The 72,089-nt window shown below is 34.5% G+C and overlaps 1 protein-coding gene across 3 annotated transcripts; it reads left to right on the top strand.

Moving 5' to 3' along the window:
- The first annotated feature begins 25,283 nt into the window (after positions 1-25,283).
- LOC110106454 (protein EMSY-LIKE 3) lies at positions 25,284-52,182 on the top strand. 3 transcript variants are annotated; one of them, XM_028697416.1, is made up of 11 exons: positions 25,284-25,646; positions 44,213-44,243; positions 44,340-44,542; positions 44,645-44,754; positions 44,835-45,081; positions 45,190-45,393; positions 45,472-45,540; positions 50,419-50,655; positions 50,745-50,813; positions 50,887-50,950; positions 51,389-52,182. In XM_028697416.1, the coding sequence occupies exons 1-11, from the start codon at positions 25,626-25,628 to the stop codon at positions 51,547-51,549; spliced, it is 1,416 nt and encodes a 471-aa protein (XP_028553249.1). In that variant the 5' UTR covers positions 25,284-25,625; the 3' UTR covers positions 51,550-52,182. The 3 variants fall into 3 exon arrangements, with proteins under 3 accessions (XP_028553249.1, XP_028553248.1, XP_020692032.1); XM_028697415.1 differs by having other exon boundaries at positions 25,285-25,646; positions 51,386-51,955; XM_020836373.2 differs by lacking the exon at positions 44,213-44,243 and having other exon boundaries at positions 25,286-25,646; positions 51,386-51,955.
- Positions 52,183-72,089: the final 19,907 nt, after the last annotated feature.

The following is a 72,089-nucleotide window of genomic DNA, read 5'->3' as shown; positions in this document are numbered from 1 at the left end:
TTGGAGGAAGAAGCATGCAGAATATCAATTGATCCTTTCGGATGACATTTATCTTTACTAATTCTCATGTATCATTTTCTTATATGAATAAAATGAACATTAATTTACTTTTTGTGTTATCTACTTATGGCTAAATCTCTAAGTTTTGGGCTAATGATGTAAACATATAACAAGTACTAATTTTGACTCTTATACCTTAAATTACTTCATAGTTATTTTCAATATCTTCCATTCTTAATTTAATATATACAATGATCATATATGTAGTTAATATCTAGTGTGATGTATTGCCTCGATGACAAAATATTGAAATAAATATGAGTATTGAAATAAAATTTTGGCATACATAGAAATAGAATGTTAAACCTTCTAGGTTCTTTGGAGAAGTATAATTGTAGAAAGGTCATAAACCTCCCTTTTTACCCCAATAAGCTCGATAGAGCTCTAGGGATGTATATATTTTGATTCACATCTTATATTAAGAGTCTTATTAGGAAACTATATTATCTTGCATTCATTAGTCCAAAATATTTTTTTATTAGTATCCAATTTTCTTGCGAATCTCCATTAAGTGAAAAAAAAAACTAAAAAACAATCATTTTACTTTTAGTAGGATAAATCATGTATATTTATTAAACAATAGTAGTTTAATTACATTTAAGCATAATGCTTTCTTGTGGAATTGACACTCCTCTCTATCACTTTATTACTTGTTCAACACATATACTTAAATATTTAGTGGGCTTTCATTATTTTGATATCAAAGGAAATTTAAACATATTTATATTACACTTGTGCTTTGTGTGTAGGTCACTCCATTGACCGTATAGTCAGTCCAGTAAAGACCCATTCAAGTTTTTGGCACCGTTGACAGGAAAGTAACGTGTACATTATAATTTTAAACTATATTATTGAAACAAGTGCATATTTAGACCTACTTGTACCATGTGCCATTTTTTATTGTTTTTGTTAAAATTTGTAAAAAAGATTAAAAAAAGTATTTTGTTGATTGTTTAGTTTGTGATATTTACTTTATTTTCTTGCATCATTATTGCATGCTTAATAGATTTCAAAAGTAATCCTTGTTATTTGATTCTGAGATAGAAATAACCCTTATAAAAATTTGAAAAAAAAAAGATTTTAGAGATGTCTGAACCAGTACAACAGTAGGACCATTTTAGATCTCTTAGAGAATATATTAACCATATAGTAGATGAAATCCATCAGAGTATAAATAGACCTCTTATCAAGGTTAATAACTTTGAACTAAAATTTATCATGGTTTAGATGGTTCAAAATTTTCAGTTTGGGGGTAATACTGTTGAGGTCCCAACCTACACTTAACTTTCATCTTAGAAATTTGTATAATATTTAGGTATAATGGTGTCACTGATAATGTTATTAGACTTAGATTACTCATATTTTCTCTAAGAGATAAAGCTAAGATGTGATTGAATTCCATGCCTTAAGGCTCGATAACCACTTGAAATTAGTTGACACATATTCCTAGCTAAGTATTTTTTACCTTAAAAAACTACCAAACTTAGAAATAATATCACATCTTTTGCCCAGTTTGTGAGAGATTCAATTAATGAAAGTTGGGATGGATTTAAGAAAATGCTTAGGAAATGGCATCATCATGTTTTACCTGGTTAGTTGGTTATTCAAAAATTTTATAATGGATTGGTAGAATTCCTTAGGTGGATCATAGATGCAGCAATTGGAGGATCTTTAAAGTCTAATACATTTGAGGAAGCTTATGAATTAATTGAGGAAATGGCTAATAATAACTTCCAATGGCTTTCTGATTGGGTGAATCCTAAGAGAATAGTTGATGTGTATGAATCAAATGCATTATCTATTTTGAATGTACATGTAGCTACATTTTCTAAAAATTTAGATACTATTGGAGTTAGTTAAGTGTCAAGATTATGATTATCTATGTAATTGGAAGAGCATGATTTAATTTTTATTAAGTATAGTAATGCATAAGGGATTAAGAATGTGAATTTGATTGAAGATAAAATAATCTCTATTTCAGTACATATAATCAAAGTTGGAGGAACCACCCTAATTTTAGTTGTCCAAATAATAATACTGGTGGTAACAATCAGTGGAATGCAAGTCAATCTAATGAAGGAGGAAATCATAATAATATTGAGCAATATGTAGTAAATCCTAGACCTTCGTATCCCCTAGGTTTTAACCTAAAAAATTAATTAAGAGAGTGGAAATCACTTTGGAAGTTGTTGTGATTCAGTTAGGAACTTAGTTGCAAAGTCAGACTTCTTCAATTAAAAACTTAGAAAATCAATTAGGATAACTTGCAATCTCTTTTAATAATAGACCACTTAGTACTTTGTCAAGTAATGCTGAAATTAATCCAAAGGTGAAAGAAAAAGAGCATAGTGGAGACCCCTTGAGAAGTGCTGGTGATTCATTACAATCAAAGTGACATATCTAGGAAAGTCTGGATGAAGACTATAAATTTAGCACTGTGTTGGGAGGAAACCCAATTTTATTTGATGTTTATATATTTTTCTTGTTTTATAATTTATGTTATTAGGTTATGTTTTGTAATTTTTATTATATGTGTATGTTGTATTATTTGTAGAAGCTATGAAAAGATTCCTTAGAAAATTTTTAATTGAACTAAAATTAAACAATCGCCATAACATTCAAAAATAATATTACAATGTTGAAGTCTTAAGAAAAATTTTTGGATTGCACCATCGTAGTGTTGTATTATTAAACGTCGTAGTGCTATTTTGCCTTACCGAGCTCCTCGATATTACTATCTCAAGCACTACAGTGTTAGTTTGTTATCTCTGAAGTACTCATGGCAGTGTAGTCAATATGTCATACTTTCATAACTTTATATTGTGATACTCTATTAAGCATTGCAGTGCTATTGTCATTGCCTTATCATGAGGTAAAAATTATTATTATGATAGTTAAAACACCATAGTGGTAGTATTTGTAAACACCACGATGCTAGTGTGAGTCAAACACCATTGTTTTTCCCCAGTAAAAAAGCTAGAGCTTTATTTTTCTATCACTTATATTGCAGTGTCACTTGTCCTGTACTGCAGCATCTGTCAGTTTGACTATTTATCATTTGTAATACTTTAAGCGTCGTAGTGCAACTCTCTTGAGTGCAACAGCTCTTATAATGTTTATATATAGGGTGCTTATATAAAAAAAATTATTGCATTCTTTCTTTCATTCTCTCCAAGTTTTCTACATTTTCTTTATTTGATCTTTATAAGAAATGGCCCCAAAAGTGATTGGCAAAAATTGATCTTTATCATCTTATGATAAGGGTAAATTCATTTATGTTGAGGCCGAACAAAGGTATGGGATGGTAATGGTATCCAAGAAGTTGATCCATGAGAGAGCTTCTAAAACCAAGGAGAGAAACTAATGCAAATGATTGTAAACTTGAGTTGGGAGCAGTTTTGTGAGCAACCCTATGCAATATTTGTCAATATAATGATGGAGTTTTTTTCCAATTGAAAAGAGGCTATGGATAATTGGTGTTATGTGCGAGGTAAGTGGGTACCATTCGATCTTATAACCATCAACCATCTTTATAAGCTTCTAAAATTTGAGTTTGATGAGTATACCCCTTTTTCTTATCCCTTTGATTCTAAGGAAATTTTGAGTGTGTTATGTGAGCTTAATAGTGGGGTAGTGTAGAAAAAAAGGGAGAACAAAATTATTAATTTTCTTGTATCTTATTTAACCCAACTAACTAAGGCTTGACATTGCTTTATTTCTACTTGACTTTTGTCTAACAAAAATATTAGTGAGGTAATCAAGGATCGTCTTATTCTTAATTATGCTATTCAGGTTAGGTATGCCATTAATGTGGGAAAGCTTATTTATTCTTCATTGACTTACATGATGAGAAAAATGACTTTTGGTGGCTTGGGGCTTCCTTCTCTTATTTATATTTTATGTGTAAATGGTGGTGTGAGGGGAGATCCAAGTGAAGAGAAATTTTTTTCTATTTCAACCCTCACTAAAAGAAAAATTGAGAGATTTAAGAGATTAGGTGTAGATGAGGGTGGTCCTAGCAAGCCTCGTTTGACTAGTAGGCCCAAAACCAATAATAGTAGGACATCTAAGACTCCTAAATTTTTAGTTGAGCAAGTGGTTAAATTAAGGGAGCAGATATAGTGGGTGATTGAATTCTATGAGGATAGTAGGGAATTGGCAAGCACAATACATGGGTATGCAACAAAAACATTACCACTATACAGCTAAATTCAATGAGGCTTTAGTAAAGATATTCCGGAGGAGTCCCTCTATTGAGAATCCAGACTCACTGCATTCCCTTACTGCTCCAGAATACTAGTTGTTTGTTTAGTGAAAGGTCAAAAAGGTTGTTAAACCAATTAAATTTGTCTCAAGGCTAACAAAGAGGGGAGGGGTGAATTGGTAAATTAAAAGTTCTCTTGGAAATTTTATAAAATAGTTTTAATATTTTAAGCACAATGAAAATATTTTTCAATTTAAATTCTTCAACCAAAAAACTAAAAGTGAAGAAAAATACAAATGTAGTAAAAATAAAAAAGAAGAACACAAAATTTTATAGTGGTTTGGTCCAACTAGACCTACGTTCACTCCTTAAAAACTCACTCTTCAAGTATTGCACTATACTAAAGTGATTCTTCTTTTTCTCCCACAGCAAGGCGGAGAAGCCCTTACAATTATCCTCTCTACCACCAAACCCTAGTGCAGCAGAGTATCGTCATTCTTGCACACCCTCCTGGTGTCGGCAGAGTACCTTCATCCTTTCACACTCTCAAGGTGTCGATAAAGTACAATCATCCTTTCACACCCTCTTGGTGTCGACAGAGTACTGTCATCATTTCGCACCCTTGGTGTCAGCAGAATACTAACGTCCTTTCACACCCTCCTAGTATTGGTAGAGTATCGACATCCTTTCACACCCTCCTAATATTGACAGAGTACCGTTGCTCCTTTGAAAATCATCTTTCAAGAGTTTTCAAGAAAGTAGGGAAGAACTTTGAAGAACAAGCAAGAGATTGTCACTGTTGGGAAACCTTGTTAATCCCCTCTTAAGAGATCTCTAACTTTCCAATCACAAGACACTCTCCCAAACACTCTCCAAGTGTACTCTCAAAAGAAATTTGGAGTAGTAATTCTTAGGAGTTCATGTTAATCATTTTTTAGGACTCTTAAATATGAAAGACAGGAAAAATTATCCAAAAAACTAAAAATTTCAATTTGACCGTCTTGGATTGTAAAGTACGATCTCACTTCGTACGTACGAACAGTTCAAAAATCCTTGTATGATTATATACGAACCTATTTTCGTACTATATGTATGTGCCGACATCGTATTGTACAAACAATTCAAAATTGAACAGGTTTGCCCGGTACGATTATGTACGAACCCTTTTCATGCACATGTAGACGTACTATACGAACTTAATTTCATATAGTACGATCAATTTAACCAAATCATGCTTCATTTTGTACGAACGTGGATAACACCATTTCGTACTCTATGAGTCATCTGTATGAAATCCATTTCGTATAGTATGATATATTCAAAAATTTACCTGTTCATGTGGGATGAACTAATATGCACCCATTTCATACTGGATGTCATATGTAAGAAACTCATTTCGTACAGTACGATTAATACAAAAAATGATGAATTTGTTCAAGACAAACTAGGATTTATCCATTTCGTACTCTAGATGTTGTCTGTATGAATCCAACTTCGAGCAGTACAAACAATAAAAAGAGAAATTCTAAGGCATGATTCGAGTAACTCCGTTATGGAGGATCCTATATGTCAAATCGTACAGTACGATTATAGAATCATACATTACAATTAGTTTTAAAAATACAAGTTTTGACTCACTCCCCCAATGTGTATGTGTACGGTTACGCAATTATAATCATACTCTCTCAAACTCAAGAAAAATAAAAAGTACATACTTCAATTATAATAAACTCTGATCTAATCTGTCTTGAAATCTTCAACATTATGGATTTTGATTTTCCTAAAACATTAGTACACACAAACAAGATTTTTCAAATATATGTTAAGAGAAATAATAATCAATATAATAATATTTTGGTATCATAAAAAACTCACATGAAATAAAAACATAAATTTTAGTACTAAGTCGCAATAATCTCCCCCTTCTTTATGATGGCAAAATAATTATTGTTTGAGTTAACACTTAAGCTAAATTTTCTCCTAAGCTCCCCCTAACTAAATGACCAATTTAAAATAAGGGATTCTCATAAAAATCAAAACACAAACCATGAAAGTTCGTTAGGGATGTTAGGCCCTATGAAGTGGCCCAAGGCCCCTCCACACTCCCTTGAGTCCCCCCTCACAGGATCTTCTCCCTCTCTCAAACTCCACCCTTTCCTCACTCCCTTTCAAGCTCTCTCTTCAAGTTTTTCCCAAAAGAATGAAGCTACAATGCCTACCAAAGACACTTACAAAGTGCCTTGCTAAAGCTTAAATAGAAGATCTCAAAACGAGCTCATTAATGCAAGTTGCTGACTTTATCGTCCAGGATGAATATCATCCTGTACGATTAGTACAACTTAAGCCCAATCAGCCAGGACGATTTGAGACGATCAGAAGAAGTTTGTTCATATCGTCCTGGACGATCAGAACAAATCGTGGAATATCATCCTGAACATCACCCTAAAAAATAGCTGTTTGATGTCCAATCGTCCAGCGTATCGCCTGGACGATTTTGCGATCCTCCAGGACGATTTGATCGTGCAATCAAGTCATAATTGATTTCTTTAAATTCCAGAGAAATTTTAAAAAAATTGTCCTGGATCGTCCTGGACGATATTTTATAGTCCTGGACGATCCACCTTAACGATGTCCAAAAATAAGTAATTCCTAAATAGATCTAGCGACAGATTCTTTCTATTTTGAGCCTATCGTTGTGGCCGATACAAAATCATCCAGGATGATGTGTTTTGCATAATGACGGCTGCTTTAATGAGGATGCCCTAATTATTGTTTCTTCTTTTGAACTGATCATCCAGGACGATATAAAATCGTCCCGGATGATGTTACCAAAAACAGTAAACTCTAGGGAACAATCAGAAATCTTTCAAGTTACAAAGCATCAAGAGCCACACCAAATACAATAGACCCAAGAAAGGAAAAAGGTGTACAAGCTGACTCAGACCTAGTCTACCCAATCTTGAATTGATTCCAAATTGCAATCCGATCGTGTGAACCTAAAATGTCAGTAGATAAGGCAGCTGTAGAGAAAAAAGAATGTTTGCTATCATCAAAATAAAAAGCCATAGATCCACAACAAACCACACAAACTCTAAATAAAAATATACTAAAATAAAAATAATACAAATAAAACATAAACACAATAATTAATAACTCACCCTTTTGACAATAACAAAAAAGGAAAGCACATCTTAAAATGAAAAATTTTTATGGATAAATCAAAAGAGTTGAAGAAGAAGAAGATTTTAAACTAATTGAAAATACAATATTAACTTCCTAATGCTAAAAAGAAAAATTCAAATTTTAAATCAAAGAATAACTATGATAAGAAAAATCAACCAGCTTCATTGTTAATTCTAGACAAATTAAATAAAAATAATATTGCAAAAAAGATAAAATAAACTTTAATTAATTTATAATTCAATACTGAAGATTATTGTTGATTATATGGATTTATATAAGAGATAAAAGATAAAGGAAAGAATAATATCTTTTCAATTGGCAACATTGCGCATCTTTTCAATCTTTTTTGTACATTTTGTGCATCTTTTCTATTTGGGCTAATTTTATGTCTCTTTTCACTTTAAAGAATCTTGTGCATCTTTTCAAACTTGGCACGCTTTATGTTTTTTAATTATTTTTTTTGTTACTTTTTTTATCTTTCTAATATCAATAAATATTAACTCAAATTTTATTATTAAAAAAAAAACATATTGAAGAAGAAATAAAACTAAAAATAAGACATCAATTTTACAAGAATTATAGCTAAGTAATACTTGTCTATATGATCATGAAATTGATCATTTAGGCTTCGTTTATGACGGCTTTTTTATTGCTTTCTAAAACGGAGTTTTAGTACAAAATTTTTTAATTTTGTACTAAAACTCCGTTTTAGAAAGCAATAAAAAAGAATCCCAAATGAAGCCTCAATCTACATCCAATCACAATGTAACTTAAAATTTTGAGAGATTAAATTTTTGTAAGGAAATTAATTTGTAGAGCAAAGTAATTGAAAATCCCATTCCAAAGATCAACCTCAAAAGATTTGGCTCAAAAAACATAAATATTTTAAGAAGTGAAATTTCAATGAAAATCAACACAATATTTCACATTTCATTTATCATTCAGAACACATACAAACTTCTTTTTTTTCATTTGAAAATCAAATCATCCCAAAAGAGTAATAACAACAACATGAAGACACTAACATATGAAACCATGGAAATCATAGGAAAATATCTCAACAACAAATACATACACTCATCAGCAATTACAACACATAAGTATAACTAATATCCTAAGGGGCCTTGATCTGGAGGTGGTGGAAGATTGGACACCATAAAGTAACTACTAATCGTAGCTACATTAGTGTTAACCATGTCAAATTGCCATCGAATCCACCTCATATCTTCATTATTCATCGCATTCTGTTGGTTTAGATGAGCCTCAATTTGATCAAAGCATTGATCAAAATGAGATTCTATCAAAGCGCTGGACCATTTCTTGATAGAAATTCTAGTCTGGTCTAGGTGCAGGTGTTGGAGCTAGGGCTCCTTCTTCCTCAGAACTTTGATCCAGCCTAAAAAGTGTTCGAAATGAGGAATCAGTAAAGTAAATAGGAAGTTCAGTGGAGGATCATGATGGATAAGATTGTACTTCTTTTCTAAGATATAGGCAATTAAGTATCCTAAAGCCACATTTTTCTTCCTTTTATTATGAGGAAGTCCAATATCAGAAAGTTTGTAAATATAGTCCATGATAAGTTGGGATTCATCAAAATGAGTTTCAATCATTATCAAGTATGTGACTTTGGATAAAAGAGGAGTCAAGTTTATGCAATCACCAACTTTTGGAATAATTAAGGTTCTCAAAACGTGCTGGATAATCCAGACATTTTAATTATGAGTGTACTCACTAAACAGATGGATCTTTTGGGCAACACCTCTAAGAGTTTGATTTATTTTTTACCAATCAAAGTCTGCTATAGAGGTTAAGGTGCGCTCTAACTCCTTAGGTTCTTAAGTGAAGGAAGTTATCTAAATCTTCCTTAGTGATTTCCAAATGCTGCTTAAAGATGAAGGAGATAATCATAGTGTGATCTTGATTTACCTTCATGTTTACAAGGAACATTTGAAAAGTTTCATGATGGTAGGCATAAATTAAGGTAAGGATGAAGGAAAACTAGGTTGAGGTAAATAGGGACATGACAGAAAAGTTGATATCACTTTGAATGAGGAGTCGGGAAGGGGTTATTTTGGCTACAAAATACCTATCGAAAGCTTCCTCATTCTCTTCGGAAAGAAAGTTGTCGTCCCTACAAGATCTAGAGGACGATCCCTTAGAGGTGCAAGGTCGTTTGTTACTGCTGGCCATTCCTAAGATTTAGACTCGAGAAGATTTGGAAACAAATGAGAATGTGAATAAATACTTATCCAAGACCCTTCTATTTAAAGAAAAATGACCTATCATACATTACAAAATAAAATTTGTACGTATAATTGTAAAATCATACATGAAGAAAAATATTTAGTCAGACGAATGGATACAACCAAAAAATGAAACAACTTTTCATTAAACACCGTTCCCGATGCATCCTTTTATACATATTTTTTGACCACTGAGTTGTACAGACAAACACCTATTCATCCAAGATGATCAAAATATTAAAGATCATTTTATGATCGTTAGGTTCATCCCCATGAGAAACTAACAGCATGATCATATAGATGAAAAACCAATTTTGTACGTACGGTTTGACATAAATAACTAGACGTTTAGGAAAACCATCACCAATCATACAGACGAAAAAACCAATATCGTACAGACGATGATGACTTCGTACAGTACGAAATTCAATAAAAACTCAATTTCATGTGCTTAACTAAAAAAACTATTATGTACATGCTACTGAATTCGTACAGTACGAAAATATTTCGTACAGTATAAAGATAACACTTAAAATACGACATAATAAACAAAAAAATCTTTTCAAAACTAATTACTTGAAATCCAATAACATGCAAAATTAAAAAATAATATAAACAATAAAATTCTAAAAGAAAAACATAATCACAACAAACAAAATAAAAAACACACAAACGAACAAATAGTAAGAAACAAACACATATTCACATAATAAATCAAGTTTGTAGAATTTTAATTTAAGCATTAAGATCAATCACACCTAATCTAGTTCTTAAAGTGCTAAATGTGTCAAAATCCAATAATTTTGTGAAAATGTATGCAAGTTGATTCTCAGTACTAACATGATTTAATTCAATTTATCATTTAGCTACATGATCTCTATTGAAGTGATGCCTAATATCAATATGCTTGGTTCTAAAATGTTGAATAGGATTGTTTCAAATGCATATGACACTTTTATTATCATAAAAAATATGAATAAGCCAATAAGAAATCCTAAGTCAATCAATTATTATTTTAATCAAAGAATTTGTGCCACACAACTACCTAAGGCAATGTATTCTACTTCAACAGTAAAAATGGATACTGAATTCTATTTTATTATAGACCAAGAAATTAAAGAGTTTCCTATGAATTGACAAGTTTTAGAAGTACTTTTCTGATCAGCCCTACATCCTATAAAATTAGAATTAGAATATCCAATTATTTCAAAAGAAGAGTTTTGCTTAGGGCACCAAATCTCTAAATTTTGAGTTATCAAAAGATATCTCAAAATTCTTTTAATTGCTGTCAAATGTGATTCCTTTGGATCAGATTAAAATCTAGCACATAAATAAATACTAAATATTATATCTTGTCTACTAGAAATCAAGTAAAGTAAGGATCCAATTATTTTTCTAAATTTCTTTTAATCAACAGATTTTCCCTTAGGATCCTTATATAACTTTACTGAGGAACTCATTGGTGTAGCATTAGTTTAGCATTATCCATTTCACATTTCTTAAGGATGTTCTTAATATATTTTGACTAACTAAAAAATATTCCTTCATCATTTTGTTTTATGCTAAAATCAAGAAAATAACTCAAATCTCCCATCAAACTCATTTTAAATTTACTACTCAATATTTTAGAAAAATTATCACAAAGATTTTTATTGATAGATCTAAATGAGATATGATCAACATATATTTGGACAATAAGTATATCTTCTCTTATCATTTTCAAAAAAAGAGTGGTGTTCACACTTCCTTTAAAAAATAATCTATCTAATATGAAAGTGCTTAATCTATAATATCAAGCCTTAGGTGCCTGTTTTAGTCTATACAATGACTTTTTCAATTTAAACACATGATTAGGGAATTTAAAATTTCAAAACCTAGAGGTTGCTTATCATAAACATCTTCTTGTATCATCCCATTAAGAAATGTACTCTTAACATTCTTTTGATACAATTTAAAATCTTTAATGCAGACAAAGTCAAGCAAAACCCTTATCGTTTTAAGTCTGGCTGTAGGGGCAAAAGTTTCTTCAAAATCAATCTCTTTTTTTTATTATATCCCTTGGCCACCAATCTTGCCTTATTTCTAATCACAATTCCTGAACCATTCATTTTATTTTTGAATACACACTTAGTTCTAACAACACTTTGATCTTTTGACCTTTCAATCAATTCTCAAATATTATTTTTAACAAATTGATTTAATTCTTTCTGTATTGCTAAAATCTAAAATTCATCGAAAGTACTTGATTTATATTAATATGTTCAATCATCGATATAAAGCTAGAATGATTCATTTCTTTGCTAAGTTAATGCCTAGATCTAACACCCATATTAGGTTGACCTAAAATCAATTCTTTAGGGTGGTTCTGAGAAAATTTTAATTCTCTAGGTATAAGATTTTCTTTTCTAACATTTTCTTATAAATTATTCTTTTTAATTCCTTGGGAGATATTTTCAATATAATCTTCTTCCAACCTTGGCTCTTTTAAAATGCCAGATTCATCAAAAAAATATATATGTGGTCTCCTCAACTACCAAAATTTTCTTTTTAAAAACTCAATAGGATTTGCCAACACTATAATATCCAAGAAAAATTTTTTCATGAAATTTAAGATCAAATTTTCCTAAAGGAGTTTTACCATTATTATAAATGAAAACTTTACATCCAAAAATATGCTTATTTGAAAGATTAGGTGTTCTATCCTTAAGAAGTTCATAGGATGTTTTGTTCAATTTTGATATAATATTCACCTTATTCAGAACATAACAAGCTGTACTAACCGCTTCAACTCAAAAATATTTTGGAAGTGAGTATTCTGTCAACATGACTATAGTGGCTTTTATTAATATTATATTTTTTCTTTCGACAATTTCATTATGCTGAGGGGTCCTAAGTGCTAAAAAATTGTGATCAATTCATTTCTCTATAAAAATCTTTAAATTTTTTATTTTCAAATTCTCCTCCATGGTCACATTGAATTGATAAAATCTCACATCCTAGTTTTCTCTAAATCCAAGTAAAAAAGTTTCTAGATTCTTCAAATGGTTCATTCTTATGAAATAAAAATTTAACCCAAGTGAATATTCAAAAATCATCAACTATAATAAATCCAAAAACTTTTCCTCATACACTGACAATGCTAACTGGTCCAAAAAGATTCATGTGAATGATTTTTAATAATTTGCTAGTTCTAAGATCATTAAAAGAATGAAAGGAGGACTTCACCCATTTTCCTAATTGATATTCATCATACCGATAATCCTTAGTTAAATCTAGTTTAGGTAATCCTTTAACCAATTATTTTTGTTTAATTTTTATAAGATTTTTAATGCTTGCATGACAAAGTCTTCTATGTCATAACCATGACTTAGAGGTAATTGTTTTAAGACAAAAAATATTAGAAGATTTAACAAAATTTAAATCAAGCGTATACACATTATTTACCCTATTTCCATGTAATACGTCAATTTCATTTTGGCTTAATATGCAGTTTGTAGGAAAAAAAATTTATACTATAACCTTTATTACATAGCTGATTAATACTCAACATGTTATACATTAAGCTTTCTACCAATAAGACATTTTCAATGAAAAAATTATTCTTGTTGCCAATCATACATTTGCCTATCACTTTTCTTGTGATATTATCTCTCAATGTAATCTTGCATCCATTCTTGGCTTACAGCGATATGAATTGTGTCATATTTTAGTCATATACTTTGAACATCTACTGTCCAGGTACCAAATGCTCTCACAAGATCTTGTATGAGAGTGTTTATACAATATGATAAAAAATTAGACTTGGGAACCCAAACAAGTTTGGGTTTACCTCTTGGCAATAATAATTTAGATGTATATTTGATATGATGTATTTTATGCATCTTAATCCTCCACACTAGTTATGATTTACTATGAATAATGCAAGTGTGAGAAATATGGTCAATCATTCCACAAGAAAAACATTTGAGTCCAGGAAAAGGATTTACTAATCTATGTGTATTAGTTTATCTTTTCATAGGTTTTGACATTTTAGGCTTCTAATCAGGATTAAAAAATCTCAAGTGTGGGGGTATCATATTTTCATCAAGAGCTTTTAGTTTCTCTCTAAGATATGAGTTTGAACTTTTTAAAATTGAATTATCAACTTTCAAATTATGCTCTCTACTATCAAATTCTTCCATAAATATTTTAAAATCATTTTTAAATTTAGAATGTGATGATTTTAATAGTTCATGCTTTTTGTTTAAATTATCAAAATTATCCAATAATGTCATGGGGTTGCTATCAATTAATGCATGATTATTTCTAAGGAATTTATACTCTTTTTGTAAATGTAAAAATTCTAGGTTCAACTTAGCATGCAGCATTTTTAGTTTCCTATAAGAAGTATGAATTTTCTCAGAAATATCAAATAACTCATCATAGGTTCAGTCACATACCTTCTATTGATCTTACTTATCAAGCTTGTGATCAGCCATTAAACACAAGTTCATTACTTCCTCCTTTGCTTCTATTTTTGAGAATTCTGAAGCAGAATCTGCCCAAAATATTCTCTGTAATCTCTTCTTACCATTCGTTACATTTATTTTCTCCTTTGTCTTCTCCTTGCTAGGATTAGCTTTGAGATTTGTGTAATCAGATTTGATGTGTCCAAGCTTTCTGCATTCATAATAAATTACATCATTAGAAGCTTTAGTATTTTTATGGAACTTTCCCTTATTCCACTACTAATGTCTCCTTTGATTCCTTTTAAGGAAACTTCTGAATTGTCTTCTTATTAAGGCAATATCATCTTCATCCTCATGCTGAGACTGATCATTATCCGAGTCATCCACTTTCAACATAATATTTTTTTCCTTCCACTTCTCACTTGCATCAATATGTCTTTAAGTCACTCCTTGCTCATAAGCAATTAGTGATCCAAGAAGATTATCAATATAATAAACATTTAAGTCTTTTGACTCTGTTATAGCAATTATATTTGTATCATAAGCAGTAGAAAACAACAAAAACATATATTTATATTTTCAGCATTAGTTAGTTTCCTACCTAAAGCATGCAATAAGATGACTATTTGTGTGAAACGAGTATACATGTTAGTGATTGATTCATTTGATTTCATAGAAAATAGTTTATAATCATGTAGTAGAATGCTCAATCTAAATTGTTTCACATCATTAGTTCTTTAATAAGTAATACAAAGTTGATACCAATTTTTTTTTCCAGTTCTATAGGTTTAGACATGCATAAAATTCTCAGATTTAAGTGCATAGAAAAAAGTTATTTAAACATTTAGTATTTAACTGAGCTAAGTCTTTTTCTTCTACTTTCTAGTCAGTAAGCAGTGTTTTAGTTATAATGCCATCTATAACTCTACTTGGTTTAGTGTAGCCTTCTTGTATTAAAATTCACATGCGATAGTCAAGAGATTGAAGAAAAGTAGACATACATATTTTCAAAATTTGAAAGAAATGTTATCAAACAATGGGGGTCTTGTGATCAAATATCATTCAGGTGTGTTACCATTTTCAAAAGTAGTCATGATCATTTTCAAAAAGTTATCTAAACCTTAATTTTTAAAAATAAGCTCTAATACCACTTAAAAGGTTAAATATATTTTTATACCTATTAAATTTGTCTCAAGGCTAACCAAGAGATAGGGGTGAATTGGTAATTTAAAATTCTCTTAGAAATTTTATAAAACTATTTTAAGATTTTAAGCACAATAAAAATTTTCTCAAATTAAACTTTTTCAATCACAAAATTTAAAGTGTAGAAAAAATAAAAATGCATTAAAAATAAAAAAGAAGAACACAGAATTTTATAATAGTTCGATCCAACTAGACATACATCCTCTCTCTGAAGACTCCCTCTTTAAGTATTGCACTATACCAAAAATGACTCTCCTTTTGCTCAATAGTAAGACGGAGAAGCCCTTATAATTATTATCTCTTCCATCAAACCTCGGTGTGGTAGAGTAATGTTATCCTTTCACACCCTCGTAGTGTTGTCAGAGTACAATCATTCTTTTACACCCTCCTAGTGTCGGCAGAGTACCGTCATCCTTTCACACCCTCCTGGTGTCGGCAAAGTATCGATGCCCTTTTATACCCTCCTAGTGTCGATAGAGTGCCGACATCCTTTCACACCCTCCTGATATCGGTAGAGTACTGGTGCTCCTTTGAAAATTTTCTTTCAAGAGTACTCTTCAAGAAAGTAGGAAAGAACTTTGAAGAACAAGCAAGATATCCTCACTGTTGGGAAACCTTGTGAATCCCCTCACAAATCGCTCTTAAGAGATCTATCACTCTCCAATCACAAGACACTCTTCCAAACACTCTACAAATACACTCTCAAAAGAAATTCGCAGCAATTGTTCTTATGAGTTCGTGTCAGCCGGTTTTTAGGACTCTTAAATATGAAAGATAGGAAAAACCATCCAAAAAATTGGAAATTTTAATTTAACCGTCTTGGATCGTATAGTACATGTTTTCCCGTAGTGACAATCACACTTCGTACGTACAAATAGTTCAAAAATCCTTGTATAATCATGTATGAACCTATTTTCGTACTTGTCAGTCGTATGTACGAACTAACATTGTATTGTACAAACATTTAAAAATTTAACATGTTCATCTGGTATGATCATGTACGAACTCATTTCGTATACTTTTCGGCATACTATATGAACTTAATTTTATGCAGTACGATGAGTTTAACCAAAGCATACTTCATTTGGTATGAACGTGGGCAACGCCATTTTGTACTATGCGAGTCGTATGTACAAAATCCATTTCGTACATTATGATATGTTCAAAATTTTACCTGTTCATATGGGATGAATTAGTACGTACCAATTTCGTACTCTGGACGTCGTCTGTATGAAACTCATTTCGTATAGTATGATTAGTACAAAAAATCATGAATTCGTTCGGGACGAACTTGGATGTATCCATTTCGTATTTTGGACATTGTCTGTATGAATCCAACTTTGTACAATACGAATATTATAAAGAAAAATTCAAAGGCATGATTTGATTAACACCATTCGAGAGGATTCTATATGTCAAATCGTCCAGTACAATTATAGAATCATATAGTACTATTAGTTTTTAAAATATAAGTTTTGACTCACTCCCCTAGTGTGTCTGTACACGGTTACCCAATTACAATCACTCTCTTTCAGACTCAATAAAAATGGAAAAAGTACATACTTCAATTATAATAAACCCTAATCTAATTTGTCTTGAACTCTTCAGCAGTGTGGAGTATGATTTCCCTGAAATATTAGCACACACAAACAAGATTTTTTCAATATGTGTTAGGAGAAATAACAATCAACACAATAATATTTTGGTATCATTAAAAACTCATATGATACAAAAACATAGATTTGAAAACTAAGTCATAATGATCTCCCCCTTTGTGCAATTTGTTTTATATTTAAATTTAATTTAAATTCGGTTATGCTTAACTATTTACTATTCTTCTCTATATAATGCTTATACTTTGATTACTTATTTAGCCAAAATAAAAATTATATAAAATTAAGATAATAAAAAAATATTAGATGACAGTATGAATGAATAATGTACAATAATTCTTAATTTGAAAAACTTAATAATTAACTAATATAGATCACTTAAGCTATTGACATATCTTGAATTTAAAAACTATACACTAATACACTAACTATTAAATTGAATAATAAGTAGTTGAGTTTAGAAAAAAAAAGTGTAGATTAAATTAGGAAGATCATAGTAAACTTAAATATAAAATTAGTGATCTTATTAAGTTCAAATAATAAATCAATTAAGGTTGCAGAAGGATGAAAGCAAAATTGATATCAAATCATTTGTACTCCACAAGTATAAAAAACGGGAAAATATAAAAAGTCATAAAAGGAAATATGAAAAAGAAAAAAAAGGCGAGTAAATTAAAAAATTGGTATCTATTAAAACTCGAGTCGAAAAGTATCCTAATACTTAAATCAAATAGGATTAGGTAAGTAAACTAATACATATGATTATGCACTAATGAATTCAATGAAATTATAAACACAACTAATTCTTAAATAATATATTATTCATTTCTAAAATCAAAAGTCGATCTTACACATACACTCATTGTGGATATGTACATTTCAAGCAATAGCAAGGGTGACTGATTAGGATAATTGTTATGACTTTTTAAATAGAATTATAACTTTGATCATTTTAAATAATTTGTGAACTTTGATATATTATCTTATATTTTAGTGATTTTAAATTATCAAATTTTACTTTGGTTATTAAGTTAATCAATAGGTGATTTAACCATTGTTTGAGGACAAACAAGAGTTTAAGCTGGGAAAAATTTATTAAGTGTAAAATGTATAATGTTTATTGTGTTAAAATTAAATGAAAACATGTTGTTTTAGTTATGTTAGTGTAGGAATTATTTAAGAGAAAGCAAGATTTTAAGCCGATGGGAATTCATTAAGTGTAAATTATTTATTATGTTAAAATTCAGTGAAAATTTATTATTTTAGTTATGTTTAGGCAAGATATGTTCAAAATAATGCACAAAAGTCACAGGCGTTGAACAAGCACTGCAACGGCCACATGTTCTATATTGCATTGTCATCTTTTATAATGCCCCATGCCTGATTAAGACATTGCAGCACTGGATGCTCTAGAAATTTAAGAAGAATAGCACTACGGTGGAGCCATGGTCAACGCTATAATGCTTCATAGTGCCAAAAATTATCACAGCAACATTAGATTCTTAGGAAAATGTGCATCAGAGCACCCAGCATATTCAACTTTTGCAATGATATGGTGGAGCAGTTCCTGAAATGAAGAGCCATGTCGACTCAGTTAAAAGATGTGTTTGTTCGATCATTAATAGTTCCAGGTCAGCTAAGCGCTACAAAGGAGCAAACCTAATAGCATCGAGGCACTAGTTCATCTCATACTGTTGCAGTGCCACCATGTCAAGTGTCGCGGTGCTTGAGTCTTGTCCCATACTTACATAATTAGTTTTTCAGTTCTTTTGTTGAAGGAGTTCAATCATTTTAAGTGGAGTATTGTACTCTTAAGTGTCTTCATCTAGTTAACCGATTGAGTAAGTTTAAGGGAGGCTAGGGAAGTGCTAGATACTTTCATTTGGAGATCTTAGCCTATATTATGTAAGTAATCACTACATGAAAATTATCCATTACCGGCAGAATTTTCCGACATAAATTTAACATTTTCCGACGGTTTTTGAATTTACAGGTAGTTTTTCAGCGAAAAAAATTATGCCGGTAAAATCCGCGTAGGAAAATAAAATATTTTGACACAAAATCAAGTTATTAAATAAAGTTAAATATACTAACTAATTTAATTATAAAATAAAAATAGTAATTAATATAAAATAAAAATTAATAATTACTAATAAATTTAATTAAAATTTTAAAATTCTGCCTGGAAAAATGAAAAAGCCGTCGAAAAATTTCGTGGGAAAGAACTCGCAAAAATTTTTCATCGAAAAAGTTGTCTCATTGTCTTCCGACTAAAACCGCCGGAAATCTAACGGAAAATTAACCACCAGCTTCCGTCTAAAAACCGCCGGAAAGCTAACGAAAAATTAACCACCAGAAAGATGCTGTATAATTTCACTTGTAATGGATGATTTTCCTGTTGTGAATTTTGTTGATTGAGGAAGGATTGTGGAGAATATCAATTGAATCTTTAGGGTGACATTTATCTTTACTAGTTCTTATGTATCTTTTTCTTATATGAATGAAATAAACATGAATCTACTTTTTGTGTAATCCATTGCCTAACTAAATCTCTAAGTTTTGGGCTAATGATGTAAACACATATGAAGTACTAATATAGACTTTTGTTGCTTAAATTACATAATAGATATTTTCAATATCTCATGTTCTTAATTTAATGCATACAATGACCATATATATAGTTAATAACTGGTGTGTATTGCTTTAATGAAGGAATATTAGAATAAATAGATGTATTGAAATGGAATATTAGTATACCTAGACATATGATATTAAATCTTCTAGGTTCTATAGAGATAGTATAATTATAGGATGACCATAAACCTCCATTTTTATCTCATACAAGCTCGATAAAGATCTAGGGATGCATACGCTCTATTTCACATCTAAAATTAACATTCTCATTTGAAAAACTATGTCATTTTTCATTTATTAGTCAAGAACACTTTTTTCAATTAGTACTCAATTTTCTTACAAATCTTCATTAAGTGGAAAAAACTTAAATATAATCATTTTACTTTTAGCAAGATAAATTGTGCATTTTTATTAAGTAGTTATAGTTTGATTGTAATTAAGCATAACACTTTCTCGTGGGATCGATACTCATATCTATCACTTTATTACTTGATTGGCATATATACTTGCATATTTAGTGGGCTTTCATTAATTTCATATAAAAAAAAAAAACTAAGCATATTTATAATACACTCTAGCTTTATGTGTATAAGAAATAAGCTTCCAATTTAGAATTTTTACAAATCATCAGTAACTATCACCCACCATGATGCTCCAAAACTTTATATGGCACTACGATGCTCCTTCCTTGGCGCTTCAATTTTTTTCTCTCTAGCTTTTTACTACTGCAACGCTACCTTCTAGCCCTCCAACATTGAAGATAAACATAGTGCTTCAACACTCTGTATGTGGCGTCATGATGCTTCTTCAATTATGGAGTACTTTGCTTCCTTCCTACAAAAAATATAGAATTAAATAACATTTTAATGAAAATAAGCATAATTTGGATGAAACATTTCTTTTACTTATTAAGACTCAATTATTCACTTCTGATCATTGTATTAAGCAAGACCTTTTGTAGTCGGTGCTTCTGCCTTTCACAAACTTTCACTCAACCCTAGCTTTGAACGAATGAAACTCATTAATCTCCACTTATTTGGAGACCACTATTAGTTTTAAATATGCCAAATACTTCCACTTTTCATCTCCTCCTTTCACTTGGGTGACCATTTGAGAAAAAAAAAAAAAGTCTAATGCAACCTTTGTTTGCTTTGCTCATGGGCTATGTTTTTCCTTCTTTCTGAATCTCTTGCCTTTTCTTCCTCCAGCTTCAATTTTAACATCTCCCTTTGTATTCCCACCCATTTTAATAAGGGTTCCTTAAATCATTATGACTCCACAGCATCTTCCTCATTGAAATCCAATGCTGCTTATTTTTATTGTTAGTCACCACTTCTTTGAACACATTAAAAGGATAAATTCTCCTTCATTCCAAATTTGTTACCTTTGGTATCCAATGATTCTATGCTATCTCCACTTCATTGGTCTTGGGAACCTTAACATTTAGATATATTATTTTGGGTCTTAGTACAATGTTGGAGGAAGGTTTATCCATTATTCTTGCGGTTGAGTTAGTAAAAACATATTAGCCTTCGTGAAGCTTATGAAACTTTAGATTGTGGGAGAGACGCTTCATAGTTTCTTACAAGAAGAAGTAATTTTCTTTCTTGAAGTTTGGTGTTTGGGATCTTAAAGATCAGTATAATATATTTCATGATGCTATGTACCAAACTTATCATAGTTTGTAATTGGGAGGAAGGGGGTGTCATGTTATATAAATTCAAATTATTTTGTTGAATATTTGATCTATTCACCATCATACACGCGTCTCTAGTAATAATAATAGGATATGAACAAACACTATCAAGAAAATGTCACATTAATAAGAATTTTACTTAAATGACACGTTCTAGTGACTTCTCTTACAAATATTACTTAAATGCCATGTAATGGGGACCCCTTTCAAGATCACTCTCTAGTTTGTTTCTTAAGATTTTATCTCAATAGGCCCTTTGGAAGGATTTCTCTAGATCCTATAAACCTCTCCCAGGAACACCCTTTTGACTCTCATGGCTAGAAGATGTTCTTTACCATATATACTCACTAGAAATCTCAAATATTCCCAACACACTTCTTCTATGAATTATGGTCATCATTTATTCCAAATATATCATCTCGCCATTTATAAAGAATGTTCAATTTGGTGCATCATTAATCATTAGGATGTGTATTTTTTGCATAAAATTTAAAAATTGAACAAAATTAATCTTATTTGATTGATATGATTCTATTTTTAAAATATCAATTCAATTATTAGTTTCAATTTTAATTTTCTTTGGTTTTTAGTTTTTAGTTCAATTTTCATTTTTGTAAAACGAATCAAACTAGAAATTAAATAATATTTAATTTTTAAAATATTAAATTAGTAAATCCATGTAAATAAGTAAATGACATAAAAATAAATATGAATATTATTCATTCCGCATAATAAAATTATAAATTTTTATAATGGTTAATTACTCAGTATTCTTTTTAATATATGTTATTTAAGTCAAATATAATTCAGTTCATTATTAAAATTAATTATATTTTGGTTCATCATAAATCAAACCAAACTAACCAAACAAAAGTTTCTTTTGATTTAATTATGTTTTGAAAAATAGTTTTGTCGGTTCAATTTCTAAATTTTATAATTAAAATCAACTAATTTAGCTAATTCATTAATTAAATAATCAAAACTAACTAATTGCACACCCCTATTATCCAAGCTAAACATTGAATTAATGACTAATCATTTAATGCAATGTAGAGTGTTGCCTTCTCTACTTGCATAAATCCAAAATTGTTTGCTCCTTTGAACATAAAAAGGACACCAACTTTTCACTATCATATTGTGATGTTGTTGAGTCATCATCAATACTATTAAATGTTGGGAAAATAAATTACAAAATAAGCTAGGCAATTTTCATTTTAAGAAATTGAAATTTACAACTTAGCCACTAAAGCTTAATAGCTTGACCATGAAGGGTATGCAAATGCTTCTATCTAATGTAATATTTGATATTTGGCAAGTGGAGACCTTCTATTGTATTTTGCATTCCATAGCTAAGTGTCGTTTTTATTTCATTTTATTATTTTTACATTAAAATATTTTGGTTTTACACATAACTATATTTTGGTTTTGCAAATAACTTGTTTTATTTTCATTGTGTTTATTTAAAGAAAAAATTCTAATAAAATAAAATATTGAATAATGTATATAATTTTTTTTTTCCTTCCTCTCCTCTCATACCCTCTTAGTGCTCTCAAGAATGCTTTTTAAACATAATAAAATCTCTTGATTGTACTTCATTTTTTTGATATAGTGAATATTTTCTTTTGTTTGCCTTTTAAATGGATGTAGGCATATGATCATAACTACTATAAATTACTATCTACTTTCTCTATATTATTTTCTCTCTACACCTCCTCATATAATAACATCAATGTAATATTTTATTTCTTTTCCTCTCCTTTAAATCCTTTAAATATGGCTTTCTCTCAAATTTTTTTTAGTAAAGTAAGATTCCACCAATCACATTGATGGCATTAGTTATCCCAACTTATCTTTTTAACGTACCTAACTTTTTTTCCTCGCTTTCTAGTTTGAATGTTCTAATAAATTCTACTATACTTCGTTTGAGATAATTTTCTCATTGTTTTCTAAAGTAACTTTTAATTACAAAAAATTTTGTACTAAAAAATTATTTTAAAAAGCAATAGAAAAGCTGTCCCGAATGAAATCAGCATTTTTATTACTTTATGAAATAAATTTTTAATACAAAAATTTAAAATTAAAAAAAAATGTGCTAAGAAACTGCTACATAAAGCAGCATGAAAATTATCCCAAATGAAATTTTAGTTTGAGAAGGGAGACTTATTATAGTTTATGAGTATTATTGCCCGTGTTATTTTTTCTTTTTGGATTTTTATTTTAAAAAAAATGTATCTGATTTTTGCTTTATTTGCTTATTCAATTAGATGCATGTATATTTGTTCATAACTAAAGCGATCAATATACATATTTTTGATTGTTGATTGAACTTCTCCCACATAATAATAGAAAAACTCTTGAATTTTTAGTTTCAATGATCCAAAGATTTTACTTCTTCCGCAATTACTTGTGGGATATAATTTCTATGCGAAATTCTTTTCAAAAAATTCTTGTGAAGAAGAATAAATATCATTGAATATGTGCAAAGAACTGTGTTTTCATTCATGAGCACAAATCTCTCATAAAAGATTTATTCATATTCATAGACCTTTGTTTTTTCATCATTGTGTATATTATTTAGATAAATAAAAGTAAATTAAAAATAACAATATTAATATAAGATATGTTGATTTTGGAGTAACAAAAAGGAGTAAAGTATTTTGTTAAAAATAAAATTATTTTATCTCACAAGTAATGGAGGATTACAAATCTCTTTAATTATTATTGCAAGTAGGGGTGTAAAAATAGATTTTTGAGTCCGATTCGAGTCCAACTTGAAATTGACATTCCTTTAACTAGCTCGACCCGATTGGACAAACGGGCAAGAAGATCAAATTTGGCCACAAAAAAATGTATCTGATTTTTGCTTTATTTGCTTATTCAATTAGATGCATGTATATTTGTTCATAACTAAAGCGATCAATATACATATTTTTTATTGTTGATTGAACTTCTCCCACATAATAATAGAAAAACTCTTGAATTTTTAGTTTCAATGATCCAAAGATTTTACTTCTTCCGCAATTACTTGTGGGATAAAATTTCTATGCGAAATTCTTTTCAAAAAATGCTTGTGAAGAAGAATAAATATCATTGAATATGTGCAAAGAACTGTGTTTTCATTCATGAGCACAAATCTCTCATAAAAGATTTATTCATATTCATAGACCTTTGTTTTTTCATCATTGTGTATATTATTTAGATAAATAAAAGTAAATTAAAAATAACAATATTAATATAAGATATGTTGATTTTGGAGTAACAAAAAGGAGTAAAGTATTTTGTTAAAAATAAAATTTTTTAATCTCACAACTAGCGGAGGATTACAAATCTCTTCAATAATTATTACAAGTAAGAGTGTCAAAATAGGTTTTCGGGTCGAGTTCGAGTCCAACCTAAAATTGACATGCCTTTAATTGACTTGGCCCAATTAGACAAACGAGTAATAAGACCAAATTCGGCTGCCCTAACTTAAGTTGACCTGGCCCGATCCACTAACCCGTGAGGTTAGTGCCTGCAAATCCGCAAGGGCGAGCAACATGCGGGCGAGGGGGCGATTCAGTGAGGGTGAGCCATGTGAGTGTTACACGAACACGAGTGTGACCGTGTGAGCACTAGCGCTACAGAGCAAGCAATCCTATCGAGCAGGTGAGTTTGACCTGGATCAATTTCAAGTTGCTTTAAAATTGACCCAAGGCTAGTCCAAAATTGAAAATGGGTCATAATACAAAACCTGAACCAATCTCATTTTCTAAATGGGTTGAACCGGACCTAATTTTTTGGGTGAAATTTGTAGCAATTTTTAGTGTCAAATATTGATACCCTAACTAGAGGTTATAAAGTTTTCTTATCCAATTCGTTTTAGAGTAGTTGAAATTAATTCCGTTTAGCTGTCATAAATGTTTGTATTTGACAATTTAACAAAATAATGCGACGGGTCCGCGGATCTCGGGACGGAGTTAAATTATGATAATAATTTTCGCCTATAAATTGCGTATCAAAGCGACCTTTCTCCTCACTGCTCGAGCGCGATCGTCTTTCTTTTCGTATCCTGTTCTTGTTCCATCTACCCTACGAAAAATTTCTACCTTTCTCCCCCCCCTCGTATTATAATGCTGATGATCGAATCGCACCTAGGTCTTTTCTCTGGTTGAGAGCTCCTTGGTGGTATCCTGAAATAGGGCTTGCTCCGTCGCTGGTTTCTTGATTCTTGCTGGATACGCACTTTTATTGCGGGAGAGCCCTCTTGCTCTTCCTCTCTGGGTACTGGCGGCAGCCGCAGCTGGAAGTATTTCTGTGCATACTCTTAGGGTTCGCGCTGTTGGTGGGATATAGTCATGGAGTATGGCCCTTCCGATAGCAGCGGTGAGTTTGTTTACGCCATATTGTCGTTCATTTAGCCCTTTTTGAAATTATTGTTTCTCTGGCGTTGAAAAAATGTGTTTGATGTATTTTGTATAAATAATTGCCCCAATTGTTTTGTGTTGATTTTTGATGAAGTGGAATTCTGAAATTTTAGGGTTTAGGGATTGGTTTGTTATTTCTAGGTTTTGCTTCTTTTGGTTTCTCTTAGTTTTCTGGCTGATAACTGCTAAAAAAATTACTGCTTTACAATGATTTGGAGATTCTTCTTGTAAGTTGGAATATTGATTTTGAATTGCCTTTTACATGTGCGGCAAGTCAGTTGTTTAATTGGGCTGATAGACTGGTCTGGTATTCTGAGATTATCGCTGGACCAGAAACAATCTTACATTATTGTAGATTGATATATGAAAGCTAGATTGCAAGAGTTTCTTTATCTTCTTGTTTATATCACAAGTAGCATCCTTAGTCTGTTAAATGGAGGAGTATCTTACCATTAAAGTTTGTGCAGGCAGGAAAAAAATTAATTTGTAGCCAACTTTTTTCATATATGACATGCAACACAAGAAATGGAAGCTAGCAAAGCATTTTTTGCGAAGAACATAGGAAATGTGGTTAAGTATAGATTTCTTTTGAATGCGTTGTGCATGGATGTAAAAGGATTATAGGATGGTAGACAGAGATAAAGAGATTGCTTGGGAGAGAGACGTTGATGATGTTTCTATTGATTAATAGTTGTAATTCCCAATCAGTACTTACCACCTACCAATTGCCTCATTCACTTATACTTCAAACCACCAACTGGTCCCATCAACCACCTCATTTTATTGGCCAAATAATTCATTTTTGAGCCTATAAAAGGCTTAGATTAGGAAGGGCTTTAAAGGGGAGAGCTTACTGATAGGAGAGTAAGAGGTTCCTCTAGTTTGGGTGATTGATTCTAATGTATTGGTTGAGTGAATCCTTGCTTATTTCATGTTATTTATTTTTTCAAAGTAATGAAGTCCCACTTTCTTTTACTTTTAATTGTACTTCATTTTTATGGGATACATCAAATTGGTTTTAGAGTGGATCTCAAGGTCTCAACCTAAGTTTTTTCTTAAGCATGAGTCAACCAAGATGGTGGAGTTACTTCACAAATATCATACTTAGGGTTGAGTTTTATAATTTTATCATTGTATGGCAGAGTTATGAAGTGTCAATTGATTATTAATTATACTTGCACCCACCATTTACAACCAACCAACCACCTCTTTTATTTTACTTCGGACCACCAACTACCCAACAATAACAAACATTAAGCCTTTACCTTACTATGTAGGGTCAGCTACATGAATCCTTTTTCTCCATTGTATTAAGAGTCAAATTCTCATTTAAATCTAATTAAAAAGGTCATTTCTAATATTTTCTAACCAAGTTTTTTTAGGTTTACCTCTAACTTTCTTAAAATAAGCCAAATCTAATACATCTGCTCTCCTAACCGGGTCATTAGAAGGCTAATGTTTTATGTGACCAAACTATCTAAGACAACTCTTTCTAATCTTATTTGCCAGTGGAGCTACTCCAACCTTTTCACGTATATACTCGTTTGACATTTTGTCTATAAGAGTGAATCCACTCATCCACCTGAGCATCCTCATCTTGGCAACACTTAGCTTAATTTTATGCTTTTCTTTTAATGGCCACCAACTACCCAAATGAACTATTTCATTTAATTGGCCAAAGTTTATTTTAAGCCCATAAATGCTTTGATATGGAAAGATTTTGGTGTAGAGAGCTTATGGATGAGAGAGTGAGCGATTTATACTATTGGGGTGAGTGGAACCCCAATATAATGTATGATGAGTTCCTATTGGGGAAGTAATTCTTGGATGGTTATGGATGCTTTAGTACACAGTTTTGGATGAGTGAATCCTTACCCATTTTATGTAAATTCATAGAAATGAAATACCTCTTTTTATCTACTTTTAATAATTTTTTGTTTGTATCAGCTACATTATCTGTTGAGTGTAGAGGTTTAGAGTGGAAATAATGAGTATGACATATTTTTAATCAAGGAGTGAAGAATATTTATGATAAATGCCAATAGATTCCTTGAGGATTTTTAAATAAGAACTAATAAATTTGATTAACGATTTCACGAAAATAAAAGTAGTTGGATCATAGACTTGTTTGAAATTGAGCAATAAGGTGTAACTTGGTGCTTTTTGGCAAAATTTGTGATGAGGCATACAATTCATGGAGGCCTTGATGAGACATATGCTTCAACATAGCTGAGACATGCCTCTACACAATAAGAGGCATATTACTCTAATCCGAGGGTTAGATTGATTTAGGAAAAAAGTTTATAAATGGAATATATTCTTAAACCCTATTGTATTATTTAACTATATCAAAACTCCATTTAAACCTCTAAAAGATTTTGGTCCCTCCTTTGACTATTACCATATCCTTTTTGCACGCTCTCACTTGAATTCACCTCCTCCTAAATCGCACGCAACTGACAATCATTTTTGCGGTGTTTTCATCTTCACCATTGCCTCTTTGCCGACCTACCCTCCACCCTATTACCCTCCCTCAACCACTTCTCTTCTCATCGATAACAATAGCCATTTTTTTTCTATCTTAAACTTTGAAATTTTTTCTTTAGAGTTTCCTTTTTTTTAACGTATGCATTTTATAACATCTTTTTTTGAATTGTAATTTTCAATCTATGGTTTTTAAAGATGGTTAGAGGTCAAGAGAAAAACTCAAATGGAAAGTAGAAAACATATTGTAAGGGATGTGTGGGGTGAGAAGCCAAACCTATTTGAAGTAAAATGATTGTGGTAAAGTTGTTAAATGTTGTTTAACTACAATTAAATAACTTTTTTTTTATTATCATTAGAAGTATGCAGTGTGGCAAAGTGCATGATGCTAGGGGTGTCAAAGTGAGTTGACCTGTTGAGTTTGGGTCAAATATGAAGTTGACTGATTTGAGCCCAATCAACTTGTTTAATAAACAATTCAAAAATGTGGACCCAAACCCGAACTACTAGCACCCCTGATGACCTAAACACGCCCTAATAAGTTGTTCTGATATAAAAAAATTGAAACATTTTAACTACAAAATTTAGGTTAATTGATGAAAAGGAAGAAGAGTATATCAACAAGAAAAATAGTTTGAAGAGAAAATAACTAAATGGATTACTCTCGGGTAAAAAATGGGTCACTATTGGGTTGGCTGGTCAAATCAAATTTGTATTTTTTTAGGTCGAATTTGTGTTAGGTTATCAATTTGGGTCATTTATTGACACCCCACTTGAGCAGGTGGAAGAGGAGAATCTATTCAATGATTCGACCTAAAAAAATTGTGGTGAGCTTGTGGCAAAGTTTCTTTGCCTTCTTTGCAACAAATGTTAAATGGAAGTGTAAACCTCCATTGGATTAAATTTAGAGATTATGGTGGTGAGCTTATTGGCAAAGTTTCTTTGCCTTCAATGTTAAATGGAAGTGTAAAAGGATCTATGGATCAATATATGATGAATGTGGAGGATGAAAAGGATGATGGTGTAAAGGTAGCATGTCAAATATCTCCTTAGAATGTAAGAGAGGCATGTATGTGTGTTTTTGTGCACATTTAGAAAATGCTTCTATGAAATTAAATTCCATTTAATATGGCAACTTGACCGTTTTATATCAATATTATTTGTTCTATGGATTTTTATGGTTAAGGCCTTAAACCTCCGTCCATGTTTTAGATTTGGGGTTGGATATTGAAGGATGAATTGAATAGCTTTGAGAAAGTTATTTACGAGATTAAAATAACTTGGACATAAATTGGAGTCACAATCATGTTTGATTGTTGGTTGATACTAAAAATAGAGCTTTATCAATGATCTAGCTAACAAATTCTATGATAATATTTTTTTAAGTCAGTTGAAGTATCAAACAGGTAATAGATTCTGAGTATATTTTTTTATGGGGTTATAAAGGAGATTGGAGAGCAATTACATGTCCAATTTGTTACTATTAATGCTCGTGTTTATATGGATGGTTGAATTAAGTTGGAGAAGAGAAAGCATATGAATTTGACTTAATCGTTGACACATTGATTGACTTAAAATTTGAAAAAACTTGGAGAGCCACGACAACACAAGAATTATTTGACCAAAAGCCAAGACGATTTACAAGTCCTTTACAATTATAGTTGGTTTTGGCTTTGATGAAGAATTTTGTTAAGAAAGATCTCTTATGACTTGCAACTATCATATTTGCTATGACATACTTGACTCTACAAAAATCATTGAAGCAAGGTCATCTTTGAAGGTTATGTTCACTTACACATTATGGTTAAGTGTGACTTATGATACTACAACAACAGCAATTCCCTTGGTTCATGCTTTAAGAATGGCTAATGCGGATAAAATAGTCAATGATGGGTTACATTTATGATGTGATAGATGAGACAAATGAGTTGATAGTACAACATTTAGGAGAAGATGAGTTCACCTACGAAGAAACTTGGGAAATAATTGACGAGAAGCTGGAGCTTCATTGATATTTGCATGCCACATCATATTATCTTAATCCTTAAGTATCAATATGTTGAGAACAAGATAACTAATTCTTAAGTATCAATATGGATAGATTGATAGTTTCCTCATATTGAGAGGGTAACGTTTGATCATCAACTTGTATCCTTTGGAAATAAAGAATGATTCTTTGGATTATTACACATTAAAAATATAATAGCAAAATATTGTTTAGTTTTTTAATATTTATTAGTTAAATCCCACCAAATATGTTTATTATATTAATTGTATTTTTTTAAAATTTTTTGGATATTGGATTAAATTTGGAGATGACACTATAGATCTATAATGATTGGTTATTAAAATATTGGATCTTGCAAGCTCCTTATCATGGTGTAAGCAAAATTTTAGCGCATTTATCCATGTTCGTACCAAAAGGATAAATTATTTGACTACCTTAAGGATGAGCTCACTAATTTATATTATATATAACTTGAGAGATTAAGGGATAAACATTTGAAGAAGACAGCTTTGAGGATGATGAGAATTCATTAGTTTGTAATGGTGTATTGTTAAATAATGAATTATGTGGAGTATGATAATGATTTCTCCATCGGAATTATAACAGGAAGATATTAATGTTTACTTCTTTGATGGAGGAAGGAGCAAGGCTAACAGGTCTAACACAAGTGAAAAGGAAACTAACATAAAATATTACCAAAAAAAATTATGCAATTGATGTTTTAGCCCTTAATATAGTCATTGTTTCAAATTTTAAGTATTATTCATATTATTTTTATTGATTATGAAGGATGAGATGGTTGTAATCAAAGATGAGGAGTAAGATTTAGAGGATGTTGGTGCAATTGAGGATGAAGGGGGAGAGATAATAATTCATTATAATGATGATTCTGATGAAGATCGACTAAGAGATGAGAGTGGGGTAGACTTTTGAATTTGTAGATTATAACCTTAGGGGATTAGACTACTAATTATTGTTTTAGCAATGAGAGAGATTTATTATGATGAATTTTCTTTGACTTCTTAAGATCTCACTTTGATGTCAATATAATACTTACATCATTTTTTTAAATTTGATATTTTAATTCCAATATAAGCCTCAAAATACCTTGAAGCTTATGCCTTGTCTCATGGACAAAAAATGCCTCAAAACACAATTGCCTAATTTCAAACATTGGATCATAGAGATGGCCTATTATCATGAAATATAACACCCTTAAGTTTGTAATAAATTTATTCAATGATTTAGGTAGTCAGTATTGTATATGCAGGATAATTTAAGCTTTTATTTGGATTTCCATAGTAATAAATTGTCTTAAATTCGTTGATATTCAATATTTCCATAAGTTTTTTTTATCCTTTAAAAACATTATATATGCACTCAAATAACTCTGAGACAATTACAAAATTAATATGTTCACTCCCTTGTAGAGTAGGACACTAAAGAACCTTATGAGGGTTAAGCCAAGAGATTGTTGAAGTTTAGGTTTAATTCAGGTCACATTATTTTTTGTATTCAAAGTTGGATTTATATGTATATTTTTAGTTTCAAATACAATTTCAGCTGAAAATTTTAGTTTTTGTTTAGGCTCATGTGCGACCATTTCTAATGTAGATTAGAAGTATTGTTCACGTTTGGGTATTGCTTGCAGGTTTATTATTTTCAGATAGAGTTTAAAGTTAGTAAATGTGTATATTCAAATGTTACTTAAGGTGCAAGCTCTGATATAAAATTAACTGCATAATTGCATATGTTGATCTTTCTTCTAAATGTTAGTCTTTATGTTAGTAATAGGTTGATTATCTTTTAAATCTTCAATTTGAGCCATTTATTGATCAAGGGGTGGGCTCTAGCTGGATATGTGTTTAGGCTTATTTTTAAATGGAAGTCACAGTTCACTTGCAGATAGAGATTCATGTGTTACTTAAGGTGCATACTCAGAAAGTCAGATACAATATACTTTATCATGCATATGTCATTTTTCTTTCAAAATAAATCTTTATTACTAGTAATAGGTTTATTATTTTAAAAAACTTCAATTTGACCCATTCCTAGAGTATGGAGATCTAATAAAGTTTGCCAAAGGGGATTGGTTTATAGCTCAGTATATATGTAAAATAAATTTCAGTTGGACATGTGTTAATGCTAGCTTATTAGTACATTCATTAACTATTGTGGATTTTATGTAGGTTTTATCTTGTTAGTAATATATATAAAATTATTCTTATTAGGAGGGTTTTTCACTATCTGTAATCTTTATAGCTTTTTTTATAAGCTTCATCTGGAATTTTACGGGAACAGTTTATCATCTGAGGCTTATTATGAGATTTAATTCCAGTTAAATTGAATTTTAGCATCGCAGACCATGCTTCTTTGGACAAACAATAATTATAAAGTAATTCTTTTAAGCCTATCAAAGCAAGAAGTTATTTCCAATTTATTTATTCTAAGATTCTTTACTTGTCCAATTAAAAGCCATGATAGTTGTTGAAATATATTTGTGTTTATAGACATTTTGTATTTCAGTCCAAGTACTGATAAAATGATTTTTTTACAGTTAATAGCACTTTTAAATTTCTTTTGAACCAGTAATTAGGTGCTTCAAATTTTATTTTAAAAATTATATGACAATATAGTTTACAATTTTTGCCAATTTAAAAGGTTTTCTAAGTAATTTGATTGTGATATTGCATTCAAATACATTTCTTAAATCAATAGAGAATATTAGAGTATTATTCATCATCATGATATTTTTATAAATTTTGATAATTTATAGTTTTGGCTTCTTGATGATATGTAAGATGTTGAGCATGTGCTTCTACTTCAATGTTTTGTTTAACTGGCTATATAATTAATCTTATGGATTTTACAACGTGGATAATATCATCAATTTTACAATTAATTTTTTTATTATTTTTTTAATATCAACAATTCTTTAAAGGTATTCATAGGCATGATGATATGCTAATGCCAACAATAAAAAATGTCATGAATATATCAACTAATTAATAAAGACGTTTATGCATGAAATCTAACAACATAATCTAAATGCAATTCACATATATTATTTATTGGTTAAAGGATCAAATAAGTGGCACAAATCAATAATAATGTGCCACTTTCATTCCTTGGATTTCTTAAAATTGAATATAATGTTTATATATAAGTTTATATAGCATATGGAATAAATAAAGGTAATATCAACAACATTTCATCAAATCTTTTAAGAGGTTTGTCAATCAAAATTAGAACTGTATCACTTTAAGAGAATAATTATATCTCAAGAATAATTTTATCCCCGATAACATTGATCTAAAGTAGAAGAACCCTACAATGCTAAAGGTTAATAGGGAAGCTTTTGAATGAACACTAAACTCATAATTTTTTTAGTTTCCTAAACATGGATTTATAATATAGATTTGCAATGTATTAAATGAATTATACTCAACTAGATCTAGCAAACGCAAGCATTAACATAGAGCACAGTTGAACTAGTGTTTCATGAGGCGGCTTCTTCAATTGTGTTGATATTTTCTTTCTGTTTGCTTTAGAATATTGAGTATGAGGAGTTTTTTATCTTAAGATGTAGATCTCTAAATCTAAGAGCAATGATGCAGATCTAGATCTAGGAGTTCGAGTGCTTTTGGTGGTGTGCAGCTTGCGAAGCCTTTTTGTGTGACTATATTTTTCATTCAGTTACTTAAATTCTCTTTTTTGTGATCTAGAAGGATCTCCAACATATTTTAGTAGGTTTTCATGAACTCTCCCGCTTCAAGTTGAATCAATCAGGCTAATGATTTATGATTGGCTGATACCCTTTGACTTAAAAGAAATCAATCCAAACAATCCTAAGTTTTGATGCACCAGCTGTTGACATGAAGAATTTTAGACTGAAGAAATCAATCCAAACAGCCCAAGTTTTTTGCCCTAAAAAATGGATGTATAATAAGAGTATCATTCAAATATTTTGCATACATCCAAGTGAAAATTATTCATTTAAAAAATAGGAGTTTTGTCTCTAAACATTTAAGAAATTTTGTAGCTTTTTTGTTATATAAATTTGGTTTCCTTAAATTATGGAAGTTAGAACCCCAATTAATGCCTATATTAGGGCTAGTTCTTTGATTTTTGGGATAAGATCAATTTCTAAGCATTATTTTCTATTTAGATCAGGTTTGATTTGTATCTAGCTATCCTTTGTCCTTATTTTATAAAATAGGGATTTTTGAATCTATTTTGTGGATAGTTTTATTTGGATTGAATAACAATTGTAAATTTTTTTTTCCTTCAATCTTTCTTTTTTTTTAGTTCTTTCAATTGCCCATAATTCCTTCAAAATCTGCACCACGACAATTCAATAAGCAGATTCCACCCCGTCCCATTGCAGTATGATTTTCAGCTCTTGGATTTTTTTTTTCAAAACTGTACAATTTCTATCCTAATATAAAAAAATAGGAATAAATGAAATTATTCGTTGCTTTAATTGAAAATTGGTTAGAAATCAAATGTGCTAGCAAGGAGAGATTAAACGGGATAAAAAGAACTATATGGGAAGGAAAATAGAAGAATTTCCAATCCAAGTTTTAGCTTCACAAATCACAATTATTAAATCCTCTTCAATTCCATTCAATGTTTTAAGATTGGTTCTTTAAGGTATTGTTTCTTTTTTAATTGTGTGAACCTTATTTTTTTTTTGCCTTTGAGGGTTTTTTTCCTAAATCTTAGGCCACTTGGTTGGAATGCCCAAAAGATTGTGGCAATTTTGTCAAGCTTTGGGTTTTTGGGTTGGGAAGTCTATTCTTCAAACTCAATTAGTGGTAAGAAATTGATACATGGATTGACATGGAAGGATTTATACATTAATCTTATCCAATGAAGAAACCAAATTATTTTTTTAATTTCCTAACAATACGTGATTGATAACCAGTGGTACTATGCCACATACTAGTTTAGTTTTAAATTTCTTAGGGATAATAAACTTGGGTTTGCATTGATATTCCTCATTTAAGTTCCTTATACTTTAGGTCCTAGAAATCTCATGACCATTTGGTTTTGAACCATGACATAAGTATGAGAAGCTCATCCCTTTTTTTGTTAAGGTTGATAATCATGAATATTATTGGTGGATTTACTTGATATGTAGGTGATAATTTTTTGTTCTCCTCTCTGTTTAGTGTGTCCAGAATTAGGGGTGCAAACGAGTCGAGTCGAGCTCGAGTTAGGGGATGTTCGAATCAAGCTCGCCTACCAAATATCAAGCTCGAGCTCGAGCTCAAACTCGAGTCGAGCTCAAAAGACGAGCTAACTCGAGTCGAGCTCAAAAGATGAGCTTGAACTCGTCTCACGTCCAGCGGCTCGTCGAGCTCCGTTTCGAGCTCCGTCGTCGAGCTCGCATGTTCGAAACATTTGCACTTTCTCCCTAATTGCAACCAATTTCTCTTCCTCGTCGTTTTTGTCTCCGATTGTTCATCTTCCATGCTCTTGTCGCTTATCGCCATCAACCGTTGGCTTAGGCCTGAGGTCTCTTTCTCCCTCCCATCCCGTTCCTCTTGATTTCTATAGATCTGCGAGCAGCTGTTTTCACGTTTTTACTATCTTTTTCTTTTCCTATTCTTCGTTTTACGGATCTAGTTTTGTCAATATTTCAACTTCATTACTTGATGTTCAAGAAATCGTCTTTATTTTCCTTGCTGATCTGAGTTTCAATGATTTACGAATCTAGGTTTATCCGCTCTTTGCTGCAGTCGTGGTGATCTGCGGCTTCCAACTTGTTTGAAACATTTGCATCAATCCTGAAGTGAGGTATATATTGTCAACTAATATCCCGAGCGTCGTCGTTGTCCCGACTCTCGAGCATCGTCCTCGTCTTGAGCTCTTTCGTTGTCCCGATTATCATTGTCATCGTCCTCCTCGTCCCTAGCTCTGCCTTTGATTTCTTTTACTCCGATAACTGAATGGAAAATGTTTCGGCGAGCGGCTCGGCAAGCTCACGAGTTGAGCAGAAGTTTGTTCGAGCTCGAGCTCGATAAGCCGTTGAGTTTGAAATTGTGTTTGAGCTCGACTCGTGAGCTCGATAAGCTCGACTCATCGAGCCCATTAACGAATCGAGGCTACACCCCTAGCCAGTATGACAAGAGTCCTCTTGTCCTCTTGTTTGGTAGCTTTTTCTTAGGACTTAATTTCCACTTATCTTCTTTTGAATGATCCTTTATCTGACAATTGTTTTAGTCGGGCTTCCCACTTAGCCTTCTGTCACTTACTAGTGGCTCATTCTTTTGTCAGTATTTTGAGAGAATAACTTACATCTTTGATTACTTTTCTTCTATTGCTATAACTTTTGAACTAGCTTCGATATTGGATTAAATTGGGAATAATTTCAATTCCCACTTGAACCATCACGATATTGTGTTAAAACCTTTATTAAAGTGCTTCTTTTCACATGACAATAGTTATGAAAAGGCATGTCACTGGAACGATTTAGTGTACGCATGAACTGATTGGTTGTATCCTTGCTGTAGTTGCTACCATTGGATCCATCTTTCTTCTTCATTTCTGATAAGATATAATTGAGCCTTCAGAAGTCTCTTTAATTGTTGCCATGTCATGTATGCCAGTTAAAGTTTTGTGACTGTGTTCTACCATATCAATGCATGTGATGACATCTTGAGTTGAATGAAGGGTATCCTCTAGGTCATAGTTTAATTACAAAAAGAAAATAAGGTTTCTAAGTTGTCTATTCTATTGTCTAACTTATTAGTACCTACCGTGTTATCGAAGACAGGCAATTCCAACTTGGCATTCACCTTGAAGGGAGGTGGTTGTTGAATTAGGAGTTGGTCTTCATTTGTGGATGGATCTTCCTTTTCATCATACATCTCTGCAGGTAATTGAGGGTTCCCAACACAATCAGTTGAATGATTTCCTTAATTCCTTTGATCTATTAATGCCCAGATCTGAACTAATTGTTTCATCATAGTTTCCAATGCTTTTTTGTGTTTAGCCATTATAGTATTAGTTTCTTTTACGAAATTTCTTTTCCCGTATGTAGTGACTGGTTCCTCTTCCCTTATAGATTGTGAATTACTTATGGTCAGTTTTACCCATTCCAAGTCACTCTTAGCTTGGTATCTATAGTCTTTGATTCCATAATTTAATCCAGCATTCTCCTTGGATAGGATTGGTATCCAAGTCCTTTTGGATTCCCTCAGCATTTTAACGTGCAGGGGTGTGCACTTGTTTATCTCTCATTAAGGTTCAGAGATAGGCTTCTCAACCCAACTACCTATGGCTAATAAGATTTCATAATATTGCGTATGATACTTTGGGTATTCATACCGATTGAATCTTGTAGGGCTTAGGGAAGAGGACTTAGGCAATAAAACTAGGTTCAGCCAACGAGTTGAAAAATAAATTGTTGTTGGAAGGGGAGAGTCGTTGCTTGTTGAATTGTGGTGGGGTAAATGTTGAATGAATTGTGACTATAGGAAGTGAAGTCTGATGACTAGATGATGGCTTCAGAAAAGAAGGATGCTCGTAGGAACTTAAAAAAAAAAAAGATTTTTGGGAAAAAAATTGGGAGTTTTTTTTCAATTCAAATCAAACTGTCCACAAAACTGATTCCGATAGAAATGTTGGAAATAACTCTTATCCGAATCAAACTAATAATCCTAGAATTTAGGCGTAAATTGTGGAAAGAAATTTTACAATTCAGAGGAAAGCGGAATTTCATGACCAAGAAAAAGGCTAACTTTTCTTAATATTTAGGGGTTAACTGCTATTTTTAAAGATTTGCCACCTGGATGCCGTAGATTTGAATAATATTCTTGACATACATTTTTTTTATGGACCCAAATTAGGTGTTTTATGGGCTGATTTATTCCATCTTAAATTCTTCAGGCTAACAATTGATGTATCAAAATTCATGTTCAACTGGAAGAGTGCTAGTCAATCATAGTTCTTTGGATGCTGATTTATCTTGGAATGGGAGATGTCTAGGAGATCTTCTAAAATATATTGGAGATTCTCACGGGTTACTATGTGAGATATTGGATGGCTTGCTTTATAGATGGATTGGTCAAAGTCACTTTTCATACTAATACCAGATATTTTATTGTGTTAGAGCACTAAATTGAACAGGTTGCGTGTAAACAAAATGTTCTAGGTTTCTAATCTGATGCAGATGAAACCACACTTTCAGGACTCAACGAGCTAGAATAAGGCCAGGTAAGGTAAGCATCATATGATTATACGCTGAAGTTTTTGGAGATATGATAGGTTACATAGACTAATAGTTACAAAATTTTAAGAAAAGCTGATACTAATCAGAAAGTATCAGATTATCTCTTTCTAAAGGTTGTGAGATGACTCTAAATATTTTCTCAAAATTCTATTAAGATTAGGATCCGTGACTCCCAAGAGTAGTGCAATAGGATAAAAACAAATACACCTAAGGGTAGATTGTGGAATAGGATATAAAGAAAATACACCTAAGAAAAGTTTGTATGATTAAATAAATTTATAACTTCTACAACTAATAACTAAAATAAATTTGGATCAGTTTATCATGTTGGACATGTGGAGCTTTGAAACATCCATCCTAGTTTTCCCACAAGTTTATACACATAGCTATAGGCAAGTCTCTTGTCTGCGTAACCCAAAGCTTGATGCTAGCTTTTCAGATTTGAATTTCTTATCTAGAACTCATTCTTAAGATCGCAATCTTTTGTTGCAAAGCTCTTGAAGAGAGAAATCCAACTTGCTGAATTTTATTTTTATGTTATTTGTTCCTTAATTGCAGCCAAAATCGAAATACCTCTCTAGGGGTAAAAAGACGAACATAATATTTATCTAATTTTCTGATTTCCTCATTTAATTTGGCCAGGTTTAATGAATTGTACTCAAGTTTAGGTTCAGATCTTCACTTTCTTCAAATGTGATGTATGGAGGATGATAATGAGATGGCGAGTGTTTTTAATTTCAACTAGAAATTAAAAGTATTTTAGAATGGCAGAATTTTAAAGTAGAAGAAAAATACAAAACTCATGGCTAGAAGTTCTTGAGAACAAGCAAAAGTTTTGATAGCATGCGCGGCAGAGCATTAATTATTGTGGTATGACTGAATAATTCACTTGGAGCTCGCTACCCGAAATGCTATTAGCTCTCCTTTGCCTTATGAACTATATGCTTTAGAACGCTCCTTCACTAAGTAGTCATCAACAAGTGTTCCAAAATCTAACACTTGATGCGAATCTTTTTTCTTTATTTCTGGTAAGTGCAATACTAGATTATGCAGATAATATATTTTTAATTGTATGGAATATGTTATGTATGAAAAAAATTTGGGTCAGGTGGTTCAACCAAATTTTGATTAAAATGGGTTTTGAATTTTATTTTCTCTGAGATACATGCAATGCATGGAATTAATCAAAATTTGTATTGCAGTTATCTCAAAAATAAATTCTAAGTTTATCCTGATAAAAAAAATGGTTAGGATTTTTCTACAATCACAACAACATCAAGCCTTTATCCCACTACGTGGGGTCGGCTACATGAATCATTTTTCTTCATTGTGTTTGATTAAGAGTCAAATTATCATTTAGATCTAATAAAGAAAGGTTATTTCTAATATTTTCTAACCAAGTCTTTTTAGGTCTACCTCTACCTTTATTAACATAGGTTAAATCTAATATATCTACTATTCTAACAGGGTCATCGGAAGACTGCCGTTTTTTGTAACCAAACCATCTAAGGCGACTCTCTCTCTAATCTTATATGCCACTGGAGCAACTCCAACCTTTTTACGTATATGCTCATTTTGTATCCTGTCTCTAAGAGTAAATTCACTCATCCACCTAAGCATCCTCATCTCAATAACACTTAACTTAATATTATGTTTCTCTTTTAATGACCAACATTCTGCGCCATAAGGCATTGTAGGTCTAGCCACCACCTTATAGAATTTTCCCTTAAGTTTGAGTGATACTTTTCTATCACACAACAAGCCCGATGCATTCCTCCACTTCATCCATCCAACTTGAATTCTACTAATAATTTCACCATCACTTTGAACAATAAACCCAAGATATCTAAAATGTGTACTCTTATTAATGACTTGATTGCTCAAAGTTACAAACCCTCCACTAGATCTATTACTACTAAAATTATGCTTCATGTATTCGGTTTTAGATTCTACTCAAACGAAAACATTTAGACTCTAAGGTTGAACTTCATAATTCAAGTTTACCTTCAACTCTCTCTTTAGTCTTATCAACAAGAAGAATATCATCAGCAAAAAGCATACACCAGGGAACATCCTCTTGCAAATCTCTAGTAAGAACATCCATGACTAAAGCAAAAATATATGGGCTTAAGGTTGATCCTTGATCTAATCCAACTGAAATTGGAAAATACTTGATGCAGGACTTAAATGTCTAAGCGATATTAGAAAAGAATCTTGCACAATTTAATTTAGAGAGCTATTAACTAAAATACTTGTAGTGATTAAATGATGAAATAAAATAAGAAAGCGATGAGACTAGCTTAGGCCAAGTCACACAATTAGAAGTTAGGATCACAAAATAATCAATGATTCAAAACATAGCATACATGAAAGATTTCGAACATGAAATCCTTAAGTTAACAATGAGACTAGTCAATATGAAAAATAGATCCCTAAATCAACTCTCTAAATTACTAGGCTTAGCGGAGAGATTGGACACGATCTTAATGAATCAATTAAAGGCACAATTGAGAGCCATTACGAAGATAGAAGATTTTGATGAAGAGTTTACCCAAAGGAAAAGGATGCGAGGCTCCGGTGTAGGCGTTTTGGGTGTCAATAATGAGTGGATAGCAACATGAATCTTTTGGGTGTTTTTGGGCTGATTCTGAAAGGTGGCAGCAAGCTAAGTTATGCTGGGAACTTTGGACAGCAACCAGGAGTGTTCTGGACAGCAATCCTGCTGGTCTAGGGAGTCTTGAACTGCAGTTATGATCCGGAAAAACTTCTGGGCAGCGAACAACTTCTCTCCGGCGAGCTGGACAGCAATCTCTATTACTGAACTTCCCTGGACAGCAGACTCCAGGTTGGTTGGGCTTACTTTGGGAGGGAAAATCGTAGAGAATTAAAGGTCGGTTTTGGAGGGAATGGGGCAAGGGGTTTAATTTCAGATTTAGAATTTGAAATAGAAAGGAATCAAATTCAAATTGCTGAATTTTATTTCAGCCAATGGGGAAAAGATGATTGGAGAATTGGGGGTTAATTTGCGGAGCATTAATGGACTTATTAATTAGATGAGAGAGAGGAAGAGGGGCCGGCCAAAGAGGGAGGGGAAAGAGGGTGTTCAGGTTTAATGAATGTGGGGTAGGGCTTAGGGAAAGGAATTAAAGCTTGCCTTATTTGGAATCTTAAATTAGGAAGAATTAATTTAAATCAAATCCAATTAGAAATTTAATTGGACATAATTTAATTAACTTTCCTAAAATAGTAATTAGAAAACAAATTCAAATTTAAATTTGTTTGAATTTGAATTCAAATTTGTTACCAAATGAAGAAGGCTAAAATAGGAAGGGAATTGAATGCTAGAGGAAATTTGTGGAGCCAATGGAAGATGGAGGTGGCCGGCGGCTAAGAAGAGTGGGTAGGGTTGATGTTGGCCGGCGGTTTGGAGGGAAAGATGGGTTGGGGCCGGTGGCTTGTAGGGTGGAGATGGGGGTTGGTCGGCCTAGGGTTGAAGTGGTGGTGGGGTTCGGCTGAGAGGGGGAGGAGGGGTTATGGCCGGCGGTTTAGGGGAAAGGGAGGGGAAGGATATGATGAAAAGGAAGATCACGAACCTAGACGCTTCCTGCGGTTGGTGGGTATTGCGATGTCCTTACCTAGGGACTTCAATCCTCAAGAACTCTCAAGCTCTCCCCAAAACACACAAGCGCATAAATTTTCATTTAATCATTCTTTAGCCTCCAAGAAGAAGGAGGTGGCCTTTAAATAATCTCATTACAATGAAAGAAAATAAAAGACCAACTTTTCCTAGGGTTTACACATAACTAGGCCCTCAAATGAGAGTAAAAATGTAAAATGCAATAATAACTCATAACACAATAAACTAATACAAATAATTCTAATACAATGAAGATAGAAAATAAAGCGGCGCAATCGTGGTCGTAGATCAACGGCCACGCCTCTAGTAGATCCTCCAAGGTCGAATGTCCTTATCAATACTTGGTCTAACCACCTTGTGTTTGAACACAAGTAATAACTCCAGTATACATATCCCTAATGACTTGAATATAAAGATTACTAATTCCTTTCTTTTTTTAAAACTCTCCATAGCACTTCTTTTAGAACTTTATCATATACTTTCTCTAAATCAATAAATATCATATGAAGATCTTCATTTTTCTCTCTATACTTCTCCATCAAACCTCTCAATAAATGTATGACTTCCATAGTGTACACCTATCCGACATGAATCCAAATTGATTTGGAGAAACATTATTATCATGTTGTAACTTATGCTCCATAGCTCTCTCCCATAGTTTTAAAGTATGACACATCAACTTAATTCCTCTATAATTTGCACAAGCTTGTGCAGTTGTGCATCACATTTATTCCTAAAGATAGGAATCAACACACTCATTCTTCACACATCTGGCATCTTTTTAGACTTCAAAATAATAATAAAAAGTTAAGTTAAGAAATTCCTCATCTCCTAAGCATTTCCACACCTCTATTTGAATATCATCAGGTCCAACAGTTTTCCTACACTTTAATTTCTTTAAAACTTTCTTAACTTTAGTTTTAGTTATACACGGATAAAAACAAAAAATTTTATTTTTCATTTAGAGTGTTAAGGTCACGAAAGTCAATTGTATTTTTACAATCTTCATTGAATAACTTAGCAAAATATCTCATCCACCTTTGTTGAATATCCCATTCTAAAAAATATATTTTTTAACCTTCATTCTTAATACACTTCACTTGAACTAAATCCTTACTACTATCTTTTTATTTGACTAGCTTATACATATATCTTTTGCCTTTTTTAGTAATTAATATATTATATAAATCATTAAAAGATAAAATATTTGCATCACAAATTGTTTTCTTATGCTCCTTACGGGCAAAACATTATATATTTCCCAATTTTCAAAATTTTTACATCCAAATCAATTTTATAACAAATCTTCTTATTTTTTATTTTTTCTTACATATTTTAATTTCACCACCATCTATTTTAGCATTGCATACAAGTATTGATGCAGCGGCCGTTGCACACTTCTCACTGTATTTAGGCCATACAATGTATTTAGGCCATACAATGTATTTAGGCCATACAATGCATGGCTTCTAGGGAAAACCCTAGCATTAACACAATGTATTAAAATATTAATGTCATGATTATTTAACAAGTTTTATGCTGGCTATCGACTACCTAACACAACCCTCTACTTTTTACATCCAGGACTTAGGACTTGGCAATTTTAGTTTTATGGTCAGGATTTTTTTTTTGAGCCAAATTTTTTCCATTATGTGAATCAACATCTTTGAACAAGATGTGAAGATAATTTTAGTCTTAGGCATTCTTATCTAGAACCATGCACTAAGAGAATGCATGTGTTAAAAGATGGATGCTTTTAATGAAGAATAAAATATCTATAACATAGATGGTAGAATGATAGGATATTTTTGTACCCGTCCATTTTATGGGAATGCATCTTTATTGAAATGAACTGTATGGAGTATTCAAACTAGTTTTTACTAGAATTTTACAAACAGGAGTAAAATACCAAGTTTTTTGGCTATGTCTCGGGAATATGCAAAAGAATACATTTTTGTGATGCATCCCTTATATACTTCTAAATTTATTAGACATTATAACAATGGATCAGCTGCTTAAAAGCAAGAATTTTCAATATACGCTTTGCCTTGTGGCTGAAGTTTTAGCTAACAGTCGTTACTGACATATGTCATTACTTTCATGCACGTTGCTTGTAATGTGCTGTGCTTATAACACTATTGTATCCATTGGTTGCAGATGAAGGTAGATGTGTTGTTTGACCCAATTGGTACTTTCATTTCACAAGCGTTGACTTGCATGCTAATACTTATTTTTTGTACATCTTGTTGTTTTTTTATTATAATGCCATCAAACCTACCTGCAGGAACTGATGATGATCTTCCACCGTCACATCAAAATAGAAATGCAAGAGGTGGACTTGTTTCTCGGAATGGCAGACCTGTTGTTGGAGGTCATGCATACCCAAGAGTTCAAAATGATATGGAGAGACAAATTCACCAACTCGAGCAAGAAGCATATAGTTCAGTTCTAAGGGCATTTAAGGCTCAATCTGATGCGATCACTTGGGTATTTTCCATTTTCGAACAGTAATATATATATATATATCAATTATCTTGATTTCCATTATAGTTTTCTTCTTTTAAAATTGTGGTTATTTTTTTTCTGCAGGAGAAGGAAGGTCTCATTACTGAACTACGAAAAGAACTGAGATTATCAGATGATGAACATAGAGATTTGTTGAGCAGGGTTAACGCTGATGAAATTATTCGGGGAATAAGGTCTGAAAATGATCAAAGAACACTATTTTTGAGCATTTCTGCTCTCTCTGAGTGTTTGTAATTTTTAACAAATTTATTAGGGAGTGGAGACAGTCAGGTGGACTTCAATCTGGCTTCCTTAGTAATGTTCAACCCAATCATGATATTATACCTAGTCCCTCTGTCTCAGCTTCACGCAAGAGGCAGAAGACTTCTCAAATAATACCTCCCCTACCTCTAGGTGTACCATCTCCTTCATTGCACTCCCAGCCAATTGGTGTTCCAATGCAGTCATCTTCAGCAGCAAAAAGAGGAGCTCCTGGAGTAAGAGGAAAGAAACCTAAATTGGTAATGAGAACCCTCATAAATGAATTAGTTTTTCTTGGTTTGTGTGTATGACTTTCCAATTTTCTTGTGATCTAATTCTTTCACACATTTTTGCTCCTCACTCTGCAGGGACAAGCATTGCCTGCTGGATATACGCCTACTGGTCCAAGTGGGAGGGGTCAAACTGTAAACAGGAGTTTGGGCGCTATCACAACTGCTCATTCAGTTGAAGCTGCACAGTATGATCCATTAATTGGGCGAAAAGTTATGACAAGGTGGCCTGATGATAATAATTTCTATGAGGCTGTTATAAGTGATTATGATGCAATGAAGGTGTGTTTGATTGTTTAGTGTGGATTTTAAATAGTTGATGCGTACTTAAACTAATAATTAATAAGTTTTTTTTTTCAGGGTCTTCATCTTTTGACTTATGATATAAACACACCAAATGAGACATGGGAATGGGTGAATCTTGAAGAGGTGACGATAAACTTTATGCCAAAAGTTTTTTAAGTACTTCAATGGATTGGTGTTTATTTCTTGTGCTGTCATGGGTATGGTATGCTTCATAATCATTTCTAAATTGCTGTGAGAAAATTGCAAGCTAGCTCCGTGGATTGTTTTTTTCATTGGGATGTAAGCATGCTTGAGCATTGTATATGCTACCAAAATTTGTTATGTGGATTTTAAATACATTTAAAATGTAGTGGTATTTAAAACTTGGTTGAGCAACTATAAAATTTTGAGCCTATCTTATCTGGGAGTTGAGTTTCTGTTGGACTGAAGAAAAAATTTTGTCTTAATTCCTACTTTAAAATTGTGAAACTAAGATGAGAAGCTCCGGAGGAAGAATGCACCTGAACTAATATTGTCTCACCATTTATTCGCTTTTCCCTTTATTCTTTTTTTGTTTGGGACTAGACTGAAGAGTTTTTTTCTTGCATATTTGGCCCACAGTATATAGAAAGGCTAGTATGCAAAAAAAGCCTCTTTCATCTCCTCTTTTAGCTGTAGTCATCCTAACTTGATAAATTAAGACACTATTTGGCATTTAAGCATAGCGTTCCACTCAATGTTTAAAATTGCGTATTCGGGTATTGAGACATTTTTCATTCGGGAGGCAAGGTGTAAGCCTCAAGGCGTTTTGAGGCGTAAGCCTTAAAATCAAAAGATTGCGTAAACATAAAATGATAATTTTTTTATATACTAATGAGTGAATAATATAAAACATAAAAAAGCATAAGATATGAAGGAAAATCAAAATATCCCAATAATAAGACAACATGAAATATAGTTCAACTCAAAATTCTATCTTTCCCAAATCCCAGTATTCTTTTCTTTAACATATAATTCAAAATTTCAAAAATAAATAGCAATGACATATCACATAAGAACTCATAAGTCATCATCCCTATCATAACTAAGGGGTTCTTCATTTGAATCATCATCATGAGAAACTGCTCTCTCCCCTTCCTCTCATATAGAGTCCAATGTCGGGCATTTACTTCAAGATTTATGTAAGTTTTAATATATATAGCGTGAGGCGTAAGCCTCATGCCAGTGAGGTGAGGCGGGCCTCAACCAAGTTGAGTCGCAAGCCTCATAAAAAAAACTTGAGGCGTAAGCATCGAGGCGTTTTTTACTGGAATTGCGCAAAGGCGGTCCTCAAGGCGAGCCTCATATTGCGCAATTTTAAACCATGATTCCACTTGCTTTTCTGTAGTGTTCTTCATACCATTTTTTAATTATGTTTATTTCATAAACAAGCATCAAATAATATGGGATGTAGGCTATCTACCTTTGCATGTTGGATATTGAATAACTTATATATTGTTTTGCTAGGAATTGATGGTAGATATAAACGGTGACATTAGATTTTTGAAGTTAATTCTAGGAGAATGTTCCAAAAACTAATTATATATGAAAAGTGGAATCATCATTAAATTAATTTAGTCTTCTAATTATCTTTTTCTCCGGGCATTTGTAAGAGGAAGATGAGATTAGAGAGAGTCGCCTTAGATGGTTTGGTCACATAAAATGGCGGTCTTCTGATGACCCGGTTATGAGAGTAGATGTGTTAGATTTGGCTTATTTTAAGAAAGGTTGAGGTAGACGTTAAAAAAACTTGGTTAGAACTTATTATAAATGACTTTTTTTTATTAGATTTAAATGGTTTTTTTTAATTATTTAGATTTAAATGATAATTTGACTCTTAACATTGACTTAATGGAGAAAAATGATTTATGTAGCTGAGCCCATGTAGTGGGATAAAGGCTAGATGTTGTTATTGTATTTGCAAGAGGATGTACTTTGATGTATGCTTTTTGATGATGATATTCTTTTTGTTGATAAGATTAGAGAGGGAATTAAAGGAAATTTTGAATTATGGAGGCCAGCTTCATAGTCTAAAGATTTTCATATGAATAGATCTAAAACCAAATACATGGTGTATAATTTTAGTAGTAATAGATCAAATGATGGGATTGTGATATTGGGTGATCAAGTCATTAGAAAGAGTGCACGTTTTAGATATCTCGGGTCTATTGTTCAAAGCAATGATGAAATAGATAGGGGTATTATTCGTAGAATTTAAGTTGGATGGTTGAAGTGGAGGAATGCATCGGGCTGTTGTGTGATAGAAAAGAAGCACTCAAACTTAAGAGAAAATTTTATAAGAGAAGCATAAAATCAAGTTAAGTGTTGCAGAGGTGAGGATGCTCATGTGGATGAGTGGTTTTACACTTAGAGATAGAATACAAAACAAGGTATACGTGAAAAGCTTGGAGTATCTCCAATGGAAAATTAGATTAGAGAGAGTTGTCTTAGATGGTTTGGTCACATAAAATGTCAGCCTTCCGATCACCCAGTTAGGAGAGCAGATATATTAAATCCAGCCTATGTTAAGAAAGGTAGAGGTCGACCTAAAAAGGCGTGGTTAGAAAATATTAGAAATAACTTTTTTTATTTGATTTAAATAAGAATTTGATTCTTAATAGGGCACTAAAGAGAAAGGGGATTTATGTAGCCAACCCCCCCCCACCCCACGTAGTGGGATAAAGCGTTGATGTTATTGGTGTTCTAATTATCTTGTTTATTATATTCATTTAATCACCTACCAATATTATTACTAAAAATGTTATTAAATGTTCAAGGGGAATGATTGGATGGCAATGTACTATCTAAAAATTGAAATTATATTGTTTTGATAGGTGCTAGCTTTATATGGATATAGGTTGAAGGACAAGTGGTAATGGCTTTTAGTGTGACTCCTTGTGTTGTTTATTGTTCTATATAATTTTCTGTAACTTGGTCTTCCCAGCCTGCATGTTGGTTTAGTCTAGCCATGTTTGTGGGCATCTTTGAGGCTTGTTCTTAATGAGGCTTAACTTAATATAAGTTTAGGTTAGCCCAATTTTGGTGCATAATCTTGTGCTATACGTGTAGTTTTGCTATCTCATTAGTAAAGCTCAATCGTAGGATGGTCTCTTGGATCACTTTTGCCATTGCTAGATACAAATTTGTAAAACTCAATCCTTAATGCCCATATGAGGCATGAATGTACCTCTAAGGATCAAAGGGTTGGTGCCCAACATTCCTAACATTCATGATCCTCGATTCCAGATTGTTCATGATCCTCGCATTTTTTTTCAAATTTAATCTTCTCAATGAGTAAAATAGAATTGGAAAAATTTATATGCATAGGGGGTTTCTGTGGTAGGTTAATTGCTTTTCCAATTTTACATTATTCATGATGGGGTGTAAATGCATATTCATATCATCATCATTAACTTTATCTAAATTATTTGTGACCAACTTTATAAATTCTCATTCTCCATTTATCCCTATTTAATCCTGCATGAAATTGTTTAATCTATTTTGTGCAATCATAAGCTTGTATCCAATCTAGCAAAATTTCTGCTTCTCTAAGGCATTTCTTTTCGTAGCTGATTGACAACTGAAAACAGTGAATTAGTTAGTGATGTTCCAACTAGATCTTAACCTCCAGTGACTATATGGATGGTCCGATCAAATTGTTCACCTCGTTTTGTTAGGCCTCTTAGCTCGTTATTTTGCTTTAGATTTTTATGGGATATGACTTTTGCTTATACTTGCTGATATGATTTGAAATTGTGACTTGATGCACTTAAACCTATATTGTGAACGCTTTTGAGTATTTATATTTAGTTGTTTATCCAAGCGAATTTGAGATTAGATGTTGTTGAAGAGCCTAGGATTAATAAAACATAGATAGTACATGACATGTGATTTACTTGTGTAAAATTGATAATAATTAGGTGACTTGTCAACATGCCCAATATTGCAAGGGATGTTGAGAATAACAAAATGCAGTAAAATTTTTAGATGTACTGTAAAGGTCATGACATGAATGAGAGTGGTTGGCAATTAAACAAATAACTTCAGATTAAAGTCTAAATAAATTTGCTTCATTTGTTTCTTTCTCTCTGTGTTGGTTTGTTTCAGTCTTCAGTTAATGAAATGATAAATATAATTTAATGTAAAATTGGATGGTTGTGGTTCACGGTTTTGAAGTGTTTTTCTGTAGCAGTATTCAGCCATTAATTCTGTGTATTTTGTCGATTCATTCAGTAATTCTATTTATGCTTGTTTGGAATTCAAACAATGGTATTTCATAAAATATTTCTTTGTTGTTTATTTTATGTTTACATAAATATTACATATTGAATAATAATTAAATAATTTTAATATTTCTTACATCTTCAGGGTTCAACCAGGATGTTCGTTTTAGTTTTCAGAACCTTGAGAGTAATAGAGTAAAATTTAATTATTTGATAATTTTAGATTAATTTAATTTATGTCAGGTGTGCATGTGTTATCAATTGGGGTCGCTTGGGTGATGTCCCACAGGTCAAACACATCCTCTTACTACGTTTATGGAATTTGCTTTGCCCCAACCCAAAGGGCTTCTTTGGCTAGCCCAAAACATCTAAAAAACATTAGTAAATAATATAGAGAAGTTGAAAAAAAAAAATGAACCACTATCAATGTTTAAAATTGCGTATTCGGGTATTGAGGTGTTTTTCATTCGTGAGGCGAGGCGTAAGCATCGAGGCGTTTTTTATTGGAATTGCGCAAAGGCGGGCCTCAAGGCGAGCCTCATATTGCGCAATTTTAAACCATGACCACTATAATATACAAAAAAATTTTAATCCATTTACCTAGATGAGAGCTAATTGTTTAGTAGTCATTTTCACCTTTATTTGAGTTGAACTGAAAATGTATATTATCGTGGTTCATACGAATTATGTTAGATTAATAAGAATTAATTAAAAAATATACCGCTATTTAAATATAAATTGATGATTAAAATTGTTGCAGATTTCAGCTGAAGATATCAGATGGGAAGGTGAAGATCCTTTCACTAACAGATCAGGTAGGGGTGGGATAGGGAGAGGCTTTAAGAAATCCCGAGGGGGTACCACTCCAGCTGCCGGTAGAGGAAGGGGCTTCCTAAAGAACCAACCCAGAAAGGATTTTCCTCCAACGCAAAATGGCGTGAAGAAAAAGAACTTGGATGAAATAGAGATACTTAATACCGAAACACTTATTAAGGAGGTTTGTCAGAACACATTTGATATTCTTCCGAAGAACTTTTTTTTTTTTTTGAAGGCACCAACATCTCTTTTATTTAACATGTCAAGCAGGTGGAGATGATTTTTGATGCAACTCATCTTGATCCTCTTGAGTTCGAGAAGGCAAAAAAAGTTCTGAAGGTAAACATTTTAACCCTTTTGAGGTTCTTTCTTCTATCATGGAAACATGAAATTTGGCTGCTCATATTTTCAGGAGCACGAGCAATCCCTTTTGGATGCAATTGCGAGGCTTGCTGATGCATCAGATGGTGAAAGTGGTAAATACGCATGAGCCACATTGCCTTGATCATTTTTCTACTGATTCTCCTCCATCTATATAAAGAAGGCATCTTAATCTGTCATATTTATAGTTTTCAATTGAATTCGAGGGACAAGCTGTACAAATCTGTTTGAATCTTGAAAAATTGAAACGGTCATCCTCTGGAGTTGCTTCAAAACATTACAAACCGTAAGAGGTTACTAAGCTATTATTCCTAATCAAAATTTACATAGCCGTTATGGGAGATACGCAGACGATCATCTTTATCGCACATAAATTCTCACATAGGATCTTTGCGTAGTGCAGATATTGGAACTTACTTCAACGCCGCTTATTTTTTTACTTATCTAATTCCTTTTTTGTTATTTTTTACAGTTCTAAACTCCCTTTTTGTATTTTTTTTTTATACATATTAATTCTGGCCATGATGCAGAAGATGATGATCATCATTTATCCAACGGGCAGTCAATGGACGTAGATAGGAACTGGAGGAACCAGCAGTTCAACGGAAATCAACCTAAAACAAACTATGAAAATGAAATGGCTGTGGTTGGCAGAGATAGTTTTGGTGGAGAGCGGATGATTGCTGAAGGATGAATTGATGATGAAGCTGTTATACACAATTTTTGGTTTGTGGAGATTATCTCCCTATTTATTATTCACAAATGGAAAGTAGCAGGTTCACCTTTGAATAGTTCGTTTAGAGGGTAAAAAAAAAAAATCTTTTAATATTTTTATTGAACTGTTCTTACTTCCAGCAGGATGCTGGTGATGCCTTTGCCTCTGTAAAATAATCTAATGAACATCCATTCCCCGACCCTGTAACTTCATGGTGGGTTGTGGGTTCCAGTTTTGGCATTACTAATTTTTTCACAACCTCTGTTTAGGGTTAAGAGCTTCAAAGATGTCAAAGAAGATGAAGTGAAAGGATATTTATCTCTCTTCCAAGGTTGTAACTTTTTTAATTTCTAATGAAGGTTTGTCCGCCGTGGAAAATGAGAAATATGGCGAGTACAGTTACCAATCTGCATCATTGGTAACTCGGCATACCTTTCATATATGGCTTTTGGATAAACTGCATTATCATATTGGCGGATTAAGGGTGTGCTTGGATTTTATTTTTTTTTTATTTGTTTTTGGGGTCAGTTTTATTGTATGGATTGTTGTAAAATTTTCGTTTAGTTCTTATTATTGTAGTTGTAATAAAGTCATTTGATATCTTATGGGAAACAATTGCATTTTTTATATAGTTGTTGTGTCCTGGAATATTTACGGCGGTAGAGAAATATATAGTTTAACGTCTTAGCATTCTATGAAGATTTAACACACAATCAGATAAGTGAGAGGGTGTGGCATTCATAAGAGACACCAGAATTTTTACGTGGAAAACCCTTGAAAGGGGGGTGGGGGAAATCATGGGGCCTGACCTTGTTTGATGAATCAACTCGTATTTGCAGTCGATTACAAATGAGGCCATTCTTATGGAGAAGGCCTTGGCTTGATGTTACAAATGTACGTCATATAGACCGCATCACATGATGGGAGTTACAATAATTAACATAGACATTTTTATTTGGTTGGAAGGGCCATTGTTGGTGATGGTGGTTGGAAGGATTGTAGTCGGTAAGAGACAGAGGTTAGAAAGATCGTTGTTTTGCGATGTAGGTTGGAAGGAACGTAGTCGGCAGTAGACCGGGGTTAGAAAGACCGTTGTTTGGTGATGGAGTTCGGAAGGACCATTGTAGGCGACGAAGGTCGGAAGGACCGTAGTCGGCAGGAGATCGAGGTCAGAAAGATTGTTGTCTGGTGATGGAGTTCGGAAGAACCGTAGTCAATAGGAGATCGCGGTCAGAAAGATCGTTGTCTGGTGATGGAGGTCGGATGGACCATAGTAGGCGATGAAGGTCGGAAGGACTGTAGTCGGCAGAAGACAGGGGTCAGAAAGATCGTTGTCCGGTGATGGAGCTCGGAAGTATTCTAGGAGAACTCTGGGCATCAAGTGGTGGCCTGGTGGAGCTCAAGGCCTGAAGTAGTGGTACGGCGGAAGTTTGGGCCTCAGGTGATGTTCTGGTGGAGCACAGGGCCTCAAGTGGTGGTCCGGCAAAGGCAAGGGCCTCAGGTGGTGGTCCGGCGGAGGTGAGGGTCTCAATTGGTGGTCCGGCAGAGCAACGACGTTAGGCAGTGGTCCGGCGGAGGTGAGGGCCTCAAGTGGTGGTCTGACAAAGGTGAGGGCCTCATGTGGTGGTTCGGCGGAGCAACGGTGTCAAGCGGTGGTTCGGCGGAGGTGAGGGCCTCAAGTGCTGGTTTGGCAAAGGGGAGGGCCTCAGGTGGTGGTCTGGCGAAGGTCCGGCGAAGATTCGGCGAAACTCCGACGGTGGTCGAGGAGCTTCTTCCTTCTTTTCTCTTCTTCTCTTCTTGCTCCGGTCCCCCTTTTCAAGAGATATGAGTGATATATTTATAGATTTCTAGAGCGACATGTTCCGTAAATAGGTGAAAGATCAAGAGTAAATGGAGAGTGGTTGGATGACGGCCGATGTTGAATCCCTTGATTGTGGACTGTTCGTCAGACAATTGAAGGTCTTAATGATGTTGGAATTTGGCGATCTTGGGCTCGTTGAATTTGTCTCGTCAAGCCGCTCGATTTGACTATAAGCTCGTCAAATTTGGAGACCATTTGGTAACACAAATTAAGATACGAACTTTCCAACAGCGCTTCAGGTCCTTGAATTGGACTCATTTGGGCTCGGATTGAGTTAAATTTGCTGCCGTTGAGTTCGTATTTTCTAGACGCTCAGTTTGACTGTAAGATTGCTGAAATTGGAGTTCAGATGATAATAGATTTAAGTCTTGAAGTTTCCAACTTGATTTTGCATCGAGATTTGTGCCTGATCAAGATAATTTTTTTGAGAAAATATCAGTTGCCCCCCTATTTTCGGACGTAGAAGCTCTAGTAGTCCGAATAATATGCGTTCCAACTTTTGAGAAAATTTTTATGTGATTTGCAACTAAAAAATAATTCTAGTCTTGGGCGTAGAGATCTCGAACAGTTTTAAAATGCCAAATTTGAGTCTAGTGCGCATGGTCAAAAAGGCGGCAATCTTATTTAGAATTTTCCTCCCGTCTAGAACATCAAAGCTACACTTATTATATGGTACCTTAGCAGTAATAAGCTCCTTTAAATGAAGCCAGCGTCAGGGATGCTTTATGAATTTAACTGACAAAAACAAGGTTTAATTGAAAATGTACATTTGCTATAAATAAATGAAATTTAATTCCAAAATTTATTTAGAAAATCAATAAGCACTTGTCTTTGTTGAAGGAAACCCATTTTAGAATAATAGTCACTTGACATACAAAAATTTATATTTCTCTATCGTTGTGAATATTTTAGGACGTAACAAAAATTATTTTAATATACATAAAAAATAATGCAAGACGATAAAATTGAAAAATAAACTATTATAATAAAATTATCACGATTGAAGTTTCACCTATTTTACAAATTTCATATTAAACAAAAAAATTAATAAACTAAAATTGTTTGGCCTCCGTTATTATCTTAACCTAAATCCCGATCTTATTCCTGCTTATCATTTTCCTGTTCATATGCATGGCTTTGAGCCTAGATAAAAATTCTTTTTTATTTCACTCTCAAGCAAGATCTAGAATATAGCTTTTTTTAATGAGCACTAAAACTATGTTTGGTACGGCTTTCTTAATGCTTTTTGAAGTAGTTTTTTGATACAAAATATGTTAATTTTTTTACTAAAAAATTGCATTGAAAATCAATAAGAAATCCGTCCCAAACAAAACTTAACTCTTATAACATGCCAGCTCTTCATCACCAATCACTAATATATAATCATCTTCAAACTCTCGTTTTTTTTTTTTTTTTTTTTTTGTTAACCACTCATTAGCATCAGCAGTAAAGACTCATCAGTTGAAATCAACTGGTTTTCACTCAGCTGGCAGAGTGGTATAATCCTAAATGAAAAGAAAATTATAGACCTATTTTAAAATAACTCATGCCGAAGCCCTTAAGCTAAGAAATCTGAAACAAAGCAATAAAAAATAACAAAAATGTCAACAAAAAAATAGAATACATTATATGTGCTATGCTTTGCGACTCAGAAATAGCATAAATAGCATTCTTTATTTTGTCTTTTTAAGCCCAGCACTTAAAATTGCAAAGTTATAGTGCATTATTTTGTGATATTGGTATGAAATTGATGGGTTGTCCTTGAGCTATTTTGCGTTCAAGGACAAAACATAAGTAATAAGCAAGCATATGAGGCATGATAATCAACTGGAGAAATCAAATGAAAATAACAAAGAGAACAAACAACTTATATAAGCTTGTAGGGATGTAAATCATGATAAACATATGCATTGGCCATATTTGCCCTCAACAAGATTACAATATGCAAAAAGTTTATGATCATATATATTAAGGATATCGTACTATTACGCTCAGCTAGCCTCTAATTCAGCCACAAGCAAAGTGATAAACACAGGAGGCCAAAAAATGGTTGAGCAGTCGATAGGTAGGCAGCATTCAGAATTCTGGATAGAGTTCTCGCACCATAATGAAGTAAAATGATTTCAAAATGACTAAAAAAAAATGTTTATTGCAGAATCTGAATGGAAAATAAAAGGATACAACAAACCAGGAAAAGCATAGTGCAGCTCTTCAAAATAAAAAGTTATTAAATAATGAAAAAAGATTTAAGCATCTAAGTACCCTTGAGCGTCCTCCCAACAGGGGCGGAACCAGCTTCAATTTTGAGGGGGCAAATTGCCCCCTAAGCTAGTAGTGGTTCCGCCCTTGTCCCGACTCCTTCCAGCATCGAGAAAGTGGTCAAAGGAAACTCCTTGGAAACAGCCCTCGCCACAATCTCATGAGGTGGAAGCATCTCATCTTCTTCAATATCCTCTCAGCTTCCCTCACATCGCCATCAAGATCCTCCCAGCCTCCGGGAGAAAGTTTTTAGCTAAAGAAGAGGACATTTTTCTTCTTCCGGTAGGGTGGCGAGTATACTGAAATTGCACGCAGATTAAAAAAAGCCACAACCAAGATTGTTTAATAGCAGAATCACAAGCTGCTTTGGTATATGAAGAGCAGCGAACATGGTAACCGATAGGATGTGAAATGAAGGGTAATGAATGAGCAAGAAGAAGACAAAGAGCAATACTTTATGACGAAGGGGTATAACCGAAAGGATGCGAACCTGAGGGGAAGATGAAGAGCGAGCTATTGTTGGAAGAAAAACCGACTATGAAGAGTGGAAACGGAAGAGAAATATACGAAGTGTCGTGGAGTGTAGAAACTCGCGTGAGCTAAAATAATTTTTATAACTATTTTATTAGGTGTATTTAAGGGAATTAATTTACATAATTAGATGATATTTTTAAATTTATTAATTATTTATAATATAATGAATGGACAAGATAATTTTAGAAGTAATAAGATGAATGGCTAAGATTTGATATGGAAGGAAATTCAAGCGGCTTTTATAATAGTAGTATAGATAGTATAGATAAGCATCCACAAGAACGTAGAGAATGACATGGCAGGAATTGAAGTATTAAGCCATAACATACATTAATAAGCTATAATATCCCGAAGGTGGCCTGCCAGGCTGCCGCTGTGCGTGGCCAAAAGTCACCCCGCTCTTTGCAGAGCCGGTTATAATAACCGCAGCAAAAATATCATTTTTTTTTACCGGTTTTAATGTGCGAGGACCCGCTGCACTAATTTTTTTTAACCGATCTTTTTTTTTTTTTTAAACCACGACCGACTCTAAACAAAGAGGCAATTTTTTTTTTTTTTTTGAAATCGTGGGCGTCACCAATTTATAAACCGCCCATTTCTTTTATAACTTCCCTCTCCTTGATATAAGTATCCCCCTTAGGGTATGAAAAAATTTGCACTTCTCTTTCTCCTCCTTTCTTTCATTTGAGGCCTTCCCCTCGGGCCCTGAACAGGCGGCATCCCTTGTTTAGGCCCAGGGCCTGCAAGAAAGAGGTTCCGCCCTTCTCCCTTCTACCCTCTTCCTATACGGGAGCTTTCCCCTGCTTTTGGATAGGTGGCATCCCTTATCCGACTGAAGAGCCCCTCCCTATATAGAGGGCATGTCGGGTGACCATTCTTCTTCGGGAGATTCCACGGCGAAGAGGATTAATAGCTGTAGTCGGTTGGCGAAGGAGGTCGAAGAGACCATTGTAAGGAGGGAGGTTGAAAAGACTGTTAACAGGCAAAAAATTGGCATCGGGTGGAAGTCCGATGACGGGCATAAGTCCGACGACTGGTATTAGTCTGACGACGGGCAGAAGTCTGGCGACATATAGAAGTCTGATGAAAATCCATTGACAGATAGAAGTTCGATGACGGAAAGAAATTCAGTGTCGGGTAGAAATCCGACGAGAGTTCGTTGACGGCAGAAGTCCGACGACGGGTAGTAGTCTGACGGCAGGCAGAAGTTCGACGTCGAGTAGAAGTACGGTTGTCGGGTAGAAGACTGATGAAAGTCTACCGACGAGCAGAAGTCCGACGATAGGTAGTAGTCCGACGTTGGGTAGAAGTACTGCGTCATATAGAAGACCGACGAAAGTCCATCGACGGGAAGAAATCCGAAGACGGGTAGTAGTTTGACGACGGGCAGAAGTACAACGTCGGGTAGAAGTCCGACGAACTTCCGGAGACTGGTAAAAGTCTGGCAACGGGCAGAGTATGGAGTCGAGTTGAAGTCCGACCAACATCCAGCGATGGGTAAAAGTCTGATGACGGGCATAAACTCGACGAAAGTTCAACGATGGGCAGGAGTCCGGTGTTGGGCAGAAGTTCAACATCGAGTAGAAGACTGACAAAAGTCCATCGATGGGCAGAAGTCCGACGACGGGTAGAAGTCAGACGTCTAGTAGAAGACCGACGATAGTCCATTGACGGACAGAAGTCTGACGACGGGCATAAAACTGATGAAAGTTCAACGACAGGCAGGAGTCAAGTGTTGGGCAGAAGTTCGACATCGAGTAGAAGACCAACGAAAGTCCATCGATGGGCAAAACTCCGATGACGGGTAGTAGTCCGATGACAGGTAGAAGTCCGACGTCGAGTAGAAGTAAAGCATCGGGTAAAAGACCGACGAAAGTCCATCGACGGGAGGAAGTCCGACTACGGGCAAAAATCAGACAATGGACAGAATTTCGACGTCTAGTAGAAGTAATGCATCAGGTAGAATACCGATGAAAGTCAATCGACAGGCAGAATTTTGATGTCGAGTAGAAGTAAAGCATCAGGTAGAAGACCGACGAAAGTCCATTGACGGGCAAAAGTTTGATGACGGGTAGTAGTCTGATGACAGGCAGAAGTTCGACATCGGGTTGAAGTCTGACAATGAGCAGAAAATTGATAGAAGTTCAACGATGGGTAGGAGTCCTACGTTGGGTAGAAGTACGGCCTCGGGTAGAAGACCGATGAAAGTCGAACAATATTTTGGTGATGTCAACCTATATGAAAGATGTTAAAAGAATCTACCAATGATGTATGATCTATCCGATATTGTATGTAAGAGTCTTTGCTCAATGACGTTAACCTTTATGAATGAGGTCGAAAGAATCCATCAAAGATATATGACCTATCCAAGGTTATATGTCAGAGCCCCGCTCGATGACATGAACATATATAGAAGAGGTCCAGAGAATCTACCGAGGATGTAAGACCAATCTAAGGTTGTATGCTATAGCCCTTCTCAATGACGTGAACCTGTATGGAAGTAGTCGAGAGAATCTACCAAGGATGTAAGACCTATCCGAGGTTGTATGTCAGAGCCTTTGCTCGATGACGTTAACCTATGTGGAAGAGGTTGATAGAATCCACCAAGGATGTAAGACCTATGCAAGGTTGAATGTCAGAGCCTTGCTCGATGACATTAATCTGTATGAAAGAAGTCAAGAAAATCAACCAAGGATATAAGACCTATCCGAGATTGTATATCAAAGCCTTTACTCGATGTCATTAACCTGTATAGAATAGGTCGAGAGAATCCACCAAGGATGTAAGACCTATCTGAGGTTGTATGTCAAAGCCTTTGCTCGATGACGTTAAACTATGTCAAAGAGGTTGATAGAATCCACCAATGATGTAAGACCTATCCAAGGTTGGATGTCAAAGCCTTGCTCGATGACATTAACCTGTATGGAAAAAGTTGAGAAAATTCACCAAGGATATAAGACAAATCAGAGGTTGTATGTCAGAGCTTTTACTCGATGACGTTAACCTATATGTAAGAGGTCGAGAGAATCCACCAAAGATGTAGGACGTATCCGAGGTTGTATGTCAGAGCCTTTGCTCGATGACGTTAACATGTGTGGAAGAGGTCGAGAGAATCCACCAATGATGTAAGGCCTATCCAATGTTGTATGTTAGATCATTGCTCGACAATGTTAACCTGTGTAGAAGAGGTCAAATCAAATCCCCTTGGGATTGATTTTTCTTTGATTGGGAGGGGGCGAACGCCGTGTGTATCCCGAATCAAAGGTAAAGAAGTGTCTATCTTTAGACCATTACTGTCTTTTTGAGGTCGAGATCAAGACCTTGCCCAAAAAGTAGAAGTCCAGTAGGGGACTGTATGAAGCTTATTATTGATCGGAAGTATCTTTGCATTTGCTGGTATTTTTCTAAAATATCATCTTGATGTTGAAAGCATTGGAGGGATCTTCTTGACCACAGTGTGAGTCAAAGTTGCCCCCCAATCCTGATCTATTTCCCATGAAATTGATGAAGCAATAGTTGAAGTCAAGAAGTTGATATGAACAACCTTTTGAGGTTGGAGCAAAAATTGCCCCCTAGTCGGGAATCACGTTCCCATAGACGGCGCCAAACTGTTGTGTCTTGGAATATTCGCGGTGGTAGAGAAATATATAGTTTAACGTCTTAGCATTGTATGAAGATCCATCACACAATCAGATAAGAGAGAGGGTGTAGCATTCATAAGAGACACCAGAGTTTTACGAGGAAAACCCCTGAAAAGGGGGAAAAACCATGGGGTCTGGCTCAGTTAGTTGAATCCACAAGTATTTGCACACGATTACAAATGAGGCCCTTCTTATGGAGAAGGACTTGGCTTGATGTTACAAATGTACGTCATATAGACCGCATTACATGGTGGGAGTTACAATAATCAACATAGACATTTTTATTTGGTTGGAAGGGCCATTGTTGGTGATGGAGGTCGGAAGGACCGTAGTCGGTAAGAGACAGAGGTCAGAAAGATCGTTGTCTGGCAATGTAGGTCGGAAGGAGTGTAATCGGCAACAGATCGGTGTCAGAAAGATTGTTGTTTGGTGATGGAGTTCGGAAGGATCATTGTAGGCGACAGAGGTCGGATGGGCCGTAGTCGGCAGGAGACGGGGTGATGGAGGTCGGATGGACCATAGTAGGTGTTGGAGGTCGGAAGGATTGTAGTCAGCAGAAGACAGGGGTCAGAAAGATCGTTGCCTGGTGATGGAGCTCAGAAGTATTTTGGGAGAACTCTGGGCATCAAGTGGTGGCTCGGTGGAGCTCAAGGCCTGAAGTAGTGGTACGGCGGAAGTTTGGGCCTCAGGTGATGTTCTGATAGAGCACAGGGCCTGAAGTGGTGGTCCGGCAAAGCAAGGGCCTCAGGTGGTGGTCCGACGGAGCGACTACATCAGGTGGTGGTCCGGCGGAGGTGAGGGTCTCAAGTTGGTGGTCCGGCAGAGCAACGACGTCAGGCGGTGGTCCGGCGGATGTGAGGGCCTCAAGTGGTGGTCTGACAAAGGCGAGGGCCTCATGTAGTGGTTCGGCGGAGCAACGGTGTCAAGCGGTGGTTCGGCGGAGTTGAGGGCCTCAGGTGGTGGTCTAGCGAAGGTCCGGCAGTGGTTCGACGAAACTCCGACGGTGGTCTAGGAGGAGCTTCTTCCTTCTCTTCTCTTCTTGCTCCGGTCCCCCCTTTCAAGAGAAATGAGTGGTCTATTTATAGATTTCTAGAGTGACATGTCCCGTAAATAGGTGAAAGATCAAGGGTAAATGGAGAGTGGTTGGATGACGGCCGATGTTGAATCCCTTGATTGTGGAATGTTCGTCAGACAATTGAAGGTCTTAATGATGTTGGAATTTGGCGATCTTGGGCTCGTTGAATTTGTCTCGTCGAGCCGCTCGATTTGACTATAAGCTCGTCAAATTTGGAGACCATTTGGTAACACAAATTAAGATATGAACTTTCCAACAGCGCTTCAGGTCCTTGAATTGGACTCATTTGGGCTCGGATTGAGTCAAATTTGCTGCCGTTGAGTTCGTATTTTCCAGACGCTCAGTTTGACTGTAAGATTGTTGAAATCGGAGTTCAGATGATACCAGATTTAAGTCTTGAAGTTTCCAACTTGATATTGCATCGAGATTTGTGCCTGATCAAGATAATTTTTTGAGAAAGTACTGGTTGCCCCCCTATTTTTCGGACGTGGAAGCTCTAGTAGTCCGAAAAATATGCGTTCCAGCTTTTGAGAAAATTTTTATGTGATTTGCAACTAAAAAATAATTCCGGTCTTGGGCGTAGAGATCTCGAACAGTTTTAAAATGCCAAATTTGAGTCTAGTGCACATGGTCAAAAGGCGGCGATCTTGTTTAGAATTTTCCTCCTGTCTAGAACATCAAAGCTACGTATGGTACCTTAGCAGTAATAAGCTCCTTTAAATGAAGCCAGCGTCAGGGATGCTTTATGAATTTAACTGACAAAAACAAGGTTTAATTGAAAATGTACATTTGCTATAAATAAATGAAATTTAATTCCAAAATTTAGTTAGAAAATCATGCCACATTTTTCACCGGTAAAATCAATAAGCACTTGTCTTTGTTGAAGGAAACCCATTTTAGAATAATAGTCACTTGACATACAGAATAAATAAAAGAAATGTACGTGCTAGCTTTTCCGCATTTATACAAATAAGCATCCACACAAGAACGTAGAGAATGACATGGCAGGAATGGAAGTATTAAGCCATAACATACAATCATACATTAATAAGCTATAATATCCCGAAGGTGGCCTGCTAGGCTGCCGCCACTGTGCGTGGCCAATAGTCACGCCGCTCTATGCAGAGCCGGTTATAATAACCGACAGCAAAAATATTATTTTTTTTTTTACCGGTTATAATGTGCGAGGACCCGCTGCACTAATTGTTTTTGTCTTTTTTTTTTTTTAACCGATCCCTTTTTTTTTTCTTTTAACCACGACCGACTCTAAACAAAGAGGCAACTTTTTATTTTTTTTTAAACCGCCCATTTCTTTTATAACTTCCCTCTCCTTCCATGCTATAAATATTCCCCTTAGGATATGAAAAAAATTGCACTTCCCTTCCGCCCTTCTCCCTTCTACTCTCTTCCTATACGGGAGCTTTTCCCTACTTTTGGATAGGTGGCATCCCTTATCCGACTGCAGGGCCCCTCCCTATATAGAGGGCATGTCGGGTGACCATTCTTCTTCGGGAGATTCCACGACGAAGAGGATTAACATCTGTAGTCGGTTGGCGAAGGAGGTCGAAGAGACCGTTGTAAGGAGGGAGGTTGAAAAGACTATTAACATGCAAAAAATTGGCGTCGGGTAGAAGTCCAATGACGGGCATAAGTCCGACGACTGGTATTATTCTGACGGCGGGAAGAAGTTTGGCAACAGATAGAAGTCTGATGAAAATCCATAGACAGACAGAAGTTTGACGACGAGTAGAAATTCAGTGTCGGATAGAAATACGACGAGAGTCCGTTGACGGCAGAAGTCTGACGACGGGTAGTAGTCCGATGGCAGGTAGAAGTCTGACGTCGGGTAGAAGATTGATGAAAGTCTACCGACGGGCAGAAGTCCGATAATAGGTAGTAGTCCGACGTCGGGTAGAAGTACTGCGTCAGGTAGAAGACCGACGAAAGTCCATCGACGGGAAGAAGTCTGAAGACGGGTAGTAGTTTGACGACGGGCAGAAGTACAATGTCGGGTAGAAGTTCGACGAACGTCTAGAGACTAGTAAAAGTCTGGCAACGGGCAGAGTATGGAGATGAGTTGAAGTCCGACCAACATCTAACGACGGGCAAAAGTCTGATGACGGGCATAAACCCGACGAAAGTTCAACGATGGGCACGAGTCCGGAGTTGGGCAGAAGTTCAACATCGAGTAGAAGACCGACAAAAGTCCATCGATGGACAGGAGTCCGACGACGGGTAGAAGTCATACGTCCAGTAGAAAATCGACGATAGTCCATCGACGGGTAGAAGTCTGACGACGGGCATAAAACTGACAAAAGTTCAACGACAAGAAGGAGTCCGGTGTTGGGCAGAAGTTCGACTTCGAGTAGAAGACCAACGAAAGTCCATCGATGGGCAGAAGTCCGACGACGGGTAGTAGTCCGATGACGGGCAGAAGTCCGACGTCGAGTTGAAGTAAAGCATCGGGTAAAAGACCGACGAAAGTCCATCGACGGGAGGAAGTCAGACGACGGGCAGAATTTCGACGTCTAGTAGAAGTAAAGCATCAGGTAGAAGACCGATGAAAGTCAATCGATGGGCAGAATTTTGATGTCAAGTAGAAGTAAAGCATTAGGTAGAAGACCGACGAAAGTCTATTAACAGGCAGAAGTCTGATGACGGGTAGTAGTCTGATGAAAGGCAGAAGTCCGACATCGGGTTGAAGTCTGACAATGGGCAGAAAACTGATAAAAGTTCAACGATGGGTAGGAGACCGATGAAAGTCCAACAATATTTTAGTGATGTCAACCTATATGAAAGAGGTTAAAAGAATCTACCAATGATGTATGACCTATCCGATGTTGTATGTTAGAACATTTGCTCAATAACGTTAACCTTTATGAATGAGGTCGAAAGAATCCATCAAAGATATATGACCTATATAAGGTTATATGTCAGAGCCTCGCTCGATGACATGAACATATATGGAAGAGATCCAGAGAATCTACCGAGGATGTAAGACCAATCTAAGGTTGTATGCTAGAGCCTTTCTCGATGATGTGAACCTGTGTGGAAGAGGTTGAGAGAATCCACCAATGATGTAAGACCTATCCGAGGTTGTATGTTAGAGCCTTTGCTCGATAATATTAACCTATGTGGAAGAGGTTGATAGAATCTACCAAGGATGTAAGATCTATACAAGGTTGAATGTCAGAGCCTTGCTCGATGACATTAACCTGTATGAAAGAAATCGAGAAAATCAACCAAGGATATAAGACCTATCCGAGGTTGTATGTTAGAGCCTTTACTCGATGTCGTTAACCTGTATGGAATAGGTCGAGAGAATCCACCATGGATGTAAGACCTATCCGAGGTTGTATGTCAAAGCCTTTGCTCGATGATGTTAACCTATGTCGAAGAGGTTGATAGAATCCACCAAGGATGTAAGACCTATCAAAGGTTGGATGTCAGAGCCTTGCTCAATGACATTAACATGTATGGAAGAAGTTGAGAAAATCCACCAAGGATATAAGACCTATCCGAGGTTGTATGTTAGAGCATTTACTCAATGACGTTAACCTGTATGGAATAGGTCGAGAGAATCCACCAAAGATGTAGGACCTATCCGAGGTTGTATGTCAAAGCCTTTGCTCGATGACATTAACCTGTGTGGAAGAGGTCGAGAGAATCCACCAAGGATGTAAGACCTATCCAATGTTGTATGTCAGAGCATTGCTCGACAACGTTAACCTGTATGGAAGAGGTCAAATCGAATCCCCCTAGGATTTATTTTTCTTTGATTGGGAGGGGGCGAACGTCGTGTGTATCCCGAGTCAAAGGTAAAGAAGGGTCTATCTTTAGACCATTACTGCCTTTTTGAGGTCAAGATCAAGAACTTGCCCAAGGAGGAGAAGTCCATTAGGGGACTGTATGAAGCTTATTATTGATCAGAAGTATCCTTGCATTTGCTAGTATTTTCCTAAAATATCATCTTGATGTTGAAAGTATTGGAGGGATCTTTTTTACCACAGTGTGAGTCAAAATTGCCCCCCAATCTTGATCTAATTCCCATGAAATTGATGCAGCAATAGTTGAAGTCAAGAAGTTGATATGAACAACCTTTTGAGGTTGGAGCAAAAATTGCCCCCTAGTCGGAAATCACGTTCCCACAGACGGCGCCAAACTGTTGTGTCCTGAAATATTCACGATGATAGAGAAATATATAGTTTAACATCTTAACATTGTACAAATATCCAACACACAATCAGATAAGTGAGAGGGTGTAGCATTTATAAGAGACACCATAATTTTTACACGGAAAACCCCTGAAAAAGGGGAAAAACTACGGGGCCTGGCCCAGTTAGTTGAATCCACTAGTATTTGCAGTCGATTACAAATGAGGCCCTTCTTATGGAGCAGGACTTGGCTTGATGTTACAAATGTACGTCATATAGATCGCATTACATTGTGGGAGTTACAATAATCAACATAGACATGTTTATTTGGTTGGAAGGGTCATTTTGGTGATGGAGGTCGGAAGGACCGTAGTCGGTAAGAGACAGAGGTCAGAAAGACCGTTGTCTGGCGATGTAGGTCGGAAGGACCATAGTCGGCAGGAAACCGGGGTCAAAAAGACCGTTATCTGGTGATGGAGTTCGGAAGGACCATTGTAGGCGACGGAGGTTGGAAGGACCGTAGTCGGTAAGAGACCGAGGTCAGTAAGAGACCAAGGTCAGAAAGATCGTTGTCTTGTGATGGAGGTTGGATGGACTATAGTAGGCGATGGAGGTCGGAAGGGCCGTAGTTGGCAGGAGACCGGGGTCAGAAAGACCGTTGCCTGGTGATGGAGTTCGGAAGTATTCTGGGAGAACTTTGGGCGTCAAGTGGTGGCCTGGTGGAGCTCAAGGCCTCAAGTAGTGTTACGGCGGAAGTCCGGGCCTCAGGTGATGTTCTGGTGGAGCAAAGGGCCTCAAGTGGTTGTCTGGCAAAGGCGAGGGCCTCACGTTGTGGTCTGGCGGAGCCACTACATCAGGTGGTGGTCCTGCGGAGAAGAGGGTCTCAAGTGGTAGTCCGGCGGAGGTGAGGGCCTCAAGAGGTGGTTCGGCGGAGCAACGATGTCAGGCGGTGGTTCGGCGGAGGTGAGGGCCTTAAGTGGTGGTTCGGCGGAGCAACAGCGTCAAGTGGTGGTCCGGCGGAGGTGAGGGCCTGAAGTGGTGGTCTGGCAAAGGCGAGGGCTTTAAGTGGTGGTTCGATGAAGCAACGGCGTCAGGTGGTGGTCCGGCGGAGGTGAGGGCCTCAAGTGGTGGTTCGGCAAAGGTGAGGACCTCGGGTGGTGGTCTGGCGAAGGTCCGGTGGTGGTCCGGCAAAACTCCGGCGGTGGTCTGGGAGGAGCTTCTTCCTTCTCTTCTCTTCTTCTCTTCTTGCTCTGGTATGATACTAGATTTAAGTCTTGAAGTTTCCAACTTGATTTTGCATCGAGATTCGTGCCTGATCAAGATAATTTTTTGAGAACGTATCAATAGTAATTTATTTATATTTATTTTATAAATTTATATTTAGTTATATAGATAAATGTAGCTCTCTCAAATTGATCTTTGGGAGTTAGTAGAAATTTATTGAGTTCTAGTTGTTTGTTGATCCAAATTTAACAGATCTATTTGTTGAGTTGAGAATATGTTAGTGAAATGGGATTTATTATTTTGTGCAGAGTCTGGATAGTGTCCTGAGACTAATAAAAATGTGTCATGTCATCTCAAAAATGTACCGCACTTGGTGCCGAGCTCGGTACCCAACCTCGATACCGCTCGGTACTAAGCGTTTAACCAGGCGGGAGAACCATCCGGTGTCCGTACATAATAATAGCTTGTGAAATGGAGAGTTGTGAGAATAGAGAGAGAAAAGATTACCCAAAACAATTGCTCTAAACTATTAAAAATTGCTTGAAATTATGCGTAGAGGGTTTATTAGTCTTGAAATGTGTAAGAATTGGCCCAAGATGTCAAGAAATTAATGTTCTTGGGGACCTCCAAAATGCTAAAATAAACTTATCTAAGATCGTAATCGAGCCTGGGCTTGGCCTGGCCAGTTGGCTCGCTACTGTCAAAATCGACATTATTTTTCTTTTTTATATTTATTAATTTTCACCCTAAATTTTGAGCGTCTATTCCCGCACTACGAATAGTTTTTGATCCTTCAGGTCTTTGTAATAATTAATTTTTTGGATTGAATCAAATTTTTTTTTTAAAAGAAAAAATTAATTATTGGCTCAAAAATAAAAATAAAAACTTTTTCTTCCTTATAGATTTATTAATATCCCCATTGGGAGTAGGGGAGAGGCATCATTCATTTAATATGCTCTAATTTTTCTCTATAAAAGGCGAAAATTTTTTTCTAGCAGGATTTTAAAATCACTCGAGACAATCAAGGCCTGTAGTTCCTAGGGCAATGCTCTAATCTTTTCTTGAAAAGGTGTTGGTTGTCCTCATCAGACAAATTGGGCTTGGAGGTGGTGAAGACTTTTAGCCACAATGGCGAGTCTTCATCTTTCCATTTAAAAAAGTGTTTCTTGTCCTCATCAAATGGAGCGAATTTATAGTTAGTCAAGACTTCTAGCTTTCATGGTGAGGTTCCAATTTTTTCTTAGAAAGGTGATAGCTATGTTAATCCGCATCAAATAGATTGGATTTGAAGATGATTAAAACTTTTAGTACATATGGTGAGGCCCTAGTTGTGACACCGCAAGATCTAATTTGGAAGAATTGCATTTTTTTTATCATTTAAACATTAACAAGAGTTTTTAATTTCATATAAACAATGAAATATAAATGGAAAAAAATATAAATAGATTTATATTCATTCAATATTTACAATTGATATAAGCCCAAAAAAATATATGAACAAAAGTCATGATACAAAATGATCCAGTCCATCACTATGAATACATTGTGATTATAAAAGAATAACAACTACATGTAGAAGGAAAGATAAATGCCAGTAGCCTAAGTTGCTCTTCAAGCTTCTTACCCTTACGTGAAAATATGTAAAAATCACGTAATGAGCACATAGCCTAACAAACAACCAATATCTATAATTGAAGTCAATGCAACAATCAGAAATAATAATCATATATTTGTAAGAACCAGTAGCAAACAATAGGAACAATATCATGTAATTTATATACATTCATATCATATACGAATAAATCATCACATCGTTTGATATCATATGCTCATATTATCATTCAGTCAGTCTAATTACAAGTCAAATGTGTCAATCAATCAATCATTCATTCATCTGTCACTCCATCTTATCTGTCATATATTATGTATGTCATTTTTATATCATATGTCAATTTTATATCTATCATATCATATATGCTTATATGTTATAATTTAGCATATTAATGTGAGTTTAGAAAGACAAGACTTCTAGCTTTAATATGATATTGTCAATATCTTTGACTACAATTGTCAACTAATTGATCATCAACCTTTAACTTACCATCTTCATTCATAGATCTTAAATCATTCACATGTGCCTTTCAGTAAATCATTAAGATTTGCCATTCTTTGTCAATCAATATAATTAGTCAATTTATTACATGTTAACTTCTAAGATTACATTACAAACCTTTTATTTAAAGAAAAGCTCATTGGCCCATCCTTATGTACAAGATCTTATGTTTTTAGAGTCAAATTGTATTAATTATAGTGTTGATAGACAACCTTCATTGCTTACATGCAAATGCCACATTCTTTCCATATCAATTGAATCATTTATTTTACATTATATCATAAATATCTTTTTTATTTTTTTTTTGAAAGCTGCAAATTATATTAAATAGAAGAATTACTTACAATCAACAAAAGGCTCACATTCCTTCTTTAACAAACTAAACAAGGAAGAAGGAATGTCACCAAAAGCAAAACTATCTTTTAAAGCCATAGTAGCATATAAATTGGCTACTTTTTTACATTCTCTAGAAACATGGTGAAAGATAAATATCTTATACATGCCATGAAATGCATGCTATATCAAATAATAATCATCTGCATGTCATATCTCATATCCATTATCGATACAGTAACACCTAATAATTTTGTAGTTAATATTTTTCCAACTCATTTTATATAAAATAGTATATACACCAGTTAAAATACTCATAATAAAAATATTTATCACATATCAAAAGTTACAAAGTAAAAAATTTATATAAATGGAAAATATTGCCTTTTTATCACTTTTAGGAAAATGAAAATATATTGAACTCTCAATCATTAAAAATAAATGCAAAGTAAATGGAAAATATTGCCTTTTTATCACTTACTACGATCATGACAACCTTTGTAATAGGGACAATAGATAGAAAAGCCCTAAAAAACTTCTACTCACTTATCTCTCTCTCTCTCTCTCTCTCTCTCTCTCTCTCTGGCCAACCCCAAGGTCCAGCATCAGAGACGGTTACTTCCCCCGCCTGCCCCTCCCACACGGCCTCCCACGAGAGGCGACATAAACCATCGAACGATCACGAAGCAAGGCACGATCCTTGCAAGAAACATCATCCCCCAGAGACTCTGACGAGGATACGAAGTTGGAATCGGAATAATGATCAGACTAACCGTGTAGCCAATCAAATTGCACCCTTACATCCACCCTAGAGTTATTGCCAACATGATACACCAAAGCCTGACGTTCAATAAGATTTACTGGAACCTCAACAAGAGAATTAGGAACTAAAAGGTTGAGGGATGAGGGTGAAACAACCAACCCCTCACACACCCCAGCCAAAGGAGTAATAGAGCCCTCTCCCAAAATTACAGGGACAGGAATAGATTCATCCAAGCAAACCACATCCACGGCACCAAAAGGGGGAGGAGAAGGCACACAATTATTCGTGACAGACCTACCCTCCGAATGCACAGTGGCTATCAGATTAATGCCACATCTCATAGTACCTGGTTCACTCAAAGCCACACGAGGGAACTGAGGAGTAGGAGCCTCACTCACCACACCCACCACAGAGTCCAAACAGACACCATCATCCAAATAAACCCCAACGGGGACAACCAAATCAGCAGAGTCACAAGGAGGTAAATCCAAAGTAGGGGCAACACAAAGCTGAACAGGTTCTAGGGATAAAGCCACCTTAGAAAGCACAGGAAAAACCTCAGTATCCGTCCCCTCCAAATCCTCCACAGTAGTGGGTAAATCCCCATTAACAGTCGGATTAATCAAAGCAACAGAAACAAGATCAGGATGAAGAATCTTACAATCGGCCATAGAATGACCCAGGGCAAGACAATGCTTACAATAATTCGAAAAATCTTCAAAACAACAGATTAAACATAACCAGAGCAATTCGAACCAAATCAAATTTTGTCCGGATATTGCTTGGACACATCCAGTTCAACTAAAATGCGAGCAACAAACGGTCGAGAGCCAAAGGATGTCGTATTGTCCGTTTTGAGCTATTTACCAAAAATCAAACCAATTCCATGAAGGATACGCAGGGCAAAGAGGTGAGGGCGGATGTTAGGGAAAGATATCCAAATGGGAATGACAGGGGATTGTACCTCCCCATCCAAAGTAGGTGTCCATTTAATCAATTTCATATAGGAATTATCCACAAAATAAGATCTATGAGCAAAAACCCTACAATAGTCCAAGTCATTTAACAGCTTAATCAAAACATTCCTCTAGTTCAACACAGTGACCGATACCTTCCCAATCAGCTTAAGCTTAAAAAAGAAACTCCTAATTGCATCTAGGGATGGCCTACAGCCCAAAATGTTTTCGACAAGTGGAAATTTGAACGGAATAGTCAGCGAAGCAATTTCCGCATCATAAATCCACAACGCCGGTAAACCCTTGAGAGAGCAAACCATAAGATCGGGAAAGACACTAGATGACGAAGAAGAAACAGAACCAGAAAGCGCCTCTTTAAACGAAAGAGAAGAAGTCCCATTCAAAAATTCAGGATCACGAAAACGTCGTTGCACCATCAAACCAAAGACGCGAAAGAAAAACTAAAGACGTGAAGGAAAAGACTTCCGTGAGCCACATGAAGACAGAACGCCAGCACGGAGATGCTAGAGAGAAAGGGAGAGGCGGGTAGGGCGAAGCCCTAGCACACCCCAGCGAGCGAGCCACACGAAGCATCGGGGAAATATCTCGTTTATATCATCTATAAATACGAGGTTAGCATCACAGTAGCATTATCCTAGAGATTCTCAATACTACTGCGCCTGTAAGCACAATGTCGCAACACTTAAGCCCAAACATTTCAGACTTTCATTTTAAGTTTATTTTTAAAATTTTAAGTTATTATAATATACCCACTTTAAAAAAATATCATCCTTAATATTTCATAGTAAAACTGATCACCATATACATTAATAATAACAAACAAATCATATATTCATTATATAATAGATATACATATAAGCCAATCAATTCTTTAAGACGTATGCAATGCAATTCAATCTAAATTATATTCATATTAGAAAATTGTATCAATGGAACTATCACGCATTTCTTATCCAGATGGGTCAGTATTACTCACAATTCCTTCACGAGTCTAAACACCCCTTTTCTATACCCAAGTAGTGGGATACAATGGGCAATGTATCATCTTATCTTCATAGTTACCACACATGAAGTATTACCCAATAATTTTATGGCATTAGCCTGTATGCCTTCTTATACACTAGATATATTATGGGGTGCTTTGAGCAGGTGCTTTCATAATCTTATCGATCATTTTCTTACTACCTTCGCCAAAGTTCCTAAATGGTAGAGGTTTTCATTGAGAAGGTATCTATTCAGACTATATAGCCAATGCATCACTAATTATCTGTGCAATCACATTAGTAAACTTCTATATACCCTCAGGTGTCATTAGAGATGCTCATATTTATTGTTCAGTTAGAATTTCTTCCCCTTTTGGATTCATTTTCTAGAGCCTAACTAGTTAACAGAGTTTTAATAAAATACATTTGTAATCCACATTCAATTATTTATCCCATATATATTCATATGTACAAATCATGTTCATGAATGCAACTCAATACATGCATACACTCTCCCATTTTATTCCACTCATAAGCACTAGTTATAATTAAATTCTTCTAACAACGATTGCTCTAATACCACTTTATGATGCCCTAAGATC

This window comes from Dendrobium catenatum, unplaced genomic scaffold (assembly GCF_001605985.2).
Source record: "Dendrobium catenatum unplaced genomic scaffold, ASM160598v2 fragScaff_scaffold_925, whole genome shotgun sequence".
NCBI classification, from domain to species: Eukaryota; Viridiplantae; Streptophyta; class Magnoliopsida; order Asparagales; family Orchidaceae; genus Dendrobium; species Dendrobium catenatum.
This window is presented reverse-complemented; position numbering and strand designations above follow the sequence as displayed.

Coding starts and splice junctions, on each gene's coding strand:
- LOC110106454 (XM_028697415.1), top strand. CDS start 25,626: ATGGCCCTTCCGATAGCAGCG. Junction 45,541..50,418: donor AATGGGTGAATCTTGAAGAG/GTGACGATAAAC, acceptor AAATTGTTGCAG/ATTTCAGCTGAAGATATCAG. Junction 50,951..51,385: donor TGCATCAGATGGTGAAAGTG/GTAAATACGCAT, acceptor GCCATGATGCAG/AAGATGATGATCATCATTTA.